Source organism: Pelophylax lessonae (assembly GCF_965119305.1).
Source record: "Pelophylax lessonae genome assembly, chromosome: 4".
Lineage (NCBI taxonomy): Eukaryota > Metazoa > Chordata > Amphibia > Anura > Ranidae > Pelophylax > Pelophylax lessonae.
In genome coordinates, this window is record NC_138771.1 from 565,846,416 (window position 1) to 565,901,142 (window position 54,727).

The 54,727-nt window shown below is 42.6% G+C and overlaps 1 protein-coding gene across 1 annotated transcript; it reads left to right on the plus strand.

Annotated features, from left to right (window-relative positions):
- Positions 1 to 1,938: 1,938 nt before the first annotated feature.
- On the plus strand, positions 1,939 to 51,317 carry FHIP2B (FHF complex subunit HOOK interacting protein 2B). The gene is made up of 17 exons (XM_082255214.1): positions 1,939 to 2,121; positions 7,300 to 7,378; positions 15,761 to 15,969; positions 19,311 to 19,415; positions 24,911 to 25,033; positions 27,150 to 27,269; positions 27,345 to 27,547; positions 31,052 to 31,163; positions 31,259 to 31,335; positions 32,263 to 32,452; positions 37,262 to 37,422; positions 40,038 to 40,154; positions 41,421 to 41,499; positions 43,296 to 43,439; positions 44,737 to 44,877; positions 47,652 to 47,752; positions 50,808 to 51,317. Exons 1-17 carry the CDS (start codon positions 2,077 to 2,079, stop codon positions 50,908 to 50,910), a joined length of 2,109 nt encoding a protein of 702 aa, XP_082111340.1. The 5' UTR covers positions 1,939 to 2,076; the 3' UTR covers positions 50,911 to 51,317.
- Positions 51,318 to 54,727: the final 3,410 nt, after the last annotated feature.

Sequence of the window (54,727 nt, forward strand, 5' to 3'; positions counted from 1 at the left end):
CGATGTGCAAAACTGAGACATACCCCAAGCGACTTACAGCTGTAATCGCAGCAAAAGGTGGCGCTACAAAGTATTAACTTAAGGGGGCTGAATAATTTTGCACGCCCAATTTTTCAGTTTTTTATTTGTTAACAAAGTTTGAAATATCCAATAAATTTAGTTCCACTTCATGATTGTGTCCCACCTGTTGTTGATTCTTCACAAAAAAAATTCCAGTTTTATATCTTTATGTTTGAAGGCTGAAATGTGGCAAAAGGTCGCAAAGTTCAAGGGGGCCGAATACTTTCGCAAGGCACTGTATATGATGTATACATACAATAATACACACATATATGATATATATATCCAATAATCAGTGTTGGGGGTAACGAGTTACAAAGTAACGGATTACAGTAACTACATTACTTTTATTTGGTAACGAAGTAATGTAACTAGTTACAATACTAATATTGGTAACTACACTACTTTACTAGTCTATAGGAATGCGATTTCCTGCGTTACCCAAGCCGTGCAATACAATTGTTATTTCGAAGAATAGAGAGGGATGAAGTTTATGACTTTTTGTTGCAATTTATGTTTCATTCTTGTTTTTTCAGGTTTTGTTCTCATGTTTCCCAAAGCCTGTGTTTATACAATAAACTCTATGCAGAAAGAGTGTCATGTATCTTCTTCTACACGGTCAATTAAGAAAGAGGAAAGTAAAGTAATAAGTATTGAAGTTACTTTTCAAATGCAGTAACTAGTAAAGTAATCTCATTACAATTTACAGAAGTAACTAGTAACATTTTTTGAGTAACTACCCCAACACTGCCAATAATACACACATATATGATGTAAACATACAATAGTGCACACATATATGATATATACATCCAATAATACACACATATATGATGTATACATCCAATAATACACACATATATGATGTATACATACAATAATACACACATATATGATATATACATCCAATAATGCACACATATATGATGTATACATCCAATAATACACACATATATGATGTATACATCCAATAATACACACATATATGATGTAAACATACAATAATACACACATATATGATGTAAACATCCAATAATACACACATATATGATGTAAACATCCAATAATGCACACATATATGATGTAAACATCCAATAATGCACACATATATGATGTATACATCCAATAATACACACATATATGATGTAAACATCCAATAATGCACACATATATGATGTATACATCCAATAATACACACATATATGATGTAAACATCCAATAATGCACACATATATGATGTATACATCCAATAATACACACATATATGATGTAAACATCCAATAATGCACACATATATGATATATACATCCAATAATGCACACATATATGATATATACATCCAATAATGCACACATATATGATGTATACATCCAATAATACACACATATATGATATATACATCCAATAATGCACACATATATGATGTATACATCCAATAATACACACATATATGATGTATACATCCAATAATGCACACATATATGATATATACATCCAATAATACACACATATATGATATATACATCCAATAATACACACATATATGATATATACATCCAATAATGCACACATATATGATATATACATCCAATAATGCACACATATATGATATATACATCCAATAATACACACATATATGATATATACATCCAATAATGCACACATATATGATATATACATCCAATAATACACACATATATGATGTATACATCCAATAACACACACATATAGGATATATATATATATCCAATGATACACACATATATGATATACACATTCAATAACAGGCACAGGTCCCCAGCACAGTCCAGGCACGTCTGACAACCCTTCCCTGTTGTCCTGACACCCTGCAGCACCCAGTAGGCCCGGGCGTGTCAGTTCTATGGAAGAGGCGGAGCCGGGGAAGGCGGGGCGGGGAGACATTCAGGAAACACCGGAGACTTCACCGGGCCTAGCGGGCCTCATGAGCCCCGGGTGTTATTATTGAGGCGGGGAGCGCTGAGGCCTGTGGGGAGGATGTGGAGCCGGCTGGGCGCCCTCCTGCAGCAGGCGGTGGAGTCGGTGAGTGAGGCCCAGTACTGCCACATCGTCAGCGGAGCCTTACAGCAACCGTATGGCACTACCGGCTGACATGGTCAGAGATAAAGGGCTAGGGCTGAATCTTCCCGGCTCTGGTATATGTGTGTGTGTAATGGAGGAGAACACCTCCATGTTACTTTTATGATAGTCATACTGCACTGGTTTCTATGGGTGATGGCTGGAGATAAGCAATCATCAGTCGCTGGTTGCTATGGGTGATGGCTGGAGATAAGCGCTTATCAGTCGCTGGTTGCTATGGGTGATGGCTGGAGATAAGCACTCATCAGTTGCTGGTTGCTATGGGTGATGGCTGGAGATAAGCACTCATCAGTCGCTTGTTGTTATGGGTGATGGCTGGAGATAAGCACTCACCAGTCACTGGTTGCTATGGGTGATGGCTGGAGATAAGCGCTCATCAGTTGCTGGTTGTTATGGGTGATGGCTGGAGATAAGCGCTCATCAGTCGCTGGTTGCTATGGGTGATGGCTGGAGATAAGCGCTCATCAGTCGCTTGTTGTTATGGGCGATGGCTGGAGATAAGCAATCATCAGTCGCTGGTTGCTATGGGTGATGGCTGGAGATAAGCGCTCATCAGTTGCTGGTTGTTATGGGTGATGGCTGGAGATAAGCGCTCATCAGTCGCTGGTTGCTATGGGTGATGGCTGGAGATAAGCGCTCATCAGTCGCTTGTTGTTATGGGCGATGGCTGGAGATAAGCACTCATCAGTTGCTGGTTGTTATGGGTGATGGCTGGAGATAAGCGCTCATCAGTCGCTGGTTGCTATGGGTGATGGCTGGAGATAAGCACTCATCAGTTGCTGGTTGCTATGGGTGATGGCTGGAGATAAGCGCTCATCAGTCGCTGGTTGTTATGGGTGATGGCTGGAGATAAGCACTCATCAGTTGCTGGTTGCTATGGGTGATGGCTGGAGATAAGCGCTCATCAGTCGCTGGTTGTTATGGGTGATGGCTGGAGATAAGCACTCATCAGTCGCTGGTTGCTATGGGTGAGGGGGGGGTTCCTGACGATTAGCAAACAAGGATCGATGAGTGCTTCTCTCCAGCCATCATTCATTGAACCAAATATTGATGAGTGCCTATGTCCAGCCATTGAAAGCAATTAGACTCTGACCGCTCATACAGCAAATCATGCCGCTCACATGCAATCACTCAAACAGATAATAGCGATTGATCGTCTGCATCCAGTAATGATCATTCACAGGTAATGGCACTATGAGCTCTTATGCAAGCCGCTGCCATTAGCTGTGGGAGCTGTCAGCTTCCCAATTGCTTTCAGGACAGGTAACACCTGAATTGCACAGAAATGCAGCGTCCAGTGTGCTACGATTTTCAGGTTATTCATTTGAATGGATTAAAATCACACCAGAAGTAGTGCATGCATTACTTTTCAAAAACGCACCACAACCAGATCACTGCTGTATCATGCCATCCGGGCAGATAAATGCACTGCGTTTGCGATCTCGGTTTGTGGGTGTTGTTAGGAACACATTGACAACCTTAGCAGATCGCACACCCAGTGCATTTTGAACACAGTGCAGGAAATGCGCACATAATGCCCGCTCTGGTGGTAATGAGCCCCCAAGGGAGCTTTGCCTGCAGGTAATTGTTAGAACCCCCACCCCCCACTGGGTCTCTTGCATGTGAGCTCTAACGGCACCATTCACAAATGTCAATGGGGACTAAAGACTTTGTTCATCATTGTGACCATGATTCATGTAATACCTGTATTTAGCGTGTAACATGAAAACACCTACCCAATCCCCCGCCCCTGAACCCACTCCTCTTACCCCACCTACCTGAATTGTAGGGTGTTTTCCCCAGCAGCGCTTTGGGGATACTTTAATTTATCGATTTACCATGGCTGTGCATGGCTCAGCCCACACACCTGTGTCCTCCATATACAGGGATCTGTGAATGGAAAGACTGCCACCCCAGCAGAGGGAATCAGATCGGGTCTTCGGCAGCCGTGCATGCTGGTTGCCCGGGTCTCCCATCCCACGGGGACAGCCCCTTCATCCCTGAACGCACAGCTGCCTAGACGGGGGGTATCACTCGGGCAGCATTCAGTCCCACCCAGGCGCAGCCTTCTATATACCTTGCCAGTGGGGCTGGACACTTCACCTGTCCTTCAAGGGTGCACTAAAACACCGGAATGCTCCTAGATGGCCCTGTGTGCAAGGTGCCTTATGCTTCCCAGACTACTTTTTACTGCATTAAAATCTTCCTGTTTTCCAGCAGGTTTAGATGCGTCTACATCCATTAAACTATGTTCAATCTAAAAAGATCAACACTAAACAGACGATGAATGCAATTTTTTTTAACCACTTAAGGAGCAGGCCTATTTCTGACACTTGTTGTTTACAAGTTAAAGTCAGTAGTTTTTGCTAGAAAATTACTTAGATCCCCCAAATATATATATATATATTTTTTTTTTAGCAGAGACCCTAGAGAATGAAATGGAGATTGTTGCAATACTTTGTCAGACTGTATTTGCGCAGTCTTACAAACTCAATTTGTTTAGAAAAAAAAATTTTGAATGAAAAAAATAAGAAAACAGTAAAGTTAGCCCAATTTTTTTCTACAATGTGAAAGAGAATATTACGCCGAGTAAATAGATACCCAACATTTCATGCTTCAAAATTGCGCACGCTCGTGGAATGGCGACAAACATTGGTAGTTAAAAATCTCCATTGGCGACGATTTAAAATTTTCTGCAGGTTACAAGTTTAGAGTTACAGAGGAGTTCCAGGGCTAGAATTATTGCTCTCACTCTAATGAACACGGTGATACCTCACATGTGTGGTTTGAACACCGCTTACATATTGTTTATCCCGCTACCGACTGGCTCCAGTAAGTAGGGCAAACGACCGGGAAGCGGTGGGAGGAGGGGGGGCAACTCTGCACCGCTGGGACCACTTTATTGTGAAAGAGGACCACCCGACCCTGTAAGAAAATACCGCAGTTATGGCAGCTATCTGCTGCCATGACACCGGTATTTAACGTCAAATTGCCAGCGTAAAACTGTGGCTGGCGGTCTGGAAGTGGTTAAAGTGGAACTAAACCATCCAATCCTTTTAATCGAAAGATGCTACTGTCTCTGATCTGCAGTTACCATGGTGCTGCACATGCGATCAGTTATGACACCAGACATTTGATGGCTTGACAGTTAGGTTGACAGGTAACATAAGGACACTGGTAACTTTAACAGCGTGCTACGAATGTAACTGTTTTGGAAACGGTAAAGTTGGTGGATTTCATTCTTATAAGTGAACCCTCCGATCATTTTCAGCCAAGGAAGTGCCATCTTGGCCTCTGTTTGATCTTCAACTGCCATGTGTTGCTCAGTTATGACACCAGACAGTTTGATGGTTTGACAGTTTGGTTGATAGCACAAGCAAATGGGACAGATAGCAATCCTGGCATGTAACTGTTTTTTTAAACTGTTCATTTTCAGACTAAAGTTCCACTTTAAGTCCTGTTAGATCACTTCAGGATGGCCCCTTTTGCAAGTATAGCTATGTAAAACTTTAAAAATAAGTGTCTATACTGTTAAAAAAAAACACACACACATGCTCAGCTGCTCTCTATTTTTAGGCACTGCCGAGTGTGTAGCGGCCGACCTGCTGACATCCTTAAAGCGGAATTAAACCCTCCTATCCTTTACAGCCAAGGAAGCTGCTTTAGTTTCATCTGCAACTGCCATGGTGCTGCACATGTGATCAGTTATGACACCAGCCATTGGATGGTTTGACAGTTTGGTTGAGGACAAAAGCAAATGTGACAGTTAGCAACCCAGCATTCCAAGAATGTAACTGTTTTTTGAAACTGTTCAATTGATGGGTGAAGTTCTGCCTTATGATTGACTGCTGCTCAGGGGCTCTGGGTTTCAGCTTAAAGCGGAGTTCCACCCAAAAGTGGAAGTTCCGCTTTAGGTGGTTCTAACCCCCTGACATGCCACATTTGGCATGTCATTTTTTTGGGGGGGGGAGCGGGTACCTAGTTTTGACAGGTACCCGCTCCCACTTCCGCTCGGAGCGCCGCGGCGCCCTGAACGGAAGTTCTCCTCTCCCCCTCCCTCCCTGCAATCTTCTGGGACATGTCAGAGGTTCCAGAAGATTGCCGGCCAATCAAGACGCGCAGCGCGACTCGCGCATGCGCAGTGGGTACCCGGCTGTGAAGCCGCAAACTGTCACAGCCGGGTGCCCACAGCAGTGATGCCGAGGGAAGAGGATCGAGGCTTCGGATGGCCGCATCGCTGGACCGTTGGACAGGTGAGTGAAATGGCTGGAACTCCGCTTTAATGTTAGCCTCCAGCAAGAGGAAACAGGAGCAATGCTGGAGATGTCATGGATAAGGTTCCACTTTAAGTCGATTGGTTTAGTTCCTCTTTAACATTTAGCTTGTAAATGTCTACAAATGTACTTCGAAGACCATAAGATACATTCATATCTGTTTAAAGCGGTAGTATACTCAAAAAAAACAAAAAAGCCTGCAAGACAAAGGCATAATGAGCTAGTATGCATCACATACTAGCTCATTATGAAATGCTTACCTTAGAACGAAGCCTCGACACGGACCCCCGGACACCGCTGTGGGAGCTGACATGATCCCTCGGCGTCTCTTCCGGGTTTTGCGGCTCCGGCGCCGTGAGTGGCCACGATGACGTCACTCCCGCCCATGCGCGCGGGGGATTAACTCTCCGGGAACTTTCCGGCAAGGAACTCTGAAGGTCCCCCCGGACCTTCAGAGCGCATGCCCCGCGAGTGTCAGCGGCCGCATGCAGGGCAAATATCTCCTAAACTGTGCAGGTTTAGGAGATATTAATTGTACCTACAGGTAAGCCTTATTATAGGCTTACCTGTAGGTAAAGGTCACAAAAATCGGTATACTACCGCTTTAAGAATGTTGGGCTTGCAGACCATAATGATCCATTTTTGCTGCCAGTATGCATGTTGCCTCACTGAAAAATTTGAAATCCCAAAAGTACATCTGGAAATTAATGGTTGAAAAATAAATCACTGAGGATTCACAAATTGGTAGCAATATTGGTGTTAGGTTATTTAGAATCTACACACTGATAAAGGTTGAGAGAAGATGTAATAAATATTGACTGGAATATTCTTTGTTCTTCCTCTTTAGCGTGAGCCCTCCCAGGACCTGCTGCAGTCCTTTGTCCAGCACTGGAAAGGGGTGACTCAGTACTACCTAGAGACAACCGGTAAGGAAACCAACACCTCCATCCGGTCAATATGACCTATTCATTGTTCACAAGCATTTATATTGGTCATTTGTTATCTATAAAATCTTTCTTTTGTTTATAGACAGCTCTTGGTTTATTCACTGTCCTCTATGAGATATTCAGTTGGTTTGCACCTAGAAGAAATTGAACTTGTGGAAGTATCTGAATATTGAGGGGTCATTCACATCTGGGATTAGGGCTGGATAGTGGATATCTGTGGCAAGAATCTTAACATTCCTGCAACTGGAATCACATGTGAATGTGGCCAGCAAACTTGTACCAAGCAATGACTGGTTGACCGATGCCACAGTGGACCAACGTGGACATGGGCCTGCCAAGCAGTTACCTGCAGTTAGGAACTGATGATTAGCTCTGGATGCAAGCAGGGTGCGTCCAGGACTGATTATAGGTCTCTAACCACAGATAATCTCTCATGTGAGCAACTGACAGCCTGGTTTTACCTTGTTACAACCCAGTGTGCCAAGGTGAATGATACCTTGTTTTTTCAGCACAGACAACCCAGTGTGCCAAGGGGAATGATACCTTGTTTTTTCAGCACAGATTGGGATTTCATTTAGTAATGCAATTATAAAAAATAAAACTAGTAAAATGTATTATTTTTTTTTATTGAGCAATAAATTTCTTGCCATTACCGAAACCTGCGACTTAAAGAACAACCCAAAATGCATTCTCCTACTCCTGACGATCACAGCGATACTGCATATGTGTACAGTATATTTTTTCTATCAGCAGTGGACACACACAAATGTGGCATTCTACATCACGAGTACAGTTCTGTTTTTTATTTCTTAAATCAAAAAGGTATGACGTGCAGATAAAAATTAAAGCAAGCATCGGCTGAAATTTAACCTCAAGAATTAATGTGAACATTGTTTACAAAAGTGCAACAATGGAGTATGTCAATCATGGCAATTACTCCAGCTACAAGTGACCTCCACTGTAAGTCCCGGATCACACTTGTGCAATGCGGGAAGGCTGCGAATTCGCAGCCTGTTCCTGCATTGCAAACGCACCCCTGGCAGTCCACACTGCCATATGCGATACGCAGGGGGTGTCAATGAAATCTTAACGACACCCCCAGTTTGATCGCATATCGCAGTGCGGTCTGACAGTTTGCACAGGATCGGATCGCACAAGTGTGAACCGCTGTGCGATCTGATCCTGATGCGGCTGGAAAAAAGGGTCATGTGCGAGTTTGGTGCAGATACAATGCGAATTCGGCCATACAAAGTGTATGGCTGAATTTGCATCCGCACCTCCGATCGCATGTAATGAAGGAGCAGTGCGCTCCGAATTACATGCGATCGGCGCACTCACAGAAGTGTGAACCGGCCCTAATACTTTAGGTTATATACACCATTACTGCAAGTACAAAGGGACATGAAAAATAAATAAAAATGTTTAAAACAATTAAAAATTATAGTTTTCTTTAGTTTCCACAATATAAAATAGGCAGCAGCACACAATTGGGCCAAAAACATAGAGCAATCTAGTAAAGAGCACTTTCAACAGCACTAGTAGGCCCTACATTTACAAAAACACATTTTTATGAATGAATGACATGATGGATTTAGTAAAGGAGCAGCAATTTTCAGGCAAAAGCACAGACAACCCAGTGTGCCAAGGTGAATGATACCTTGTTTTTTCAGCACAGATTGGGATTTCATTTAGTAATGTAATTATAAAAAATAAAACTAGCCCAAAATAGTAAAATTTATTAATTTTTTTTAATTTTTTTTTATTGAGCAATACATTTCTTGCCATTACCGAAACCCGCGACTTAAAGAACAACCCAAAATGCATTCTCCTACTCCTGACGATCACAGCGATACTGCATATGTGTACAGTATATTTTTTGTTTATACCCATAGAAGATCCCAGAGAAAATGGTGCACTTTGTGCTTTTTATTTCCTACTGAAAATACAAACCCTAAGAGTCGGTTCACACTGAGGCGACACGACTCCTTACTACTTCGGGGGCGACTTGTGCATTACATTGCACCACGACTTTGGAGCGACTTGCATGGATTTCACATAATGGAAGTCTATGCAAGTCGCTCCGAGGTCGCCCCGAAATAGTACAGGACCCTTTTTCTAAGTCGGAGCGACTTGTGTCGCTCCTATTAGAACGGGTCCTGTAGCGGTCAATGGACCGCGAGGGAGCGCGACTTGTCAGGCTGACAAGTCGCCTAAAAAGTCTGAGACCCCTTTCACATGAACGGTTAGAATTCAGCTTTTAGCTGCGGCAAGAGGAACTTATTTACTGCAGCTGAATGCAGACAATGCATCCCTATGGCCCCATTCACACACTTCGTTTAGCAACGTTTTGATAACATACGGTTTTGTGCATTTAGGAAAAATAAAGTTGACAGCATCCAGGAGCGATGTATTGCAGCTATCTGTATATAAACGCAGTTAATTGCAACACAAAGAAGAAATAAGTAAAGTTTTGCTATACAAAAGGCAATAATTTACTAACGCAGCTAAATGCAGCCACATGTAAAGGCAAGTAATCGCACAAAATCGCAATGTACAAATGTGAGTAATCGTTGTGCCAGGAGTGTTGGAATTTCAAAATAACAAAACTTGCTTTTACCAACGGCAGAATAACCATCCGTGTGAAAGGGGCCTAAATATAAAAGGCTTTTTTTTGTCCTAAATCCTACCTAAAACACACTGACCTTTTGACCAAGCACAATGTTTTTTTTTTTTTTTTCTTCCTTTCATTTCCTCTAGCAAGGATAAAAAGATACAATGTATCTTATTTTTCCATTTAAAAGGATAAGGAGTACATTGGGCGGGCTGTACAGATACTGATCACTGTGACAGCCAGTCACAGGCTATGGTAGTTATCAAAAGCCGAGACCCAGAGCTGTTGGTGACAGCTCAGTCTCACAGGTATGCAGATATGTAGCCCCATGGAAGAAGACCCACCTCTGTGAAGCTGCATACTGTACGTGTGTTCACTGGGAATGGGTTAAAGCGTAACTCCACTTTTTGTGGAAAAAAAACATTCCCCTCTGGGTGATCTATATAACGGTACATTACAGGGATTTTAACAAACTTTGTTGCAGATTCCTACCCTTTGTTATTCTGAAGGAATCATTGTTTGTTCCTCTGTGCTGAGTGGGTCTAATGGGAGTGGTTTCATAATTATCTATTAGCTGTGAAAGCTGCTGGGCTGCATCCCTTTAGACGTGTTCCTATTGGGAGTATCTCACCGAAAATGACATTTTGTTGCAGGGGACATGTAGGAGAGGCATGACAAAATTGGCTAGGGCTGGAAGTGGTTAAAGTGAATATTCAAACAATTTATTGCATATAGAGCTTCAACTGCTTTTAGTAATTCAGTTTTACAGCTCCTGAGTTTGCATAACAGTATAAAATACTAGAGCCTATTAGTTAAAGTGACACTCATTTGCTATGCACATAGCTGTAGTCCCTGCCACTCTGCCTCAATCAGGAACTGTTGTGATTGGGCAAAGCTCCTACATTTTTGGTAGATTTGGTTCTTATTGGCAGCTTCTGCTTCATGCACATTCCTTGTTGTCAGTGAGGCAGCCCATCTTTGTTTATGTCTTTTATTTGTCTACACTTGTATGCAACTTTTCTTTATCTTCTTTTTTCAATGACCTAATCTCTTAGGCTACGTTCACATGTGGGCGTAGCGGATCGCGGGCAGAATCACCGTGATTCTGCCCGCGATCCAGAAATCATTGCAAATCGCAGGACGCCTGTGCGAATCGCGGTAACATCACGCAAACAGAATTGCGGGATGCATGACGCACAAAAAAGGTACAAGAGCTTTTGTTTGTGCGTCATGCGTCCCGCGATTCTGTTTGCGCGATGTTACCACCATTTGGCAGGTGGAAATCGCGGCAACATCGCACAGCGTTTGGGGTGCCATTGCAAATAACGGGCATCGCACAGGCCTCCCGCTATTTGCAATGATTTCCGGAACGCGGGCAGAATCGCGGTGATTCTGCCCGCGATCTGATATGCCCACATGTGAACGTAGCCTTAGGGAAGAAAGTAAACAACTATGGAACACTATCATTTGATAAGTTATACACCCCAGAGACTAACAGGAAAAGGAGACAAATGATTGTCCGATTTTTTTTTTTTTTTTTTTTTTTTTTTCCTCATCGTTTTTACAACAAATCGGTAACCAATGAACAAAAATGTGTACGAAAATATTTTTATTTTTTTTGTTGTTTATAGATTCTGATCATGGGCAGTCTTACTTTTCAAATTTTTCGTGTTTGAAAATCATACGAAAGCGGTACACATTAAATGAAAATCGTTTGTTCTCTTCTCGTAGGAGAAAAATGTTAGCAGTTGTCCCTTCCGGAATTTTTGAACAAAAAGTCAGAATCGGCTGTCTAAAGTTTTGTACACACTATACGAAAATCATACGAAAGTTGCCCGATTTTTTTTTTTTTTTTTTTTTTTTTTTTTTTTTGTTTTGGTGTGTACGAGCCTTAAAGCGGTTGTATCTCCTGCGTAAAAAAAAAAAAAAAAAAAACCCTGCAGGAATCTGGCATAATGTGCTATTATGCATCGCATACTAGCACATTATGAAATACTTACCTTAGAACGAAGCCCCCACACGGTCGCCCAGACACCTCTGAGGGAGCTGACATGTTCCCTCCGATGTCTCTTCCGGATTCAGCAGCTCCGACGCTGTGAGTGGCCAGAGCCGCAATGACATCACTCCCGCACATTCGCGCGGAAGTTCACATTCCAGTAAGGAGCTCTGAAGGTTCAGCAAGATATGCCCGACCTTCAGAGGGCATGCGCCACTGGTGTCAGTGGCTGCATGCAGGGTGAATAACTCCTAAACTGTGCAAGTTTAGGAGATCTTAATTTTACCTTCAGGTAAGCCTTATTATATGCTTACCTGTAGTTAAAAATTAAAAAGCAGACTTTACTACCGCTTTAAGTGCAGTTATGATTTAAACCTACCAGTGTCCATTAAATGGCACAGAATCCATTTTGGGGAGACTAAGGGGTCAATTCAATAAGCTTTACTGCATGCTGTAGGATATCATGTTACTCATTTGCATAGATTCTCACATGCGGTAAATAAAATCCGATTCATTAAAAAAAGATAATAATTTTGCAGTAAACAACGAAAAAAAAATTGTTAGTAAATATCGCAAAAAATCGTGCGGTAATCTGTTAAGTCCAATTCACAAATGAAACAGGAACTAAAAAAAGGTGCGATATTTAACACTACCCTCAGAAAGGGACATTCCACTCACCGAGTGCCTAATTCTACCCACAGAACACCCACAGGAAGGGGTGTAATACAACCCTCAGAGAGGGGTCTAATTCCACCCACAGAAAATTTACACTATTCTATCAGCAGTGGACACACACAAATGTGGCATTATACATCACGAGTACAGTTCTGTTTTTTATTTTTTATTAAATCAAAAAGGTATTTGCAGTGCAAATTAAAGCAAGCATCGGCTGAAATTTAACCTCAAGAATTAATGTGAACATTGTTTACAAAAGTGCAACAATGGAGTATGTCAATCATGACAATTACTCCAGCTACAAGTGACCTCCACTGTAAGGGCTCTTTCACACTTGTAGTCCGTCAAACGGACTCCGCTTTTCTCAGCGGGGGATCGATCCGCCGATTTCCAGCTGAGCAGGAGGATGACAGCTGTGTCTCCGTGCTGTGTGCGGAGACACAGCTGTCAGTTCCCAATGCATCTCTATGGGGGAAATCGGATGGGAACGAACCGTCGGTACGTTCTCATCCGATCTGATCCGCTGGACGGATGGAAAATAGGGTTTCCATTCGTCCGGATTTGATGGGTCGGATGTCAGCGGACATGTCTCCGCTGACATCCGATGCCCCATAGGAATGCATGGGGGGACCGTTCAGATCCGCCAAAAAAACGAACAGGTGGATCTGAACGGTCCGCCTGTGTGAAAGGGGCCTTATACTTTGGGTTATATACACCATTACAACAAGTACAAAGGGACATGAAAAATAAATAAAAATGTTTAAAACAATTAAAAAAATATAGTTTTCTTTAGTTTCCACAATATAAACATAGGCAGCAGCACACAATTGGGCTAAAAACATAGAACAATCTAGTAAAGAGCACTTTCAACAGCTCTAGTAGGCCCTACATTTACAAAACCACATTTTTATGAATGAATGACATGATGGATTTAGTAAAGGAGCAGCAATTTTCAGGCAACAGAGTTCCACAGCTTGGATTACCGAGCATCAGAAGACATTAGAGAAGATAGTTCAAATTTCAATGCCTCCAAATACAGATTACTGTAAAAAATGTTAGATTATTTTTCTTTTGCAAAAAACAATTTTTAAAAAATGTTAAAATGGAAAATATTTTAAGGAAATGACCTTAAACCCCCCTAATCACCGACATGTGCGATAAATTACCACATGAGAAAATGTGTTAGTTACCGAACAATCGCAGAAATACCACATTCTTTATTTAACACTAAATTAACTGATTTGCCGCATGTGTTATTTTACCACATTTTATTTGCCATTATTTAAAGAGGAAGTAAAGTTTCCTCTGTAACTTGTACCTATAGGTAAGCCTCTAATAAGGCTTACCTATAGGTAGTCTAAACCTCTCTTAAACTTGCACCGTTTAGGAGATATTTACTTTGCATGCAGCAAGTGAGAGCACTAGTGCATGCTCTCTGAAGGAATGGCCTCCCATGCCGTTCGTTCAGAGCCCTGTGCCATGAACGGTGGTCCCCGTGTGCCTGTGCTGGAGTGACGTCAGAGGGGTTCTGGCCAATAAAATAAAATAGTCAGAGGACGCTAACCCGAAAGGAACACTGGTAAACATGTTAGCCATGTCAGCGGTGTGCGGGGGCTTCGTTTTAAGGTAAGTATTTCATAATGAGCTGGTATGTAATGCATACTAGCTCATTAAACACAACATATACACACAAGGTGATATTCACCATCCGTGCGCTAATCATGCCAGTCCAAACGTAGCTTGTGTGTCTTCCTTCCAGAACATAGTCTATTAAAGCTAGGTGGCTGCTGCTCCAGTCAACTCCACTGGGTGGCGGAAGAGAACACTGTGCAAAAGATAAACAAAACCAGGCGCACATCCAACCTAGTGTATTATAGTTTTTATTAAAGGAAAATGAATCAATATGAAATGCACTCACATGGTACAGCAAGTACTGGGCATATGTAGGTTCCTCTCCTGCTGTATGGCCTCTTCAGATCCCGCACTGTACCCACTCAGTGTCCCCTGGAAAGCGAAGCTCCCCTCAAGACAAGCGATCCGCCATCAGGATGACCTGAAGAGGGAGGCTACGCCTCCGAAACTTGTTGTCATAGCAACCAGTGCTGGGCCTTAGTTTCCATCCTCCACCACCATCTGCCGGAGGTGTTCCGTCCCCATAGTTATAGGCTTCTGCCTGGATCCTTGTGCGTTGTGCGGGATTTCACGGTGGGGACAGCGGAGTTGGGCGCAGGCGCACTAGGCAGAGACCCTGGAGGGGCAGCGAATCGCTCGTCTTGAGGGGAGCTTCACTTTCCAGGGGACACCGAGTGGGACAGTGCGGGATCTGCCAGAGGTGCAGCGGATCTCTCGTCCTGAAGGGAGCTTCACTTTCCAGGGGACACCGAGTGGGACAGTGCGGGATCTGCCAGAGGTGCAGCGGATTTCTCGTCCTGAAGGGAGCTTCACTTTCCAGGGGACACCGAGTGGGACAGTGTGGGATCTGCCAGAGGTGTAGCAGATCGCTCGTCCTGAGGGGGAGCTTCACTTTCCAAGGGACACCGAGTGGGACATTGCGGGATCTGCCAGAGGTGCAGCGGATCGCTCGTCCTGAGGGGGAGCTTCACTTTCCAAGGGACACCGAGTGGGACAGTGCGGGATCTGCCAGAGGTGCAGCGGATCGCTCGTCCTGAGGGGGAGCTTCACTTTCCAGGGGACACTGAGTGGGTACCGTGCGGGATCTGCCAGAGGTGCAGCGGATCGCTCGTCCTGAGGGGGAGCTTCACTTTCCAGGGGACACTGAGTGGGTACAGTGCGGGACCTGAAGAGGCCATGCAGCAGGAGAGGAACCTACATATTCCCAGTACTTTCTGTACCATGTGAGTGCATTTCATATTGATTCATTTTCCTTTTATAAAAACTATAATACACTAGGTTGGATGTGCACCTGGTTTTGTTTATCTTTTATACTAGCTCATTATGCCTTTTTGTTCTTATTTATTTATTTTTGTAGGTTTAAAACCTCTTAAACTCTTGGGGAATTGGCCCTGATGCAGCTTATATTGTACATTGTGTTTTACTATTGCCTTCATTTTCTCCACAGATGAATCCTGCCAAGCACGTCATACAGATATCCCATGGAGGCTCCGCCAGCTCCTGGACATCCTTGTCTACGAGGAAGGAGAGCTAGCAGCCAGAGAAGGCACAGGGGACGGAGAAAAAAGCGGACCTGCTGATAATACTGGACCATGCATGGAATATCTTTTACAGCACAAGATATTGGAGACACTTTGCACCCTGGCAAAGGCAGAGGTACTCACTATACTAGGTTATCCAAAAATAACTACTACATACATCACTTGTGGTCATATGGAGTTCTTTCACATGTAATGCTGCTTTAGAGTGGTAACTTTCATTACTATAAAAGTGAATCACAAGATTCATGCAAGAATCTGGATATTCAGTACTAGTAAAAATATTTTTGAAAGATTGAGAAAAACGACCTCTGCAGTGCTCTCCTACCCCACAACACACCCCCCATTTGGCATGGGTTAAGGTTAAATTATTTATAACTCTAGGGGGGAATAGAGGAAGAGGTAGTATTACTTACTGTGGTCCCCGCTTTAGCACTGTCCTCTTCGAATACTCCAGGTTGTGGGTGGTCATTCTGTGTCATCATGTACAATGTAGGGCTTGTAGTCCTCATACTATGGGAGGAGAAAAGCAGGTGACCACCATCTGGGAACGCCTTATAGATGAAGGTTCTTGGTACCAGATGGAGGGAGTGTGCCCGAGCGATAAGCTAAGGTAACAATTACACCCCAATCTGTTATCCAGCTGACTGGCCACAATTTTTGCAGATGCTGGTCTGGTTTAACACTGGCTCATTAGATATATCCAGGACTACAACAAAATGGCACCCATCTGCACACTGCCTCGGCATCTAGTGAACTCTTAGTAAAAAATGACTTCAGTTATAAAGTATTATTAGAAGTTTTTTGGAACGCATCTGGAACGCAAACTGGCACCTCCATGATCCAGCTGTTCTTATGGAACTTTAATGTAAGGGACTACTTTATTCAATAAAATACTATACCATGAGTTTCCCCACTTCTCTTGCGGCATACTGAGACCACCACACCAAGGAGACACACAGTGGAATCCTTTACAGCCCTTCCCTATACAGTGGAGCGGACTCCCAGGCAACATCCCCATCCCAATGAGAGGACACAGTTCCTATTGAGGAATACCGGGAGCCACACAAAAGGGACCATTCACCCACACTAGACCCCAAGGGGTCGTCTGGTAAGTGGGCTGCACATTAGGTGACGGATTCCCCACTTTTATCTTGCACCTGGATATGTATTTCCACTGAGCACCAAGCACTTTATAAAATCACTGAGGACTGTTCATGCACTGGATACAATTGTTGCACCAAGCACTTTATAAAAATCACTGAGGACTAATTTATGCATTGCAATAATTGTTGTAAGCACAGTCACTTTATAATTTGAGCACTTTTGGGGTAACCCACTGGGTTTAATCAGACTGTAAAGCAAGTAATGATATTATTTTTATTTATTTATTCATTTATAGTGATTTAATGATTTATATATGAATTTTTAAACATTCAGCACTATACACTAACAATTGAGCGCAGTCTCCACTTCTTTGCATAAAGTATTATTAGCCACAAAGAGCCCCTTCTGGACCCTTGCTGTTTATGGCTTATGTTGCTTTATAACTTTAAATATACCAGCTACATTTGCCTCTACAATTAAACCCTACTGGGGGAAATATGTTAGAAGGGGTTCTCCCATGGGTAGGAGACGGAGATGAAGCCATTTTTTATTAAGAGAAGCTCACTATATGTCTAAACAGTGTATTTTTGGATGTCCTTTTCAAGTATAACACCTTATCATTGAAAGCCTAGCAAGCATTTTTTGTTCTTGTGCCCAGAGTTGGCATTTAAATTATAACTGTGCAGGTTTGCCCATGAATGATCTGCTGTGTATCGGCTTCATTATTAAGCTTTATAAGCCTAAATCTTTTCATTGAGATTTGGGGATCGGAGGTCAACTGAGGTCTGACAGTTTGTCAGGTCAGCTACCTTACCTTTTTCCGATACCCATAAAGTGGCTTTATTTACTTTAACAAAAGAGTTGGTAAAATTTGGCGCAGGTTTCCAGCAGAAGACCTCACACAATTGAATCTTGGTTGCTGTTGTGTCATGCTCAGGTCAGCTTTTGTTGCTTAGTCTAAGTTGGGAGTTGTTAGGTGAGCTGTACGAATGTGTGATAACTACCCTCTTCATCCCTTGGAGGTGGCACATTGTACTTCATGATCAGTGCGACACAAGGGAAATTAAAGCGGTGTTAATCCCAAAACTAAAAATGTATTATTGCAGCTTGCCAGTTCTTTTTCTTTTTTATGCTTTTTTAAACTGGTGATCTGACCAGTAACACTCACTCCTCCTCCTGTAGTAGTGCCTCCAGTCTGGATGAAGGAGCACAGGGGCATCCTTGGACAGTAGCATTGTCAATCTGGGGGAGGGCAGTGATGGGTACACTAACAAATTCAGTGCAAACTCCAGCTCACACTGCAGTCACACAAGCAGTTGCAGCATTAGTTGTTTTTCCTTTTGGGATAAAGGTTTTACATTAATAAATAAAAACTGACCACTCCTGTCAGTGGTAAATGGTTGTTATCATCCCTCTGATACATTTGTAGAAGAGCTTGTTCTTTTGAAAAACAACAGACTTACTGGCTGGATCACCAGATGAAAATAAAAAACGAATGCAGCCGTCACATCTAAGAAATGGTAAGCTGCAATGTAATGTGTTTGTTTTGGAGTTTAATACCCCTTTAAGGCAAAGGTTTTGCTTATTCCCTGTATGTACTGAGTATTATATTTATGCTGCTTCCTCCCTTTTTTTTGGGGGGGATTTATCAAACATTTATACTCCTTTATGACCGATTTTTAGTATGAGGCTTGATGCTGACTACACACTTGGCAAGTTTGTTGGTAATTTTGGGGCTTTACGTTGGCTTTTAATGCAATAATCTGCCACCTTTAGTTTCTGATATGTTTTAGTGTTATCAATTATGTGAAGATATTGGCAAAGGGGCAGTCGTATGACCAGAATTCAGGAGCAGCGTTATGGGACTGGTTGTGAACACCACAAGCGCACCAAGGATCTTTTGAAATAGCGTCCAAAGCTTAAAGTGATCACATCACAGCAATCCTCACAGAATAAGATTGATGTGAAATGATTCCTTCATACTTTAACCTTCTGTCAATACTGGTTCTGATCCGGTATTTGCTGCAGCCATTTTTAAGGAACATGGTGATGGGAATATTGTACTGGATCATGAATACTGGAACCAATGGGAAGTCCACATTGAATATCCGAGCTAAATAAATTGGAAACTAAAATAGGTTTTTTTATGTAGAGAATTGGTGTTTGAAATCACACTTCTGACACTGGTGCCATTAATTGAGATATACTGTATGTGTGTGTGTGTGTGTGTGTGTGTGTATGTGTATGTGTGTATGTATATATATATATATATATATATATATATATATATATATATCTCTTCTATTCCTTGTAGTTGCACAGCCTTACATCTGTCTTCTTTCTTCATTACAGTACCCCCCTGGAATGAGGCAGCAGGTTCTGCTCTTCTTCAGTCGCCTTTTGTCTAAGGTCCAGCGTCCCCTACTGGACTATAATAATGTCCATCGGCCTGTACAGGTGAGTAGCAAAAGCATACTAATTAAAAATGTATTTTTTGTAATTATCTAAGCTAGTTTGTTAGAATATTTAGGGTACAGAAAATCTTTGATAGTTCCTGTCTTGCAACACCTCCTACTTTATTCTCCCAGCTAATGAGTATCCATAACAACAATAAAGTGGAACTTCAACAAAAAATTAAAGTTCCTCTCATTGTCTTCCTTCCCTTAGTCTATAACTAAAATGCAGATTTAATACATTGCCTTGGTGGGAGTTATGTCAGCCCGACTGTGAAACATCAGGTAGCCACATCCAAGATGGTGGCACTGGGGAAGACATCGCTGGACTGGATGAGCGAATAAATACCTGTTTGTTAACAGTACAGTAAAACCTTGGTTTGAGAGTAACTTGGTTTAAGAGCGCTTTGCAAGACAAGCAAAATTTTCAAATAAATTTTGACTTGGTTTACAAGCGATGTCTTGATATACAAGTAGCTTCAAGTCACAGCTGAGTATAAAAGAGAAGAGAGGCGCCTCTAAGTGTAGCAATATGGTTACATTTAATGAAGGTACAACATTTAGCAACTCACATGGTTGATGATTGGAAAAGGCACATGCAGGCATCCAGGCTAAAGCTGTCCACATAGACCATCCTCTGCACCACCATCTACGTCATCCCTTCCATGCTGCCCCTCGCTTTTAGATCGCTTTACTGCAGTGGTCTTCCCGGTCAGGATTACAGACTGGCAGCCGGCGGTGCAGAAGATAGTCCATGTGGACAGCTTTACCCCGGATGCCTGCATACTTAGATGTGCCTGTTTTATTCATCAACCATGTGAGTTGCTAAATGTTGTACCTTCATTAAATGGAACCATATTGCTACACTTAGAGGCGCCTTTCTTCTCTTTGATACTCTGTAGCTCCTACTGGATTTTGCTTCTTATCCCCTTGTGGAAGCGGCTATTTGTGGATGGACATTTTATGGTTATATAACCTATCGCAATGCTATAATCTTTTTATATGGACTATAAACTGAAGGACTTATGAATAAATGGTTGTGGAACGAATCATCTGAGTTTCCATTATTTCTTATGGGGAAATTTGCTTTGATATAAGAGTGCTTTGGATTACAAGCATGCTTCCGGAACGAATTATGCTCGCAATCCAAGGTTTTACTGTATTTGCAGCTGCTGACTCTTATGAAATTGCATATACCGTATAATGCAGTCTGTCAATAGCATTAACAAATAAGGTTTTTTTGTTTTGTTTTTTTCTTAGTAATGTAATGATTTTTTTTCCAACTTCTTTTAAGTGGTCAAGCTTTCCAGTAAAAGTGGCAGTTAAAGCGCAGTTCCACCCAAAAGTGGAACTTCCGATTTATGTAGTCCTAACCCCCTGACATGCCATATTTGGCATGTCATTTTTTTTTGGGGGGGGGGGGAGCCCCGAGCGTAAGTTCTCCTCTCCCCCTCCCTCCCTGCAATCTTCTGGGATATGTCAGAGGTCCCAGAAGATTGCCGGCCAATCAAAACGCGCAGCGCAACTCACGCATGCACAGTGCGTACCCGGCTGTGAAGCCGCAAGCTGTCACAGCCAGGTGCCCACACCAGTGATGCCGGCGCCGCTGAGACCAGAGGGAGAGGATCGAGGATCGCTGGACCGTGGCACAGGTGAGTGTGTGTTTATTAAGTCAGCAGCTACACTTTTTGTAGCTGCTGACTTTTAATAAACACAGAAAAGCCTGGAACACCGCTTTAAAGAAGATGGAGCAAACCATATAACACTGCCTAGGGTGCTTACAACAGTCGGCTTTTATTTTATGGTTTAACCTTTTTTTTAAATACAAAAATAACCCTACTACTGTAACTACTTGAGATGGGTCAGGCTTTAATTTTTGTCCCTTACTTAATCCGGAGATCCATTCAAAAGGGGAAGCTCTGCTTCTCTGACTCCACCCCCCCCCCCCACATTTTGCCATGGCGAACCCAGCCGGAAGTTTAGCCCCCTCCTCCTTCCTCCACCGCCGGGCCATTCACAAAGCACAGCACACTTTGCGCATGCGCAGTAGGGAACCGACTGTGCATTTGCATTTTTAATGAGTGAAATAAGTATTTGATCCTCTATCAATCAGCAAGATTTATGGCTCCCAGGTGTCTTCTTCTATACAGGTAACGAGCTGAGATTAGGAGCACTCTCTTAAAGGGAGTACTTCTAATCTCAGCTCGTTACCTGTATAAAAGACACCTGTCCATAGAAGCAATCAATCAGATTCCAAACTCTCCACCATGGTCAAGATCAAAGAGCTGACCAAGGATGTCAGAGACAAGATTGTAGACCTACACAAGGCTGGAATGGGCTACAAGACCATTGCCAAGCAGCTTGGTGAGAGGGAGACAACAATTGGTGTGATTATTCGCAAATGGAAGAAACCCAAAATAACTGTCAGTCTTCCTTGGTCTGGGGCTCCATGCAAGATCTCACCTCGTGGAGTTTCAATAATCATGAGAACGGTGAGGAATCAGCCCAGAACTACATGGGAAAATCTTGTCAATGATCTCAAGGCAGCTGGGACCATAATCACCAAGAAAACAATTGGTAACGCACTATGCCGTGAAGGACTGAAATCCTGCAGTGCCCGCAAGATTCCCACTGCTCAAGAAAGCACATGTGCAGGCCCATATGAAGTTTGCTAATTAACATCTGAATGATTCACAGGAGAACTGGGTGAAAGTGTTGTGGTCAGATGAGAGCAAAACCAAGCTCTTTGGCATCAACCTTAACTCGCTGTGTTTGGAGGAGGAGGAATGCTGCCTATGACTCCAAGAACACCATCCCCACCATCACACATGAAGGTGGAAACATTATGCTTTGGGGTGTTTTTCTTCTAAGGGGAAAGGACAACTTCACTGCATCAAAGGGACGATGGATGGGGCCATCTACTAATAAATCTTGGGTCAGAACCCCCTTCCCTCAGCCAGGGCAGTGAAAATGGGTCGTGGATGGGTATTCCAGCGTGACAATGACACAAAACACACGGCCAAGGCAACAAAGGAGTGGCTCAAGAAAAAGCACATTAAGGTCCTGGAATGGCCTAGCCAGTCTCCAGACCCTAAACCTATAGAAAATTTGTGGAGGGAGCTGAAGGTTAGAGTTGCCATACGTCAGCCTTGAAACCTTAATGACTTGGAGAGGATCTGCGAGGAGGAGTAAGACAAAATCCCTCCTGAGATGTGTGCAAATCTGGTGGCCTACTACAAGAAACGTCTGACCTCTGTGATCGCCAATAAGGGTTTTGCCACCAAGTACTAAGTCATGTTTTGCGAAGGGGTCAAATACTTATTTCACTCATGTAGCATTGCCCCTTAGGGGACTGCTGGATATAACACTTTCTGGATTCAATATCCAAGAAAAGAAAGACTCGTTGCTCCAGGTGAGAAAAAGGAAGCTAACGGGGGGCCCGCCTCGGCTCGCCTCCACATACAATAATAAGAAAAGAATTGGCCGCAGTCCAAGCTGCATCCAGATTCGGTTTATTGGACGAACATCCCAAGTGTTACAACAGTGTACAGGTAGACTCATTTCACACACAAACAGGTGTGCTAATGAATAAGCACACCTGTTAGTGTGTGAAAAGCGTCTACCTGTACACTGTTGTAACACTTGGGATGTTCGTCCAATAAACCGAATCTGGATGCAGCTTGGACTGCGGCCAATTCTTTTCTTATTAAACTTTCTGGATTCCCGGGGTTACCCTTAGCAACTGATAGCAGAAAATTAGTACTTTTAGTCCTTGGCTCAGTCAATGATCAATCCAGGGGATTTTGTTTTTGTGTTTTTATTGAGAACTTGGATAGGAGACGGGATGAGTGGGATACTCCAACTATTAACTATTCACAGTAGTGAGGACAACTGACTTTAGAGTGTGGCAAGGCCCCTGCTTCACTCTGCCACTAAGGTGAAGGTATTTTAAGTGTTCCTGCTTGAAACTCTCTTCAGGGCTTTAAACTTGGCACCCTCTTTCACTCTCTCTCTGTGTGCTGGCACCCGTCCACTGACGCTACACTCCGGAGTGGTCCCCTTCCCGGGCAGACCCCTGGGCAAGTTCCTCTGTACTCACGGACACCGTTTTTCCAGATTTACTTCAGCCCCAACTCCTTCAGTCAGCATCTCCAGGACCTCTGGGTTCAGCCACACTGTCTGGTTCACCAAGCCGACTGCCTGTGACCACCATCCATAACTACAGAAGGAGAGACAGCCGTCACCCTCCTTCTGGGACTTGGCTTCCTGCCTTAAGACCCCCTGCCTCATGTGCTCTTGGCTTTTATACCCTATCCCATGATGCACCTCTCTCTCTGTGCCAACCCACTGGGACAGTACAAAAGCCTGTGTATCATTGGCCAGGTTTCTCACAGCATCCAACGTGTCTCCCAATTGGATCTCCCTGAGACCAGATGAATACACACTGAGCACAATGAGCAGGCCTAACTATCGATCAGGCTCCACTGATAAGCAGACAGAGCAAACTTTTCTCCCTACCTAGCACCTATCTAGGAGGGTGCTACACTCATTCAAATGCAAATCAATTTATAACTTTTTTTAAATTAGTTTTTCTGGATATTTTTGCTCCTTTTCTGTCTCTCACTGTTAGGCTCCATGTACACGGGACGCTGGACGTTTGGGCGTTTTTTTCAGAAGCCCCTGAACCCATCTACATTTTCTTATCTGTCCATGTAAACCAGGTCGTTTACAGTCATTTGCAGGCAGTTGCGTTCAGGGACTGTTTTTAGAACGCAATTATTTGCGTTCGAACGTGTGTTTCCCGGCGTTTCAAACGTACAAACGCGTCTGAACGCGTCTAAACGCGATGATTTTAACTTGATTATTAACCCCCTTAGCAGTATCCCCGAGCATGACTCGGGGTGGATTTTTTATGCTACTATCGGTATCCCCGAGTCACGCTCGGGGTGGATGTGCAGAGCGTGCAGCGGTGTCTCTTACCTTCTCGTGGCGATCCAGCGATGATCTCCCATTGCTGTGATCGCCAGCCGAGATCCCCGCTGCTCGTCCGTCGCTCTGATGACTTCCTGGTTCCGTTCCCTGCAGCAGCAATGGTGCATGGGAGTGGAACTGGGAGGGAAATTCAAATGTTGACGCATGAATTATAATCTAATCAATAATATAATTTTATTATATAATATATATATATATATATATATATATATATATATATATATATATATATACATATAAAATTATATTATTGATTAGATTATAATTCATGCGTTTGTTTCAAATTCATCACATCTGGGATGTCTACTAGAGTCTTGTTTTTTTCAGGTTTAAGTCAGTAATTACTAAGAATTGTAGGCCTATAATACATAACGCCAAATTTCCATGCAAAAAATTGTACCGCTTATGGTACATAATTCCTGACATAATCATACCGCCAGGGAGGTTAAGATAGATAGATAATGTGAGACCATACTGACACATAACTGTTATCTTTTCTGTTTACAGAAACTCATCGCCCTTGGTGGAGATACTGTTGGGGTGACCGCACATAAAGAGGAATTACAGTTCCTGACCTCGGTCTGCAGTAAACTAGAGAAAGATTCTTCACTTATTGTACACATTCTAGAGGTATACAGTACATACTGGTAGAAGGAATCAAACTTTGGATAGAAGTTGATATTCCTAATGCATTTTAAACTCCGAGCTATGCGACGTCTTTTTTTGGCTCCTATAACCATGTTATTTTGTGAAAATCCAATGCTTTTAGATTAAACCTAAACCCAGAGCTATTAGAAAAGCTCACTTTGTGACTTTTAAAGCAAAATGTAAATGAGCTTCTCTATATTCTCTAAAGATTTGGCACCTCCTGATAATACCTTGCCTGTTCTTCTTGCCTCCTGTGCATTACCATTGGCCATTGAGCTGTCCATTATAATGAGGGCCTAATAGGAATGTGTAGAGCAGGCAAGCAGTCAGCCCTGAAACATTTTTGGAGGTTGCTGTAGGTATGCACCTCGAGGTGTCTGCACTTCATACCTCCGACTGTTTGCCCCTTTCCTTTCCCCGGGTATGATCTAAAACTATTCAAATAAAATAGCAGCTTTGAAATATTTTAAATGTATCCTAAATTAAATGAGTAGATTAAACTGTAAAAAAAACTTTAAACTTTTAATTGTCAAATTTTCTTGACCAAATTTTTGACAGAATGACATGTTGTCCATATTCTCAGCTTGGAGAACTATGTCTTGTTTATTGCTTAGGCCAAGGATCTGTAATTATACAGGCTTCCCATGGGGGCACTTGGGCATGCTCACACCCGAGCTTCGCTGCTGCGTCCATTGACACAGACAGCAGGACTTGGCCCCGCCCCCTGTTTCCCTGTTACTGGCTTTGATTAAAAGCACTGGATCAATGGCCAATAGGTCCCGTGCCCTAGCAAAGCCAGCGAGACCCGGAAGTGAGGAGAGAGAGAAGAGTTGCAGACGTGCACAACGCTAGATCGAATGGAATGAGGGCTCGGTTAAGTAAAAGGGGGGATGCTGACCCCTAAAAACTTATTTACCTTAATGCAAGGAATGTTTAGGCTCTACAACCACTTTAAAGCCTGGTAACACGATGAGATTATGGGACGAATGATCCCCCGTTTTTATTTTCTTGCATGCTAGTCTCCAGATTGAAAATTGTTACAATTTACAAAATTCTCGTATGACTAGAACAGAATAAAAATTCAGAAGTGTTGTCATGTGCCGTAGTGTATTTGTATTGTATTTTCGGATGCAAACTGTACTGATTAAACAAAAATCATACAACCTGGTATCGTACGAGAAACATTTTCAGATTTGTTCCTTCTGAAATTTTTGGATTAAAGCTGTGTACTAACGATCAGATTATCATGTGATCGCTTCGAAATCTGTATTTTTTTTTTTTTTTTGTACGATTTTCTGATCGTGTGTGTGTGGGCCTTAAGAAGAAAATTTGATCATTGGTATGACATAGGTCAGAATTTCTCTGCTGGAAAGGGATGATTTGTGTTTAGATGGAATGCCAATTTTCAGATGACACTCTGAATGCTACTCTCCCAATTCCCTTTTGCAGAGACCATATGTCCATAGTCCTGTTTTGAGAGTCTGTCACAATTTACTAAATTAACATAGTGGGACTGTTTAAGTGGCTATAAACCATTACATATGTCCAAATGACTAGCCTCAGGTAATACGCTGAGGTTATACAAATCCTCCTACATAAGTTTACCTGTTTATCTGCTGTACTCTCTTCTTTACAGCTGTTTTAAAGGATAAGTTCACCTTTAGGGAAAAAAAAATGTGCATTTATTATTTTTCCCCACTGGAGCCTGCAGAGCATTGCATCCACAATCAGGGGATCTCAGGTGCAATATCGGGTTCCTGCAGACACATCCTTGAACTCTCTAACCGTACCTCTGTACACGCTTTCTAGTATAAAGTTAGAGGTACTGTGAGTGGACTACGAGAGAGCTCATTAGCACACTCCTAGACCATTGAGAACTACGAGTCCATCTGCTGCTGTGGCTGATGGGACTTGTAGTTTATTTAGTTACAGATCCCTGTGAATAAATTACGTGACTATGTAGTTAGGTGATCTGTATAAAAGGCTAGAAGAAGGCTGGTGCTGTATAAATGTTTACACCCCTGTCACTAGACACAACACACAAGTTTGTATGTTCAGGAAATTTACTGCTGAGTAATACTGTATATTCATACTACAGGGCGATATTGTGAAGAGGGCGACTTCCACTGAAGAAAATAATGAGCCAGCTACTGGATCGGCTAGTTGTAAACCTAAACAGACAATATTCAAAGCTTTACTCAGGCTGTGTCTATGTCAGGTACAGAGGTTTAACATTGAAGGGAAAGGGGTTATGTTGTTTGTACAGCAAGCATCTGACTTTTATTCTCTTTAGTCACAGAAAGGTCGGCTAGCAGTTAGAGCAAAAGAGACTCTTCTTGGGGTCCTCCGCACCGCCCAGCAGGAGCGTCCAGCACGAATTGTTGCACACAGCGACCTGAGCCAGCAACTGTCAGAACGACTATGTGACTTGCACAATGACATCCCTCTGAGCACTCACCCATGTGATATCACCAGCCAAGGGGACACTGATTGGAGGTCAGATTGGAATCATTCTATTCACATTTCCTTTCCTTAAGCCTTGGTTCACACCAGTGTGATTTGTCATGTGATTTGACAGTTCAAAAATCACATGACTAGTCGCACCCATTTGCCGACAAGTGAATCGCTCAAATCCTTGCGACTCAAGTCGCAGCAATCATGAAAAAGTTTCCTGCACTACTTTTTTAAAATTTCATTGCGACTTGCATTGAGTTCTGTAAAATGAAGTCCCAACATTGAAAAAAAGAGCAGTGCTAATAGTGATTAATAAATGAACCTATTGAAAGTCCATATAAAACAGTCTTATCAAAAACTGTGAAAGATAAGAAATCCCTCAATCCGTGGACAGTGATGAAAAAATAGCAGAGGTGTCACCATCCTGTGATCTCACACCACGCTTACCCTGTGTAAAGTAACCCCCTAATAAGGCAGGTCTCATTCGCTTTGTTTACAATAGATAGGGTCAGGATCCAAATCCCTGGAAAGTCCTTCCCTCAACCGCAAGAACGGCACCACAAGCAATAAACAAGCAGACAGCGTCCCCCGTTCGTAATAGTTGCACCAAGGAGAGCTCAGATGGTCGGGATTTCATGTAAATAAAATGGCCGACATAGCGTGATATCATTTAAAAATGTAATAATTATAGAAAAGAATAACACTCGCATGTTAAAAACTTGGGATAAGCGTGTTGTAACAACAGCCGTCTATCCAGTAGTTAAGATGGCCATCATCGACTGTAGAAGCGTGTGCGTAGCTCAGCCCACAAACGGGGGACGCTGTCTGCTTGTTTGTTTGTGGTGCCGTTCATCTGGCTCAAGGGAAGGACTTCCCAGGGATTTGGATCCTGGCCCTATCTATTGTAAACCAAGCGAATGAGACCTGCCTTATTAGGGGGGTGACTATACATAGGGTAAGTGCGGTGTGAGATCACAGCCTGGTGACACCTCTGCTATTTTTTCATCACTGTCCACGGATTGAGGGAATTCTTATCTTTCACAGTTTCTGATGGGACTGTTTTATATAGACTTTCAATAGGTTCATTTAATAATCACTATTAGCGCTGCACTTATTTTCTATGTTTGTTAATCCAGTGTCTGGATTGTGTACAGCTGTTTGTAATTGGTACCTGATCTTCTTTAAGATCATTCCACTGCAGCTATTCCTTATCGAAGTAAGATCATCTTCATGAAAATATAGATTTTTCCTATTTAAAAAAAAATCTATGGTGAGGTTTTCTTTGGCTGCTTACTTAAAGCTGAAAGTGTGATCTGAATTGTATACATACATACATACATACATACATACATACATACATACATACATACATACACTGGTCCTTCATATTTCATATTCAGGGACTGCTGGGTAATTGCTGTAGTAGTTGGCACTACTACAGCAATAGCCATGATTTTCCAGGTCCAGTGCCGAGAGGTTTCCCCACTGCAAACAGACCACAGGGGGTGGCTTGCTCTGCACTGCTGCCATTTTCCATTGTATTTTTTTAATTGAATACAAGTTATTTTCTGATTGGATAAGATGGTGGCAGTGTTAGAATCTCCACCTCGATTAATCAGAGAACGCCTTGTATTCATTGAAAAAAAAATACAGGGCATTCTGGAAATGGTGGCAGTGCTGAGCGAGTGACCTCCTGTGGTCATTGTGCAGAGGTGAAACCGCTTGGCACAAGATCCTGAAGATCACTGCTTTAGTGATTGTCAACCTTCCCAGTGATTGCTCAGGTACGGGGTATGCATACTTGTATTAGTCCAAGCTGGGCCAATGTAGGTATGCAATACAGATCATACCTAGAGGGCAGCTTTAACATTCTTATTCCCATGTAATGTCACTCATGCCATGTTCATCCCACCACTGTGGAGCATGTATGCGAGATCTCCTGGATTGATTAGACCTGATGCCACATTCATAAAGTTGCGCTTAGCGAAAGATGGCTGTGCTTATGTATAGAAAAACAGGCTGTCTGGGGATTTGCCAGGGAAGACTTTAAAAAACGGTTTCATGCATGTATGATTTTTTAGAGTGATGTTAATCTGTGGCTTAAGCCAGCCTTTTTCAACCAGGGTGCCTTGAGGTTTCTTCAGGGGTCCCTTAGCAAAATGCCTGCAAATTTCCCCAAAAATTGTATACAAGCCAATGGGTGGATCAAGCCCGCCTTTAAGTTACACAAAGCCACCATTACAACCTTCTAGCTGCCAGCATCCTAACAACCAATGCTGTGACCGGATGGTAAGGAGGACATCGGGTGCTTGCACAGCATCCTTGTTTGCCCCTCTTCATCAGCACTGGGCGGTCACATTATCTGAGTGAAGGAGAGAAACTAAGAAAGAGAAAAAACGCTGGATTACAAGTGAGCAAAGGTGTATTTTGCTTTGTAAGAATAAATCTCCAATGTTGGGGTCCTACATGTGCACCATTACAATCTTCCAGCCACCACATCCTAGCAACCAATGTTGTCATTTGTTGATAAGGATGATGATGGGCACCTGCATAGCCTCCTTGTTTGTTCCACTTTCTAAACTACAGACTATTTCCCTCTATTTATGGAGATGAGGAAAGGGGAGGGTTTTCTGTAGTCCTAAGTAGGGATCAACCGATTACTGGCAAAGCCGATATATTGAGGGCAGATATCCACTTTTCCCGATATATCGCAATCGGCCCCGGAGGTTACCGATATTTCGGGATAGTGCATGTACTGGAGTGATACCTGCAGCTAGAGGCATCACCCCAGGACTGGCATCCATAGCCGATGGTCGGCTGTCTTGTAATGACAACCGATGTGGCTGAGAAGCCACTCAGCTTTCATTACAAGGAGCGTTCCCGCCCCTCCCGCCGCCTTTCGTTGCTCGGAATGGGAGACCCAGGCAACCATCCTGCACGGCCGCCAAAGACCCGATCAAAGCCGCATTCGGCTCTGATCGGGTCTCCATGCAAAAACCCGGAAGTGATGTTGTGAGTGACATCACTTCCAGGTACTGTCTGGCGCCAGATTAAAAAAAATGACAGCATTCAAAACAGCCAAACTTGATTTTGAATGCTTTTAAGTGCAGAGGAGGGGTTTGGTGTCTTTTAGACCCCCAGATCCCGCCACAAAAGTACCTGTCAAAAAATTTTTTTTTTAAATGTACAAAAATATCGGCCGATATCAATATGCATTGGCCAAAATATCGGTATCGGAAACCGATATTGGTCGATTACTAGTCCTAGCCCATTTCATGGGCTGGCAATGCTGCTATTTTATAGACCCAGAGCAGTGAGTGAGCGTCGTCACCCTAGAACAAGAAGTGTGTCACTTTCAGGGTCACTAGGTGGAAAAATATAGAAAACCAAATGCAGCCACTAACTACATCTAAGTATTGGTAACCTGCAATTTATGAAAACTATTGTTCTTGGCTTTATAGTAGAATGCGGGTTGCAGGACTACTGCCAATGTTTTATATATAATAATGTTACATAATTCCTAAATCTGTTCTCTCTGCTTTGCAGGACAGAAGTCAGCAAAGAAGAGTATGACACCATGCCACCAGAGATGGCCGCCGTGCGGAGGTTTCTGTGCTGGTTAAAGTTCTGTAACTCTTTATTACAGGAGTCCCATGAGGTAAAACAAATTTTGGACTTTTGTTTTGTTTCTCTAGGATCTTTTTGCTGTATCTGAACATATCAAGCTAACCCGCTTTTGTTTCCCTATCACAGATGGTCGCCGTGTCCATAGCAAATGCAATTACAGAAGTCTATCTACAAGGAAAACTCCAAGACGAACTGCTGCAAGTGTGAGTATCAGGAACATGTCTGCATGTAGAGGTGTGGGATGTTGTGATTTTGTTACAGGGATATTGATATTTGGTGATGGATATAAAGAGAGCCAGGAAATGAGGCGTTTTATTTGACTTGCTGCAGCTTCTAATGCACACTGTGAGAATTTACACCAGAGTAAGCAATTTCAGTACAGGGAGAGGATCCTGTACAAACTTGCCGGCAAGTCACGCCAAAGGGCCAGAAAACCTGGACATCTATTAACAGCAACAGAATTGGCTTTATAAGGGTTAATACTAGCTAAAGAATTTTGGTACTATAGGTACGTATAAAAACCAAAAAAAAAAAAATATATATATATCTCACATTATACTTACCTGCTACGTGCAGTCATTTTGTACAGAGCAGCCCCATCCTCTGCTTTCTGGATTCCAGGCTCCTCCCCCCTCGACCAGTGCTCCCAATAGCAAGATGCTTGCTCTGGGGGCACTAGTGCGTGCTTGCTCCTGAGCTCTGCTCTATTCATTAATAGGACACCCAGAGCTGTGGCTTGGCCCTGCCCCCTGCTCTCTCCTCATTGACTCTTTGGCTGTGATTGACAGCAGCTGGAGCCAGTGGCTCTCGCTGCTGTCTCAGGCAATGAGGAGAGAGGGGACACCCCAGATGATGTCTAAGTAGACGAAATGCGTCTCGTCCAAATTCTATCCAGGCTATTACATTTTGCATGTCGTTTCCTTGTTGGATCTTATAACAGGCTTTTTATCTTTCAGCCTTTACAACCACTTTAAGTACATTGGCTAACCAAACCTCTGGCATTTGTCCAGCTTTGATCTTGGTTATTCATATTGCCTATACGGTGTTGAAAACTCTCTAGCATTTATGCCACAATGTGTTGGAAAGGAATGTGCACACATTGGTAATACACAACTGTGTTCTTCCTGTAGATCAGAACTACATATTCTGAGAAGCACGGCTCTACTCACCGCTCTGCTCCAACATCTGAACTCCCCGCCATTACTGCACCAGCTTCTCATTTTTCTGCTAGGTGAGGAGAAAGGCCCAGAGAGGAGGAGTGACAAATCTCCACAGCTCCGATCCCAGCTTATCCAGAGGTGCAACCATCTCTCTGATGAGGTAACCAGCTCACACTGCTACACTACTACATGCCTAGTGTACCTTATTGCAACAGTAGGTCAGATTTAGAAAGACCTTAAAGTGATACTAAACACACACTGTTTAATTTACATTGTCCATTAATATACATAATATCTAAGTACCTTTTCTTAATCGATATACAGCTGTCACATGACCCAGCTCTTTCCCATCCTGTCTGCAGGGAAACATAAGCAGGAGGAGCTTCTAGTCCTCTGCTGCTGGTCACATGTTCAAAATCGGAAAAAACAAAACAGCCTTTGGAATACAGAGTAAAAATAATTAATATCAATAAACTGTTTTAAATTGTCCTACAAATATATGTTCAAAATCAAATCTTTATTTTGGCAATAACATGGTGTGGGTGGATTTCTGCCAGTCACAGACTGTGTCACTCCCCTCCAGCCTGTGTCTTAGAATAAGAGGGAGGTGAAGCCCCATTCTGTTTAGCTGGTTAGTGGGCATGGACGAGGAGGGAGGGAGTGGGCTATCATTTTCCTCTGTATATACACCCACATGTGACTCTATAGACACATGGACTGCTCATATGTGATGGGGAGGAAACGCTCAGCATAGAAACTCACTGAAAACTGAGCATGTGCAGAGTTGCCACCACAGCTGCAAAACCCTTAGCTGAATTGGAGACTGGGAAGGAAGGGGGAGATAGAGAACAGCAGGATCAACCAGGTTTTTTTGCAGAATACAGAAAACGAATCCCTAGTGACTGAGTAAGTATGAAAAGCATGTGATACACCATTATAAATTTTTATATGATGTGGATTTAGTGACACTTTAAAGAGGTAGTATCCCGCTTTTTGACACTTTTTTACCTACAGGTAAGCCTATAATAAGGCTTACCTGTAGGTACAATTAATATCTCCTAAACCGGCACGGTTTAGGAGATATTTGCAGTGCATGCAGCCGCTCACGCGAGCGGCGCATGCGCTCTGAAGGTCCGGGGGGACCTTCAGTTTTCCTTGCCGGGAGCTTGCCGGAAAATCAGTCCCGCGCGCATGCGATGCATACTAGCTGATTATGCCTTTGTCTTGCAGGTTTTTTTTTTTTTTTTTTTTACATTTTCGGGTTTACAACCGCTTTAACCGGTTGCCGACCGCCGCACGACTATATACTGCGGCGGTCAGCCCCGGCCAGGCAGAGTGACGTATCGGTACGTCACTCGCCTGTCACTGACTTGCGAGCCTATAGCGAGCGGGCGCCCGCCGCGGCTCGTTCACAGGCAAGTCAGTGCGTGTGACCGGCGGACTCGATGTCCGCCGGCCACACTACGATCGCTCCTGTGAAGGGAGAAAGACAGAGCAGCTTGTGTAAACAAGCTGCCTGTCAGTTCTCCCTGTGTAAAAGTAAAGATCTGACCGTTCTACTATGTAGAACGGTGGATCTTTGCTTTTACACCAATAGCAATGTCCCTACACAGTAGAAAGCACGCCCCTAGGACACACTTAACCCCTCCCTTCCCAATAAAGTTAACCCCTTCCCTGCCAGTGTCATTTTTGCAGTAACAGTGCATATGTATAGCACTGATTACTGCAGTAATGTCACTGGTAACCCCAAAAGTGTCAAAAATGTCAGTCAAGGGTCCGATCTGTCCGCCGCAATGTCGCAGTACCGAAAAAAAAATCGCAGATCGCCGCCATTACGCGTTAAAAAAAAAAACACCAAAAATGACAAAAATCTTTCTCTTTGTTAGTAAACGCGATAACTTTTGCGCAAACCAATCAAAATACGCTTTTTGCGATTTTTTTTTTACCAAACATAGGTAGCATAAAACAAATTGGCCGAAAAATGTTAAAAAATTTTGATTTTTACTTTTTTTTTTGGGGAATTTCATATAAAAAAATGTGAAAAATATTGTTATTTTTGCAAAATTTACGCTCTTTTTTTGTTTATAGCGCGTGATCAAAAAATCGCACAGGTGATCAAATACCACCAAAAGAAAGCTCTGTTTGTGGGAAAAAAAGGACGTCAAATTCGTTTAGGTACAGCGTCGCACGACCGCGCAATTGTCCGTTAAAGTCACGCAGTAAAAAATCGCAAAAAAACCCCTGGTCCTTTAGCAGCCAAATCCTCCGGGGCTTAAGTGGTTAAAGAAGAATTCTAGGCATCCACATATTGTACATAATTACATTGGTCCAATGTAACTAATTATATACCATACCTGTCCAATGTTGCTGGAAATCACTGAAGTAGACATCACTATTCCAGAGATCCCCACTTGCTTTTGGGTCCCATGTTGAGCCACGGGTGCTATTCAGAGAATGCTTGGCATCTTCTGAATTAATGCAAAGCGTTCTCTGATTGGACGAGGTGCAGAGTGTGATGTCACTACCCCGCCGCTCCACCCTGTCCAATCAGAGAATGCATTGCATTCATTCAGAAAGTGAAAAGCATTCTCTGAATGGTGCCTGTGCCGAGTGGCCGACCTCTTGCGTTCACAGTGCGGAGTGTAGCCACTGCGCTCATGTCCTGGAAGCAAGTGGAGATCACTGGAGTAGGGGTGTCCATTTCAGTGATATCAAGCTTCCAAGGGCATCAAGCAGGTATTGTATATACATAGTTACATTGGCCCAAGCTGGTCCAAGTATAACATGCTGATGCCTGTAATTCTTCTTTAAATAGTTAGTTTATCCAAAAATCTATATTTTTTGTTTATAGGTGAAGTCTGGCGGGTTTCTGTGGATGGAGTGTTTCCTCTTTTGCATGGTTTACAATATAAATAAATGGAAAACCCCACTAGGAGAGGTGGGACACTTTATAATTTGCTGTGGTAGCTGCCTAGTCCCAGGGACACAAATGCCGATTATCCTTGCCACTTTCTATAAGCTGAAAAGAAAGACCATGCATTTTTTTCTTTCTTGCATAAACTACTAGTCCCGTCAATCCAGCCACCTAATAGATGAACAATGATGGACCATTTTACAAATCCAGCCTGTGTGAGAACCATGGCTCCCTGTAGATACAGTGGAGAAAAGGGACGGGAAATGTGTTATTTGTAGGATCAACAGGTGAAAATAAAGGGGGTGAAAAAAAGCCCAAAGAAAGCTTGGCTACCATATCTGACTGGTAAGCTGCAATATATATATATATATATATATATATATATATATATAGTACTTTAAACCAATATTTTTTTTTTATATGAAATTCCCCAAAAAAAAATGTAAAAATCAAAATTTTTTAATATTTTAGGCCAATTTGTTTTCTGCTACATATGTTTGGTTAAAAAAAATCGCAATAAGTGTATTTTGATTGGTTTGCGCAAAAGTTATTGCGTTTACTAACTAAGGGAAAGATTTCTGTCATGTTTGGTGTTTTTTTTTTTTTTTTTTTTTTTTAATGAGTAATGGCGGCGATCTGCGTTTTTTTTATTTTTGTGGGACTGCGACATTGCGGCGGACAGATCGGACCCTTGACTGACATTTTTGACACTTTTGGGGTTACCAGTGACATTACGACAGTAATCAGTGCTATACATATGCACTGTTACTGTAAAAATGACACTGGCAGGGAAAGGGTTAACTTTATTGTTGATGCAGGGGTTAAGTGTGTCCCTAGGGGCGTGTTTCTAACTGTAAAGGGGCGTGGCTAGTGGTGTAACAACAGAGACATACGATCCTACATAGCAGGACCGTATGATCTCTGTTCTTACACAGGGGAGAATGACAGGTGGCTTTGTTTTACATCAGCCGCCTGCCTTTCTCCCTCTGCACCGGACGATCGCGAGTGACCGGCGGACATCGGGTCTGCCGGTCCGAGTGACCGGCGGACATCGGGTCCGCCGGTCACACGCGCGGGGATGTGCAGGAGCGAGCGGGTTCGGGAGCGCGCCTCCGGCGGTGCGCGCTCGCCCCCTAGAGCCTCACAGGCTAGCGACGTAATCCTACGTCGCTTTGCCTGTGAGAAGCTGACTGCAGCAGTAAATATACTGTGGGCGGTCGGCAAGCGGTTAAATGAGCTCCTTACCAGCCGCTCTGATTCCACAAGGAGATCACTGAAGGCCTTGCTGCATAGGAGCCACATACACCACAATACAAAAGCTCCTAAGCCGAAATAGACTCCATGTAGAGGATTAAAGTACAGAGGGAGATCCACATAGTGTAGTATTTCACCAAATTATTGGAAAAAAAATGAAATTACGCTTACAATCTCCAAGTTGGTTTGTTATAAGTTTAAGGCACTTAACTGTGTTTCTTATGAGATGTATTAATTGGTATAAAAATTGCGCACTTTGGAATATTGTTGTATTGCAATATATAGTACGTTTTTTATTTTTTTGAGTTTACATACACTTTAAAATGATGTGTAAGCCATCAGTTGATAGCCCTACCCCTTCCACCTTGCCTTTGTCTGTCTTGGGCCTCTTGCACACTGCAGCTTGAAAAAGCTCAGGACAGCATTTTTTTTTTTACTGAACTAAAATACAGCCTGTTAATTGTAATGTGCCTATGCACACAGGTGTGTAAACCAGCACCGTGCATTCTTCAGTAAAAAAACATTTTTAAAAAATCTGCGTTTTTGTCAATAGTTTACGCCTCATGCGCACAAATTTGCGCACGGGCCCACTATATGTCATATTGTGCAGAACAGGAATTTATATACGCGAAAAGGAATGTAAATACGTGCAAATACATACAAAAAGAATGGCTGACAAAGTAGATGCTCAAACAGGAGTATCATGTGCAAGAGGACTTCTATCTGAGACTGCCAAGTAAACAGACTGACAAAAAAAAAGTCCTTTCAGTTCAAAAAGCATGACTTTTTTTGTTTTTTCAGATTAGTCTCACCACAATGCGCCTGTTTGAGGAGATGTTCCAGTCATCTGACGAGATGGCCCTTAACAGTCTGGTGCTTCGCAACTTGGAGAATCGGCATTACCTGTCAGGGGGGAGTGAAGAGAGCCGAGTGCAGGATGTGGAATCCTTTGAAGGCACAGAGTAAGTTAATGCATTGTTGGAGGTGGTAATGGAAAACCCTAAAGAGAACTTGTGCTTTGTCCATGCTAAGCAGAGCAATAGGTTAGGCTTAACTGTCCCCTTACCTGCACATACTCCTCTTCTCTTTACTCTCTTGCCACTCCGTTAAGCTTCTAGATGTAAAGAGTGGAAGCTCTGTGTAAGATTCAAGTCACAAATTAAACATTACACAGGGTTTTAGGCTTCTTAGGTGGAAGTAACATTGCTTGATGTTTGCCTGGTCAATCGCCATTGCAGCCATGTGGAAAGAATGGGATGTAAGTCCCATGCTCTGTATATTCAGAAGTAATGGATATTTCTCTTTACTCCCAATGGACGAGTTGTTTAATCAGGGAAGTAAAGTGAAGCGAAGATGAGTATGTGCAGCTGGAGAGGGTGACAGTTTAGTAAACCTGCTTCTTTCCCCTGTATGGGAAGAACTTTACTGGTGTTCCCTTTTATATGTCTGTCTTTCTAGTGATGAGAAAAAGCCCTTTGTAGGTTCTTGGATGATCCAGTTACAGCTTAAATCGGAACTAAAGATTAAAGAACAAAATGCGAAAAGTCAGGCTCTTTATTGCAGAGGAGACATGCAATGTCTCTTCTGCAATAAAAAACATTTATCTGCCTGTTTGTAATCTTCTGTAGAATGTACACTGAGCTGTGCATGCACAGTGCTTGTGTGCTGACATGGCTGCACTTCTGTGCATGCGTGGGAGCAGGGCCGGCCTTAGGTGTTCAGGCCCTGTGCGAGCTAATCCTGTGGCGCCCCCCACCGCGCGCGTGACCCCGCCCCCCCCCCCGCACATTTCCTTGCACTTTTTTGCACTTTATTTGACTTTTCTTTTTTATGATCACTAATAACTTAGCCCCCCTTACATTAGAGACCCCTCACAGAGCACCCCTTACATCAAATACCCCTTTACATTAGAGATCCCCACAGAGCCCCCTCTTACATCAAAGACCCCCTTACATTAGAGACCCCCAGAGAACCCCCCCTTACATCAGAGACCCCCACACAGAGCTCCCCTTACATCAGAGACCCCCCCCACACAGAGCTCCTCTTACATCAGAGACACCCACACTGAACCTCCAGGCTGCGGTCGCCGCTTACCTCCCGCTGTGCGGCCTGATCATCTGCGAGCTGTGATGGCCGCACGGCGCCCCTGTTGCCCATGGCGCCCTGTGCTGCCGCACAGCTTGCACACCCCAAAGGCCGGCCCTGCGTGGGAGTGACATTATCCCGCAATTAAGGCAGCTGAAGACTGCCAGCTAGAAGCAGTCGTGGAGAAGATGAGGGACCTTGTGGACCTCGGACTGTTGAAACGGAGGTAAGTATTTTTTTTACTTTAGTTCCACTTTAAACATCACTTAGGATCCTTAATCTGACCCCATGACAGTCTTAGTGCCTGGTTATTGGCCACTCATTGTGAAAGGAAGAGAAGAAAGTGACCTGCTCCCCATACCCAAGAAAACCAGATTATTTGTCTTTGCTGCAGGTGTGGGCAAAGCACAGGTTTACATTAAGAACTGAAGATTTTATGAAAAACACACACAAAGTGGTCAATTTTTTTAAGAAGTCGCATAGCCATTGGTCCAGCAAATCTGGCTCTGTATATGGATTAGGGATTGACCGATTATCAGCAAAGCTGATATATCGAGGGCCAATCTGCACTTTCCCCGATATATCGGAATCGGCCCCTGAGGTTACCGATATTGCCCATATTTTGGGAAAGTGCTGTACCGGAGTAATGTCTGCAGCTAGAGTCATCACCCTGGTACCGGCATTCATAGCCGACGGTCGGCTGTCTTGTAATGACAACCGATGCGGCTGAGAAGCCGCTCTGCTGTCATTACAAGGAGCGGGAGGGGACGTTCCCCCTCTCCCGCGCCTTCCGCGGCTCGCCCGGGTCTGCCGTCCCACCGGGAGACCCAGGCATCTTACCTGCACGGCCTGCCGAAGACCTGATCAAAGCCCCATTCAGCTCTGATCGGGTTTCCATGTAAAAACCCAGGTACTCAACGCCAGATTAAAAAAAATGACAGCATTCAAAACAGCCAAACGAGGAGGGGACCCACAGATACCTCCTCAAGAGTACTTGTGTAAAAAAAAAAAAATAAATAAATAAAAAAAAACATTTTTTAAATGTCCGAAAATATCGGCTGATGCCGAAATGCGATGACTAAAATTTCGGTATCGGTCGATCACTAATATGGATTATCTGCAAATTGCCCAAAAACAAATTTTATTAGTATTTTTAATTTATCCATAAGAAAATGCATCTTTTTATGTTCCTAAATGTCTGGGAAATCTTTTCCAAATTTGGGGTTTTTAAGGTTTAGTAAAATGTACTAAGGGTAATAAACTTCTGCTCTGCACAGTACTTTACTTGCTGAGGAAGCAATTTATCTTCTGGCTGCTATGGATACATGTGCGGATGGTTCTGAATGGTGGCCTATGGTGTGCCGGAAAAGTTTGAAGATGTTCCTTATAGTCACAAAGCTACTGTGAATAATATTATAATCTATAGTTAATAATCTAATACATGCAATAGATATTCATGCTTAAACTTTACAAACGTAATTATCGCTTGCAGTGAGCTTGAAGAAGACCCTTATTTCACAGATGGGCTCCCGGATACAGGTCTACAGATGATGGGGAGAAGCCAGGGAAGTCATGGAGAGTCCCGGGGGGCCGAGCAAAGTATGAGAAGGTGAGGAGGCACAGCAGGTGGTAAGGGTTAAGTGGCAAATGTGACTTCGCACCAGTAGTGAACTAAACTAAAGCTGCAAGCATGAAAGTAAAAACCACTTAACATATGTGTGAAAAAAAAAAAACAGCCCTGATTCATATAGCAAAAAAACATAAAGTACCAAATACATGTAAATCAGAATTGTACTAACTATAGACATGTATAATTATTATCCAACATCACCGCATAACAGCACCAGGAAAACTTTTCCTGGTGCCCCAATGATGTCAGAATGACGAAACGCATAGGGCGTGGCATGGTAGCACTCTGCGGGAGCGAGGTTTCCAGTGCAGCTGACAGTATCTATCTATATTGTCGATCTACCCGAGCAGCATTGAAATGGTTTTAAAGAGATATTGGCAGTTTTATTCCGCTGTTATGTGAGTGCGTTTTTTTTTTTTTTTTTAAATTAAGATGCCTCAGTGAGCACTTTGCCAGTTTTTGTTTCCTTTTGAGAACTGACCCATGCTTTATCACCTGAGCCGAGAGGATTGCTGGATTTACCAAGTGAGAGTTCTGGGGAGGATGGCTAGAGCTTTGGGAGAGTCCAACTGGGTTTACGGAGTCCGATTGATTTGATTAAATGCACAAAAAGACCTTTGTAATGAGGATCAAATCCATAAGGTGAGCATGTGCCTGAAAGGGGTTTGGTGGAGGTGTCTGTTGTTACACAATCTGATCTCACCAAATTGATCTGTCTATGTGGACGTGATCACGATTTGTGGATTGTATTACAGTTTTATTCACGAACAAATGAAGAACTGTTATGCAGTGATGTTGGATTATAATTACACATGTCTATAGTTAGCACAGTTCTGATTTATGTTAATTTTGTTTTTTTAGGTTAATGGTTTTTTGGTATATGAATCAGCACGGCATATTGTGGTAAGGGTTAGACTAACCACATGGTGACAGACCAAGTCAAGTACATTCAAGAAAGCTGTAACTGATTACTCTGCAATCACATGAGTCACATTAAACAATCACAAAACATGTTCCTGTAGTTCACTCCGTTATTTTAGCAACCAATATTTATTGAATATTCTTTGAGAATACAATGATTATCCGGTTTGTGTATGGCCATCCTAAATCTAAAGGAGCTTATCTTAACAGTCAGCAAAAGATGCAAAGCTGGGTTGATAGATATTGGTTATATTATATAGAATAAAAGGCAAGTATAATGCTGTAAATGCATTTCTCAGATCCATTCTGCTTTTGTCTTTCTAGTTTCCTTTCTCTGGTTCCAGAGGAGATGAAGTCTTCAGACTCCGGATTTGACAGTTATCTGCAGGATGCTCTAGTCCAGGTAAGACAGTTGCAGTCAAAGCGAAAAGTGGACCTGTAGTAAGAAAGTTTAGTCCTGCTAGATCACTTCAGGCTGGCCCATTTTGCAGGTATAGCTATGAAAAACATTAAAAAAAGGTGCCTATACTGTTAAAATCCAGTAATACGCCCTCTCATCCTGCTCTGCACATGCTCAGTTTCTCTCCATTTATAGGCACTGCCGAATTTGTAAAGGCCAATCTGCTGACAGCCTTAAAACGGAGTTCCACCCACTTTTAAAAGTTTGCCCACCCCCCACGTTAGTGATCACATTTAAATGGCTCGTCTGAATTTTTTTTTCTCTCTAAAGCTTTTAACCTCAGTTGTAAAGCAGAACATTCCTCTTCCGCTGTACCTTGCCACGGCGAGATGCGTCATTTCCACCCGCCCATAGGCTCCTGGGATATGAGTGTCATCAATCCCAAGAGTCAATGGGCATCCTCCTCCGCTTGTTGCATTGCAGTATTTCCAACCTGCGACACAATGAGTGTGAAGCACTTTGTGTGATATGTGCGAGATCGCGAGGTGCATTCTGGGTAGCCAGCAGCACTGTATCCCGGAAGGAGCAATGAGTGGGCTTGATGCATACACTGAAGATGGGAGCGCGCTATGAGAGCACAGTGAGTTTTCAACATAGAAAATTATTTAGAAAACATTTATTACTAATTCCGTAATGTATTGGATTAGTTGCAACCATTGCGGTGGGTGTTTTTTTTTTTTTTTTTTTTTTTTTTTGCTGGAACTCCCCTTTAAAGCAGAAATATACTCTCCTATCCTTACAGCCAAGGAAACTGCTTCTGTTTGATCAGAATCTGCCATGGTGCTGCACGTGTAATCATTTATAACACCAGCCATTTGATGGTTTGAGTGTTTAGTTGAGGACACAAGCAAATCTGACAGTTGGCAATCTCGGCATTTCAGGAATATTTTTGGAAACAGTTCAATTTATGGGTTTAGTTCTGTTTGATTTACTGCTGTTCAGGGGCTCTGGGCTCCAGCAAAATGGCAGCCTCCGACATGAAGAAGCAGGAGCAATGCTGGAGGCAATTTACAGCGCACACTAATTTTGGTTGCATAATTACTATGTGGAATGTATGTTCCTTGCTAAAGAACATTATTTTTTTTATCAAGTTGTTATGGGTAAAGTTCCACTTTAACTGTAGGCAAATATAACAGACACAAATTAAAGTGCAGCACGACTTCATCACAGCTTGCAAACGACTTCTCATAATAGAAGTCAATGCAAGTCGCTCCGACTTCGCCCAAAAATAGTGCAGGAACCTTTTTCTAAGTCGGAGCGACTTGAGTTGCTCTGATTAGAACGGTTCCATTGCACAGCATGGAGCGCTACTTGTCAGGCTACCAAGTCGCCTGACAAGTCAGAGTAGTGTGAACCGGCTCTTACTGATTTTTGCAACAAACTTTTCTACACTTAACAGTATCCACACTGCATTAGCATGCAATGCTCCTTTTTGTAAAAGAATGCTTACTTTTTTCAGCTGCTTATTCCATTGTCTTCTCCACTGTGTCCTGCAGATGGCAGGGTGGAGGGCAATGAAATCAGCAGCTGAAAAAGTAAGAATTTTTTTACTAAATAGAGCATGTTAATGTATTGAGGACTCGTTAATGCATAGGGTGGTTCGTGACAAAAGTCAGTAAAGGTGAACTAACCCTTTTAATTCAGATCCATAATCCTTTATGTCCTTAGGAGAATTTCAACTCTTTGGATAAGGCGATAACATTTTGTTGTGTGCTCACTGTGTTCTCTCATCTATGTAGCACCAAAGTTGTTGTAAGCTGGCATCACGTTGGAATTGGCCATCAGCTCAACAGTCCTTAAGCACCAGCCCCACTGGAGAGGAATTCTACGAGGGTCAGTTCCTGCAGGTCCTGTTTGATCGGCTAGGGGGAATCCTGGATCAGGTATTGCATTTTATTGTCTCTGGCCAGCACGTCACTTTCTGATATTACCTAGCATCAAAGACTGGTGTGCACTGAATAATATGGGAGTATTGTGGTGCAGGAGCATGGGTTTAATCTTCCAAAGCAACATTTAGCTGCTTACTTAAAGGGTAACTCCACTTTTGTGGGGGAAAAATAAAAGCAAATGTAATAAAAAAAAAAAAAAAATATATATATATATATATATATATATATATACACACACACACATTAGGGATGCACCGATCCGATATTCAGATCGGATATCGGCGCCGATTTGGCCATTATAGCTGGATCGGGGGATCGGTAACATTGACCGATCCACTGGCCGATCCGGTTTTTGCTTAGTAACTGCTCAGCCATCCCTTACTTGGTGTAGTAGTAGTATGGGATGGGAGCCACTACTTCCTGTATAGTCCCAGCTCACAGGCGGAGTGATATCAGATGCACTCCGCCTGTGAATGGAGGAGCCGTACACATGAAGCAGCGGCTTTGCTCTGTACTGCAGCCGCATGCTTTGTGTGTAGCTCCGGATCGGTTCCGGTATCGGCGATTTCACAACGCCAGATATCGGTATCGGGTCCAAAAAAGTCAGATCGGTGCATCCCTAATATACATAATTTACAATTGCTACACAAGTTGTTGTAATGAAATGTTATTAAAGATTACCTTTCATGTTCAATCTGCAGCAATGTACTGTAAGTTTCTGTAGAATGCAATACAATATGGCTACCTGGAGTACAGAACTTGTGTATAGAATGCCCCCTAGATATATAATTTCCTGCTTGTGTGATTGGCTTACTGATTTTCCCAGAAGTCTGCTCTAAGATACTAGTCAAATTATAGGCATCCCCTGCAACAAAAATAGCCTTTTATGGTGAGATACTCCCAAAGGGAAATCACATCAAAAGGGAGGCAGACCCTGACACTTTTCTCATTAGAATTCTGCAAGTGCAGCAGCTGATTGCTCATAATTATAAAGACATTCCCAGTAGATTCAGTTTACACATGGACACAGACAAACAAACCGCTATTTCTTCAGAATAATACAAGGTAGCAATCTGCAACAACGTTTAATAAAATCTCTGCAATGTACATAGATCACCCAGTGGGGAATGTTTTTTTCTGAACAAAAGTTGAGTTACTCTTTAATGACTATAAGGATCTGTGATCCCTGCGCTGTATGTTAATATGAATAAGCAATTGATTACCCATATTATCCAGGTATTGTGTGGCTCGCTGTTAATAACCCTTTTGTTTCTCCTGGTTGTTTTTTCAGCCGTATGAGATGAATCTACAAGTCACTTCTTTACTCACCCGCATTGCCCTGTTTCCTCACCCGCACATCCAGGAGTATCTTCTTGATCCTTACATTAATCTGGCCCCGGGGACCCGATCTCTGTTTTCTGTGCTCGTACGGGTGAGACCTTAACCAAAGCCTACTTGTACAATACATGTTGTTGTTTATTTTCCTCCAGTTCAAGGAAACCTGTACAATGATAAACTATGTGGATACCTGACCATCACATCTGTGAGCTTTTTGGACATTCTGTTCCTACAAGTCATATGCTCATTAAGGCAAAGGAACATTTGTTGAGGTCAGGTTCTGATGTTAATAGATAAGACCTGTCTCAAAATTGACATTCCAGTTTACCCCAAAGGTGTGTCCAGTTGGTTTGCGGTCCAGGCTCTGTGCAGGCCACCTGTGTTCCTTCATATCAAAACTCCCCAAATTATGTCTTAATTGACCTGGCTTTTTGCTCAGGTATAGTGATGCTGGAAGAGTAAAGGACTTCCCTCAAATGCACATTTTTCTGAAATGTCTTTGGTCCCTGTATTATTAGAGGTACCCTTCTCTAAAAACAACTGAACTTTGATAATTTGGGGGCTGGTCCACATACTTTTAGCCTTAGTGCATGGTGGTAAATAGTCCTCAAACTTTTCTATAAAGTATAAATTTGGATGCTGCCATTACTGGCCTTTATGAGAATGCTAGTTTTCTGGCTGTCTCAGGCTCAAGTACTTTGAGAAACTCACTTAGAACAAATGTTGGAGAACAGGAAAGGCAGAATGAAGTTTGTATGCTTGTTCTGGGACAGAGACTTAGAAAACACCTGAAGTTATTGGATCCGCATTGTTCCTTGTAGCCATAAGTACTGTGTACTAATTGGAGATGTGGATACAATACAACCACTGAAAGATCCTTCTTCCTAAGGATCCCTCTGTAAATAGTCCACCCTAACACTAAAATCTCAATCTACAGGCATCCAGGATCTAAGACTAACCTATCTAGCCCTGTAAAGAAGAAATCGCTATACATACGTTTTTTGAAGCCGCTCCGGTCCGGTTCCATGTTGAGCTGTCAGCGGCGGCTTCACTGCGGAGGCGTGTGCAAAAGAGGCAGTCGACAAGGAAAATTCCATAGTAACTCTATGGGTGATATCACTTCCCATTCATTTCACAGCTGTTGTCAGCTGTGCCCTCTGCAGAGCTTCCGCTGCTGGAGACCGGACCCGAGTGGCTTCAAAAAAGGTATGTTTAGCGATTTCTTCTTTACAGGGCTAGATAGATTAGTCTTTGATCGTGGATGCCTGTAGATTGAGATTTTAGTGTTAGGGTGGACTTCTACTTCAATATTTGGGGAAGCAAAAGAAATTGGCATGAAATGCAGCCCACCAATTTGTTGGTTCCCTGAGAACAACAGGGTTTTCTTGATATGTTGTTGACCATCAGTCCAAAAATTAAAATTTGCAACCATTGTCTCAGGTCTTGGAGTACCTTAACACACCTTCTACTGTGTCATATCACTCAATTCACAAAGCTTTAAAGCAGAACTGAACCCTTCTATCATTCAAAAAGGACAGATCCTGCACATGCTGATATACAACAAGTACAAAGAGGAGTACTTCACCAGCCCATGGCGCTGTCCATGTGTTCACCTCCTTAGTTTGTATGTTTTATAGCTGAAATGTCCTGGTTGCTGCTGCTCCTCTCTCACTCCACTGGGGGGGGGGGGGGGCGGATCAAAACAATTCAAATCTGTAAAGAAAAGCGCACGCAACCTCGGGCAATAACGCTTTAATAAAGGACAACAGGAGCGAGTAGCTCCTGTTGGAATGCTTTAAAGCGATTGTCTTAAAGGAAAAGTGTGAGTGCAATTCCAATGTACTGTGTTGTTGTCCTTTATTAAAGCGTTATTGCCCGAGGTTGCGTGCGCTTTTCTTTACAGATTTGAATTGTTTTGACCCTTCTATCATTGACAGCCAATAAAGCTGCCATCATAGCCTCTGTTCAATCTGTTTTTGACATGGTGCCGCACATGTGATCATCTATGACATCGACCATTAGATGGCTTGAATCTTCAGTTGAGCTCAAACATGAGCATAATAGTAGCGGTAAGGGACACTCATATGTAATCGCTCATGCAGTGATCTCCATAAGAGTGCCTACTACTACCTACTACTCTCATGAGATCCCGCCATAAATGATGACATGCGAGTGGGCATGACTATGGCAGTCGGGAGCCTCTGATTGCTTTCGATAGGGCTGCCTCCTGCAGCTACTCGCGGGAATCCCCTCTGGGATTCTCACATCTAATTGGTGAGTGGGTGCATTCGCAGGTGTGAATGCACCGGTAAGAGTTCTCCATCATGACATGCCTTAAATGTAACTGTTTTGGGAAGCAGTTACCCACAAGGATGGGTATTTATTTTTATTTTTTTCAGCCATGTGATTTTCAAGCAGAAATATACTCTCCTATCCTTACAGCCAAGGAAACTGATTCTGTTTGATCAGAATCTGATATGGTGCTGCACCTGTAATCAGCTATAACACCAGCCATTTGATGGTTTGAGTGTTTAGTTGAGGACATAAGCAAATCTGACTGTTGGCAATCCCGGCTTTTCAGGAATATTTTTGGAAACTGTTCAATTTATGGGTTTAGTTCTCTTTGATTTTCTGCTGTTCAGGGGCTCTGGGCTCCAGCAAAATGGCAGCCTCCGACAAGAAGAAACAAGAGCAATGCTGGAGGCAATTTACAGCACTTACTTACTGTTCTGTTTTAACACAAGGATAGGTATTTTTTTTCAGCCATGTGATTTTCAATTCTGATTGGAATTAGCTGCAAAAATCTGTTACTTTTTTGAAGCATTGTTGTGACCCGCCACATCTAACTAACACTTGGTGATGCTGCAGGTGGTCGGAGATCTTGCTCAGCGCTCCCTGCGAGTGTCCAATTTCCAGGAGATGTTGCACCTTATGAGACGACAGCTGCTAGGGGAAACCCCTGAGGCAACGTAAGTACCTATGTTTCAGTTGTAGCTGGAGCATGGGCTGAGCCAGCTCCAGGCATTCTAATCCGACAGGTAGAATGGGAGCAACTAAAAATGGCCGCAGCAAGTGTGCAGACCCAGAAAATTTAGTCTTGTGAACTCTATAATAAAGTGCCCCAGCCATTAAGGAGACCAATCTTGCCATAAGACTGTAATGTGCATATATTATTTCGTACTCACCTTTTTACCTGACATTATATGACATACCATACTAAGGCTGGAAATAGCATCTATTGGCAGAGTGTATGAAACACCCAAGTGGTCAAGTCCTAGAATAAACAGTGGGGTAAAATAGTGAAATAATAGGCTGAGGCTGGAAAGGTGCCGGTTTCATCGAATTAGACTCGACCATCTGCCAGAGGTGCGTAAAGGAGTTAAAAACACAGCTATAATCAGATGGCAAAAACCGGGAAACTATAGTCCAATACATATCGGTGACAAATTGCTAAAGTCTACGATAAAGTGTTGCGATAAGATGGGATACCACAAAGATTTGAGGATCAGGAAAAAATTGTTTCATGAGTGGGCCACCGATGGACAATTTTTCTGTGTTTTTTTCCTTTTTAGTGCACTCCAGAATAGACACAATAATCCACTTTGGTTTAACACTCCATTCACACTATGTTGGATCTTCTACTTCGGGGCGACCTGTGAATTCGCGTGCAGCGCGACTTTGGCGCGACTTGCACGGACTTCATAAAATGAATGTCTATGCAAGTCGCTCCAGGTCGCCCCGAAGTAGTACAGGACCCTTTTTCTATGGCGGAGCGACTTGTGTCGCTCCTATTAGAACCGTTCCTGTACTACACTGTGGGACGCGACGGACCGTGACTTGTCAGGCTGACCAAGTCGCGGTCCAAGTCTGATCAGTGTGAATGGGCTGTAAGAGTTAAAAAGAAAACCGGGCACTCACCTTTTTATCTCTTTTATTGCTGCTATAAATCCAGGCTAAAAACAACCTGCCCATTGACCTATTTTCATGAAAAAGGGCCCTGGGATCTTGAGACTTCAGGATATTATAATGGCTTTGAATTTATATTACATTTTTTAATTTTTCCAGTTTATAAGTTTATATACATTTTAAAAACATTTATAGATTTGTTTTCTTTAACTTATTATTTACTGCTCTGGCTTATTCAGTTTTATGTAAATGACAGCTTGGGTTATTGAGGCCTGTAAGGGCTTGATCACACCATTTGCGTTGAGTTGCATTGATCTGCACAGGTCATCTTGGGCTTAACACTAGGGCACATAGAAATCAATTGTTTTCTATGTGCCTGTTCACATGACAACACTGCGGTGAGGTGTGTTGCAGAAAAATGGTGCATATCTTCATTTTTACATACTGTAGTGCAACTTACTGTACTGCATTTCAATGCACCACCTGTCATTATGACACTTCAATAAAATGAAAAATAAAAAACAGTATGTAAACAATGCAACTCACCACCCCTACACAATAGACTAATAGTATACATGTTTTAAATATCAGTTTAATTAGTGCATTAAATACATATTGATCCTGACAAAATCCAATGTTATCCTGGGACTCTGCACTTCTATCTCAATCTGTTTCATCTTTCTGCCCATGTTATTTCTCTGCACTACAGAACACCACCTTCTTTCTGTCTTAGTTTGTCAACACTGCTGCTCCATAGATCTAATAGGGTAAGTGAGCATTGTCCACCTAGGACAGGAATTGTGTTACTTGCAGGACTACCAGATAAAAAAAAACAAAAAAAAAAGACAGAGGAAAGAAACTAACGCAGCCATTATATCTAAATATATCTGGTAAGCTGGAGTATATTGAAGGTCACAGTGGCTAAGTGGTTATCACTTCTGCCTGGCAGCTCTAGGGTTCCCAACCATGATACTACCCGCCTTTTCATCTTCTGCTTGTTCTTGTGTTGGTTTTCTCTGGGTACTCCAGTTTCCTCCCACAATCCAAAGACATGATGGTAGGTTAATTGACTCCTGTCTAAATTGGCCCTAGTATGTGTATGTATGAATGTGAGTTAGATTGTAAGCTCCTTGAGGACAGGGACTGATGTGAATGTACAAATATATATGTGCGAAGTGCTGTGTAAATCTACAGAGCTATATAAAAACCTGTTATAAATAAACCTAAAAACAATGAAGTCCTTAGATTTGATGGCTTTATTCGTTTTCTTTTTAATGCATTCGCAGTTGGTGATTTTACCAATAATCCACTTCCAGTCCAGTAACATAGTGACAATGCTCCTTGACTGTACTGTATCAGGCTACCAGAAAGGGACTATGGAACCCTGTCCCTTTTCTCTTCTCTATGACATGGAGGGGTATGGTTATGTAGTCCTCATAGAAAGCTGTGGAAATTTTAAACTGCCAGAGCCAGAGAGCTCAGGAAGTTATCAGCTAAAGTGATTTCTGGCAAGGTAATTTTTTTTTCCATATATATATATATATATATATATATATATATATATATATTTAAAAAATAATGTTTCATTGGTATGTATACCAGGCCAAAAATTGACCACTGAAGAGAAGTTCATGTCTGGGGGGTTACATTGTTAGAGTTTTGTTCTTGAGTGTCGCCTTTTTTTTTTTTTTAATTAAGTTCATTGTAGATTGCAAGAGGACACAGCTCTACAACTCCCTAATATAGATACACAGAGTGAAGTCTGTCCTGATTTTGTCCATATATTTCAACTGGATTTTTACAATATTAAGTCTTCATCCAATTTCCTTCTTCAATTCAATTCAAATGAGTGTCACAAACCTACACCAGCATTTATTTCTCCATGGTCATCCCAGTCACTTTAATCTAACCCCATGGTGTCATGAAATGTGTCCGTACAGAGATTGTGGGTGGCATTGGCTTTTAAATATGTAATTACAAATGTTTGGAGTGTTTTTTTTATGTTATAGTTTTGTTAATCTTGCTAATATAAGTTTTCTGAACAATGACCCAATTATTATTTGTATCATTGAATAGCTTTTAAGTATAACATTTTTTATTTTTTGTTTCCCTTGGCAGACTGGGCCATGAGACCCTGTGTCGTGGGGTTGTGGTGCTGGAGGAGTTCTGTAAGGAGTTGGCAGCAGCAGCTTGTGTCACCCGTCATCCACTTGGTGTTTAATCGGTGACTTGGATATAGCCATGAATCCCAGTGCAATATTTCTAATACTGTCTCTGTTCTAGGGACATCAGAGACTGCTTTTTATACCTCCATGTGCCTTATGTCCTGTTCTACCAGGCCATATTCACAAGCTAGGAAGGAAGCTTAAAAACTGGTATTGTGCCTTACCGTCCTCGTGTTGATGTGGCCTATCAAGTCATTGACCTGTAGATACTTTTGCTGCAATACTTTATATCTCTGTGCTGCTACAAGTTTTCTGCATATTGATTTTATTTCTTTGTATATATTTTAATCTGCAACCCTGCAGTGTTTTTTAATCCAATCCCTTTTAATGTACTGGGCAGTTTTCAATCTCCTATTCGGGTTTGTGTACACAGTCGCTTTCTGTGTGTCCAATTTGTGTTTTTATGTTGTTTTAGGTGTTCTACTTACCTTCTCTGTGCAATAGTTTTGCACAGAGCAGCCCTGATCTTTCTCTCCTTGTGTCCCCTGCTGGCGCTCCTGGCCCCTCCCCCGCGGAATGCCCACCTTAGCAAGCTGCTTGCTATGGGGGCACTCATGCATGCTCACTCCCGAGCCAACTCTGTGTCCATAAGACTCCCAGAGCATGGTTTGGTCCCGCCCCAATCCCTTCTCACTGGATGTGGTTGACAGCAGCGGGAGCCAATGGCTCCAAATGCTTTCTCTAAGCCAATTAGAAGTGAGAGAGCCTCAGCTCTCATGCACATCACTGCATCGAGATGGGGCTTGGGTGAGTATTAGGGGAGCTGCACTCTGGTTTTTTACCTTCATGCATAAGATGCATGAGGGTATAAAAACTTTCTGCCTTTACAACCACTTTAAGTTCAAAAGCAGAAGACTATTCAGAATAGCCAATCAGATTCCAACTACAGAAGTACATTTTGAATCTGATTGTTTGCAGTTGTCTGACATAGTACATCACTTAGGTGGGGTGGGTGTATAAATAAGGTCCAGTATGAATGTAGTTCAGCTTGCAAGTCCATACTTGCTGTGGTATGGTTGTGTTCATAAATAGAACCCAACAATTTTTGTGCCCTTACACCCCTCTACTTTACTCCATAAATACAACAGTCGGTCCATAGAAAAAAATTCATCCACACTAAGGATTTCTTAGAAACTCTTTTGGTAATGTCATCAGGGCCCAAGAAACACTGGGCACCCAGAAAGTAAAAATCAGCCTACTTGGCTCTTAGCTTTTGGAGTTTCAGTGTCTGTTAGGAGCAGTGTTTCTCAACCTTTTTCCCAGTCAAGGCGCCCTTGAAAAGTATTTTCAGTCTCGAGACACCCCATTCTAAAGCTTGGTTCACATTACTGCGTGTTGGGATGCGCTCAAAATTGCGTGCACATACGTATACTGTACTCGCACATACAGTATATACAGGGGTTGGACAAAATTATGGAAACAAATGTTTTAAAAGAACAAAATCATTTACCTAATATGGTATTGGACCGCCTTTGTCTTGCCAAGAAGGGCTGAATTCTCCTGGGAATCGACAAATTAAATTCTTGGTTGGTGGATAATGGAATCTGATACCACGCTGCATGCAAAAACCTGGGTTACAATCCTGCGCAATGTCCTTTTTGTCTCTTTAGGTCAATTGACCATGTCTCCCACAATTATGCTTATCAGACGATGTTTTCCTGGAAACTGTTTATGGTGTACCTCCCAACACCGCAACTAAATTGGCAACTTCAGTAACAGAGGCATCGGGTAAGCGGGCACCAACAAGGTGCTTTCTTTGAAGCTCAGTAAGCTCTGACGTCATTCTGTATTACTAGCAGCACATGCAGTGAATGAGGAAAGTGAGGCTTCCCACTTATTCGCTAGGTGTCTCATCACACAACAGAAGCAAAACCATGTTACATCACTTCTGCTTTCAACGCCAAACATGTTTTCACTTTAACACCTGCAAATCATGTAGTGTTTTCATTTTTTGTCCAACCTGTGTGTGTCATATATATATATATATATATATATATATATATATATATATATATATATATATATATATATATATGTATGTGTGTATATATATATATATATATATGTATGTATGTGTGTGTGTATGTATATATATATATATATATATATATATATATATATATATGCACACACTTCTTAACCACTTCCATCGGTGGTCTTCGGGTGATTATACCAGGGTGATGCCTGCAGCCACAGGCATCACCCTGGTACCGTTTTTTTAGAGCTGGCGGTCGGCTCTCTTGAAAAAGCAATCCTAGCAGCTAGGCTGCTTTAACCCGCAGCAGGAGGGAACCTGCTTACATTCTTTGTGACAGTAATAAAAGTGATAAAAGAAAAAACAAAACCTAAAGCAACAGTGTAATATAAAAAAAATAATTAAAGTGCCCCCATCCCCTCATGCAAAGACGATTGGTCCCTCGCGCACGTAAACAGCGATCGCCCCACACATGTGAGGTATCACTGTGAATGTCAGATCATGGGCAGTAATCCTAGCACTAGACCTTTGTACATCTAAAGTGGTAACCTGTGAAGGCTTTTAAAGCGTCCCTATGGATAGTAAAATTTACGGCGTTTGTTGCCAATGTAGAGGCATGCGCAGTTTTAAAGCGTGACATGTTTGGTATCTTTTTATTTCACCTAACATCATCTTTTTATATTTTACAAAAATATTGGATTGTGTATTGTGTTTTTTGCCATTAAAATTCAAAAAAGTTTTTTTTTCCCCCAAAAAAATTGCATTTGAAAAACCGCTGCACATATACCGTATGACTTAAATTGTACCGACCGCCACTTTATTCTCTAAATGCAGTGGCGCCCCTGATGACCTCAGATGGCACCCTGGTTAAGCTAATTTAGAGCAGGGGTTGGCAACCTTTAAGAGGTGGACATCTACCGGAACAACATGGAGATCAAAGTTCACTGGGGTGTGCCTTTCTTTTTATAGAAAAATACATTTATTAGCAAGCCCCCAATAATAAGTAAGGACCTAGAATCCCTGCTGCGACCATGAATCAAAGCATCGTGGCTGCAGCATGTGTACACCCCCCCCGGGCACTGCCTCTGCGGGTGAAGGAGGAGTGGTTTGCAGGTGGTAAAACTGCAGCTCAGCCAAGGGGTTTTACTGCCCCCCCCCAACCACTCGTGCAAATGATCCCTAACACACAGACCACTTTACAAAGTACCACCACCAAAGTACCAGAGGGTACAAATAGCCCCCTCTGCTTAGTGTAATTCCCCCCCACGCACATTCTTCATGATGGAGATCTCACTGGGGAGGAGCAGTTTAGACTGGGGTCAGCAATGGAGAGGTGTGAGCCAACCTTCACCTGTCTGCGGTCAACTGGTTGCCGACCCGGGTTTTGAACACATACCTAAACTATGCCTTGTGCTAGGATCTATACTCATTTTCGGCAATCCAGGAGTTAAATCGTTCCATAGAAAAACAAAAATCATCGAACTCAAGCCTTCCGCGGAACCCTTTAAAATAGCTATTTTATTAATATTATTTAAACTAGCAGTACAAAAAAGAGAAAACTCCTTTACTGTGTAGCAAAGCCAGGCTCTGAGATTGAGAAAAGTTCCCAGAGAGAACACCTCTATAGATTAACACTTCTTTTCTTTTTTTGTATTCCTGCCTTTAAAGTCCATTCATCAAGGAGCTATTTTCAAGCCTAACTCCACATTTAGGCCTCATGCACACTGGATGTTTTTACAGCTGCTTTTAGGGGCGTCTGGCATTTTTTTTCCTCTGCCTCTAAACGCCCCTCCATGTTAGCCTATGTGTCCATGCATACATAGGCTTTTAGCTGCGTT

Bases quoted from the DNA above. Each gene is read 5' to 3' on its own strand.
- FHIP2B (XM_082255214.1), top strand. From the start codon at position 2,077: ATGTGGAGCCGGCTGGGCGCCCTCCTGCAGCAGGCGGTGGAGTCG. The intron at 25,034-27,149 runs GTATACAGTACA...TTCATACTACAG, and splicing joins TTATTGTACACATTCTAGAG to GGCGATATTGTGAAGAGGGC. The intron at 40,155-41,420 runs GTGAGGAGGCAC...TTGTCTTTCTAG, and splicing joins GCCGAGCAAAGTATGAGAAG to TTTCCTTTCTCTGGTTCCAG.